Genomic DNA, 70,948 nt, shown 5'->3' with positions numbered 1-70,948 from the left:
CTTTGACATTGTGCAATTGTCGCAACTATCCGTTTCCAAATATTTTCCATCACCCCAAACGGAAATACTGTAACCATTAAGCACTAGCACACATCCCCTCCTCTCAGCCCTGGTAAATGTTTCACTACTTTCTGTCTCCATGAATTTGCCTATTCTAGAGATTTCATGAGTAAAATCATGTAACATTTGATCTTTTGTGACGGACTTACATCACTTGGCGCAATGTTTTTAAGATTCATCCATGTTATACAACGTACGAAAACTTCATTTCTTTTTCCGGTTAAATAATATTCCACTGCATGCCTATATCCCATTTTACTTGTCATGTGCACTTGGAATGTTTATACCTGTTGGCTATTATGAATAATGGTGGACTGAACATGAGTGTATAAGTATCTGTTTGAGCCCGTTTTTCATTCTTTTCAGTACATACCTAGACATGGTGCTGGTGGGCTACATGATAACTCTGTTAGGGCTCTGAAGATCTGCCAAGCGTTTCCCCAGAGGCTGCACCGTTTATACTCTGCCAGCAGCTCTCCCCTTGCTCACCAGCACTTCCTCTTGTCTGTTTGATTGGTTAAAGCCCTTCTACTAGGTGCAAAGTGGAGTCTCATTGCGGTTCTGATTCACATGTCCTAATTACTAATGATGAGTATCTTTTGATGTGTTTATTGGCTATTTGAGTATCTTCTTTAGAGAAATGTCTATTTCAGTTCTTTGCCCATTTCTTTGTTTATTTATTTTTTTGCCCATTTTTTAGTTGGGTGTTTCTGTTGAATCTTATTGTTACTGAGTACTTGATATATTTCGGTATCAACTCTTTGACAGATAGAAATGAATTGCAAACATTCTACTACTCAGTGGGTCATCCCTTCACTTTCTTGACAATGTCCTCTAATGCACAGAGGTTTTTACTTTTGATAACTTTTAATTTATCTATTTTCTCTTTTGCTACCTGAGCTTTTGGAGCTATATTAAGAGTCCATTGACAAGTGCAAGGTAATGCACATTTACTCTCTTCTCTTCTGAAAGTTTATGGCTTCCGCTCTTCTATTTAGGTTGTTGATCAATTTTTAATTATTTCATATATAGCATAAAGTAGGGGTTCAACTTCATTCTTGCACATGTGGAAATGTGTTTGTCAAAATACCGTCCAATGAGGAAGAAAATCAGTTGGCTGGTATTGTGTATGGGTTTATTTGTGTACTCTCTGTTTTATCCCATTGGTCTATACTTCTGTTTGCTGGTCCCACACCATTCTCATTACTGTAGCTTTGTCAAAGGTTTTTAAATCTGGAAATTGCAGTCCTCCAAGTTTCTTCCCTTTCTCAAGATTATTTTGGAAATCTAGGGCCCCTTACTATTTCATACAAACTTGAAGGCAACGTTTTCCATTTATGAACAGAAAAAAGGCCATTGGAATTTTGTTGAAGATTGTGTTGAATCTATAACTGCTTTGGATGAGACTGACATTTTAATAATATTAAGTCGTCCCTCCCAGGTAAGGAAAGGTTTCCATTGATTTGCCTCTTATTTTGTTTCTTTCATCGATGTTTTGTAGTTTGCAATGTATAAGCCTCTTTCCTCCTGGGTTAAATGTATTCCTAAGTATTCTTCTAGACACTGTTTAAATAGAATCACTCATATAATTTTCTTTTCTGATTCTTCATTGCACATGGATAAACACAACTGATTTTTGTGTGTTGATCTTGTATCCTGTAGCTTTTCTGAAGTTGTATAATAACTACATTTATTGTGGATTCTTTGGAATTTTATTATACAGGATCAGGTAATCTGGGGCAAAGGGAGTTACTCCCTTTCTTTCTCAATGTTTATTTCTTTCCTTCCTCCCTTCCTCCCTTCCTCCCTTTCACTCCCTCCCTCCCTCCTTTCCTTCTTTCCTTCCTTCCTTCCTCCCTTCCTTCCTTCTGTCTGTCCGTCCGTCTAATTGCTGTCTATCAACACAATGTTGAATACCGCTGATGACAATGGGCATCCTTATCCTGTTGCTGATCTTAGAGGGAAGCTTTCAGTTTTTCACCGCTGACTATGATGTTAGCTGTGCAGTTCTCATAAATGCCCTTATCATTTTGAGGAAGTTCTGCTCTATTCTTTATTACTGAATGTTTCCTTTTTCTTAATAAATAAATTTTTATTTTAATGGGGTGACATCAATAAATCAGGGTACATATATTCAAAGAATCGTGATTATGTGTTAAATATTGTCAAATGCCTTTTTTGGATTTATTGAGATGATCCTGTGTTTTTTATCTTTTGTTATATTAGTGTGGTATATTATTACGTTGATTGATTTTCTTATATTGAACTACTCTTGCATTCCTGAGGTAAATTTCACTTGGTCATGGTGTATATATAATCTTTTAATATGTTATTGAATTGGGTTTGCTGGACTTTTGTTGAAGACTTTTGTATGTATATTCATAAAAGATAATAATTTGTGTCTCTATTTGGCATTGATGGTGTAATGCGGGCCTCATAGAATGAATTAAGAATTGCTTCTTTTTTCAATATTTTGGAAGGATTTTTAAGGACTAGTGTTAATTCTTCTTTACATGTTTGGTAAAATTCACAAGTGAAGCCATATTGTTCTGGACTCTTCTTTGCTGGGAGGTTTTTTTATTACTGATTCACTCTTTTTACTTGTTACATGTTTGTTGAGATTTTCTATTTCCTCTTGAGTCAGTTTATATCACTGTATATTTCTAGGAATTTGTGCATTTTATCTACATTATCCAATTTGCTGCCATAAGTTATTTATACTATTCTCTTACATTTTTTTATTTCTATAAGGCCAGTAATAATGTACTCATTTTCATATCTGATTTAGTTATTTGTATCTTTTCTGTTTTTCTATCACTCTAGATAAAGGTTTGTCATTTGTGTTGACTGTTTTAAGTAACACGTTAAGTTTTGTTGGTTCTTTCTATTTTCTTTTTCTTTTCTCAATTTTATTTATCTCTGTTCTAAACTTTATCATTTCTTTCTTTCTGTTCTCTTTGGTTTTGTTTCTCTCTTCGCTTTATAGTTCCACAAGGTAATTTGAGATCTTTTTATTGTTTAATGCAGCTATAAATTTATCTATGAACACTGGTGTGGCTATATTTTATAATTTATATTATCTTTACACTTGCCATAATATTTTCTCATTTCCTTTGATATTTCTTCTTTCACCAATTGAGTGTTGAATAGTGTGCTGTTTAATTTCCTATTTTCTGAATTTTCCAGTTTTCCCTCTAATATTGATTTGTAGCTTCCGTTATTAGTTGAAAAGACACTTTGTATAATTTCAACATTTTAAATTTTTCAGACTTGTTTTGCAACCTAACATGCGGTCTATCCCACAGAACGTTTCGTGTGCACTTGAGAATAAAGTCCATTCAGCTGTTGTTGGATTGATGTTCTATACATTTCTGTGGAGTCTAATTGATTTATTGTATTATTCATACCCTCTGTTTCTCTATGCATTGTCTGCCTTGATGTTTTATCCGTCATTGAGAGGCGTGCATTGAATTCTTCAACTAATACTGTAGAACTATTTCTCTGATGAATTGGCCCCTTTATCAATAATGTCCTTCTTTGTCTCTTTAACAGTTTTGAAATAAAGTCTATTTTGTCTGATATCAATATAGACACCCATGCTCTTATTTTATTATTATTAAAGAAATATCTTTTTTAACCTATTTATGTCTTTGCATCTAAAGTGAGTCTCTTGTAAAGAGCATATAGTTGCATTATGCTATGGGATTCATTCCAACAATCTCATGCCTCTTGACTGGAGAGTGTAACCATTTGTATTTAACATAATTGCGGACAATAACTTAAGTTTTCTATTTCTTCCCCATTTATCTTGCCGCTTTTTGTTTTTCATTTCATTCGTTACGCACTTTTTTATGTTTAACTTACATTTTTCTAGTGAGCTGTTTTAATTCACTTCTTACTTCTTATTGTAATGACTTTCAGAGATTTTCTTTGTGGCATATGACTTCCTAAATTTAAAAGAATCTGTATTAAATTGACACCTAATACCAGCGTAACTAAAAACACCATAGAAATGTTGCTTCCGTACATCTCTGTACCCCCACCATGCTGTGGTCGTCACAGATTACATCTGATACTCGTACGCCCTTTAACATCCATTTACAATGACATTCATGTGTTTCTCTTTTAAATTCTCTAGGAAATAAAATGTAGTCACAAACCCAAAATACAATAACACTTGGTTTTATATTTGTCCATGTATTCACCTTTACTGGAGAACTGTATTTCTTCATATGACTTAGAGTTCATTTTTATTGTTCTCTTATTTCCCACGAGGGATTCCCTTTAGCATTTCTTATATTACAGGGCAGGTACAGTGGTAAGAAAGTGGGCTCTTCTTTATCCTAGAATATCTTAATTTTCTTTTTTTTTTTTTGCATAGGAGAGAGATAGAGAGAAGGACAGACAGAAAAGGAGAGAGATGAGAAGCATCAACTCACAGTTGTTGCACCTTGATTGTTCACTGAGTGCTTTCTCATATGTGCCTTGACTGGAGGGCTTCTACTGAGCCAGTGACCCTTGCTCAAGCCAGCGACCTTAGGCTCAAACTAGCGACCTTGGGTTTTAAGCTAGGACCTTGGGCTTCAAGTCAGTGACCTTTGGGCTCAACCCAGTGACCATGGGGTCATATCTATGATCCCACGCTAAAGCCAGTGACCCTGCACTCAAGCTGGGAGCCCGTGCTCAAGCCAGATGAGCCGTCGTTCAAGCCGGTGCACAAGCAGGCCGCCTTGGGGTTTCAAACCTGGGTCCTCAGTGTCACAAGTTGATGGTCTATCCACTGCGCCACTGCCTGGTCAGTCTCTACTTGACTTGAAGGACAGTTTTGCGGAATACAAGATTTTCAGCTGGTGGGTTTTCTTCTTTTAACACTCTAAATAAAAATCAACTGTACCTTGGCCTCTATGGTTTCTGATGAGTAATCAGCTTGTTTGCTTATTAAGGGTCCCTTGTATGTGCTGAGTTGTTTCATTCTCGTTGCTTTCTTGATTCTCCTGATCCTTTAACAGTTTCACGTTACAATGTGTCTCAGTCCGGATCCTTTTGAGTTCACTCGATTTGAAGTTTACAAAGCTCCTCTGAAAACAGCTGAGAAAACCGTCAGGTTCCCCGGGGCTGATCCCCAGGCACAGTGTCAGCCCGGCTAATTCTTCCATCAAATTGGGGAGTTTTCAGCCATTATTTCTTCAAATACTTTTCCTGCCTCTTTTTCTTCTTCCTGGGCTCCCACATTGTATGTTGTGCTGCTGATATCCCACAGCATTCTGAGGTCTTGTCACTCTTCTTCATTCTTTTCTTTCCTGCCTAAACTCAATCATTCCATTATCCTGTCTTCAAGTTCACTGACTCTCCTGTCTGCCAGCACTGCTGCTGAACACCTCTTCTGTTTTGATTTTTAAGTCACTGTGTTTTATATCTAAAGAATTTGTTTGGATCCATTTTTAATTGTCTTTTTATTTCTGTTTCCATTTGGTTTGTAGACTGTTTCCCTTACTTTCCTGTGCGTGCTGCTCTCCGCTAGCCTCCTGAGTGTCTGAGACAGTGTTCCGCTAGCCTCCTGAGTGTCTGAGACAGTGTTCCGCTAGCCTCCTGAGTGTCTGAGACAGTGTTCCGCTAGCCTCCTGAGTGTCTGAGACAGTGTTCCGTTAGCCTCCTGAGTGTCTGAGACAGTGTTCCGCTAGCCTCCTGAGTGTCTGAGACAGTGTTCCGCTAGCCTCCTGAGTGTCTGAGACAGTGTTCCGCTAGCCTCCTGAGTGTCTGAGACAGTGTTCCGCTAGCCTCCTGAGTGTCTGAGACAGTGTTCCGCTAGCCTCCTGAGTGTCTGAGACAGTGTTCCGTTAGCCTCCTGAGTGTCTGAGACAGTGTTCCGCTAGCCTCCTGAGTGTCTGAGACAGTGTTCCGCTAGCCTCCTGAGTGTCTGAGACAGTGTTCCGCTAGCCTCCTGAGTGTCTGAGACAGTGTTCCGCTAGCCTCCTGAGTGTCTGAGACAGTGTTCCGCTAGCCTCCTGAGTGTCTGAGACAGTGTTCCGCTAGCCTCCTGAGTGTCTGAGACAGTGTTCCGTTAGCCTCCTGAGTGTCTGAGACAGTGTTCCGTTAGCCTCCTGAGTGTCTGGGACAGTGTTCCGCTAGCCTCCTGAGTGTCTGAGACAGTGTTCCGCTAGCCTCCTGAGTGTCTGAGACAGTGTTCTCTAGTCTGTATGGTCTTTCTCTGGTCAGTTGACTCTCTCTTTCCTCAGGATATTTGTTCATTTCTTTTGTTCCTTTGTCTGAGTCATACTTTCCTGTATCTTTTCTGTATGCCATGAAATTTCTTTTCTTTTTATTGAAAACTGGACGTTTCACTATTAAAATGTAACTAGAAATCAGATTCCCATTTTTCCAGGGTTTTCTGTTGTTTGCTTGCTTGTTTAAGGCTACAGTAATCCATCTTCCTAGTGACTGTCCCAAATTATTACTGCAAACACTGTATTCTCTGTTTATATGGTTATTGACATCTCTGTTCCTTAGTTTTTAATGTTTTGATGGAGATTTCCTTGGGTGCCAGGAGCTGTCCCAGTCTTTGGAAAATGGTAATGAGCCTGGAACCTCCTGGAACACTTAGCCAGGCTTACACTGTGCTGGGATCAGCCCCCGGGGAAGCTTAGGGTTTCTCAGGGGTTTTTTCTGGGTGTATACTTGCTCTGAGTGACTTTCTAAAATCTTCACTGTACACTGGTGCTTTTGAAGACCCTACATTCCTATAGAAATACTCACCACCCTTTGCTTTAGGCAGTCTTTTGTATAGTTGGGCTGTAATCTTTTACATATATGAGGGTTAATTCAACTCATGGTGCTTCTAACTTTCTTAATCTGAATTTTGAGTTAGAGGAAACAGAGAAGTGCCTTGCATCAGTCCCCCAGGTAGCCGCTAAACAGGTTAGAACAGACATTTAAATATTTTACATATAAAGTCGTTGCTCCCTCTGTAAATGCAAATAGTACTATCTCAGTAACATGGCTGTTGCAGTTCTTCAAGACTATGGCTCCTTTAAGACTCTGGCCATTTTAATACACCTGCCACTGTGAGTATCTTGTACCATACCAGAGAGGCGGTGAGACAGGGCATGTAAATCTTCCTGTTTTGAAACGTACCTCTTTTATTTCTCACTGTTCTTCCTAGTTTATAGAATAGGTTCTCAAGATTTATTTTTCTTGTGTATGCTTATGTGGGAGATGAGAATTTGAAAACTCTCACTCCATTCTTTGCTGCTAAACACTTACTTTTTAAACTTGATATTTAAAAAAAAATTAACCATTAGGAATAGTATGCACTCAAATGGAATAGTGAAAGAACATTTTTCCAGGCTTGTTTGATTTGGCATATGTTTTTTACCTGACATATTGTAGTAATTATGATTAACTGTTCCATTAGGAAGAAGATATGTTAACTGAATTAAGAAACAAGTTCTTATTTCTACTATAAATTTGAACAAGTGCTTCTAGTTATATAAAAACTTAAATTGACTTGGGTGTCCCGGTTGTACTAATGTGGGGTTTACCTTGTTAAGCACTTAAATATTGTTATCTAGGAATTACATAAGAGTACTTTGAGCTCTTATACTCGGAAAGCAAAAATGTCAGCAAACAATAGAATTTACATGTAGAAGGAGCCATAAAGGTTAAATTATTTCAATGATTCTTAAGTCAGAGTCACAGAGAGAGCCCAAAAACCAGATATTGTAAGGACTAGTCCTATTAAATTAAAGATCTGGGCCTTAAATCTGAGAACATACATTTCAGATTGTTCTCTAGTTGATTCTCATGAGTAAATACGTTTGGGAACAATGTATATAATTTAATTCTCTGGATTTAAGGCAGAGAAACATGAGGCCCCAGTAGGTAAAGAGACTTAAACACAGTGTGTAACTCTTTAGAACCAATAAACTAATTACATCTTAACTTTGTTATTCTGAAAAGGAAAACCACATCCCCTAGGAAACAAACAAACAGATAATAAACAAAAAAATAAAAGAATGATGGGAAAAGGAGGAAAGCAGGAAGGATGATGGAGGGAAAGAAGGACAGAAGGAAAGAAGGGAGGAGGGAGGGAGGAAAGGAGGAAAGGGAAAAGAAAGAAAACAGAACTCAGTATTAGTAATATACAGAATTTTAAATGAGTATGGGGTCCACCAATGACTGGGTTGAGAAAACTTTTCTACTAGGCAGTTGCTTCTGAAGATACAAATTTGTATAACTTCTTCTGCATCTTTCCAATAATTGAGACAGTAATGCAGAAAACCTTGTATTAAAGGCAACTCCAAAGTAATTTATTTTGTCTTTGAAAACTTTTTTATGCTTATGTGACTAACATTTTGAATACACAGGCTTCATGAGGTACAAACACAAAGCAACTTCCTGTTTCCTCCCATTCTCCTATTGGAGCAGGCTGCGTGGGGTCACCCTGAATGGGGAAAAGGGATCACCACTCCTCTATTCCTTCTCCTTTCCTCTTTCTCCTCAGCCAGTCCCTGGGCTGCAGCATGTCCCAGGGGAAAGTTTAAAGACTTGTTTAGGTTTATTATTTTTCTTGTGTATGCTTATGTGGGAGATGAGAATTTGAAAACTCTCACTCCATTCTTTGCTGCTAAACACTTACTTTTTAAACTTGATATTTAAAAAAAAATTAACCATTAGGAATAGTATGCACTCAAATGGAATAGTGAAAGAACATTTTTCCAGGCTTGTTTGATTTGGCATATGTTTTTTACCTGACATATTGTAGTAATTATGATTAACTGTTCCATTAGGAAGAAGATATGTTAACTGAATTAAGAAACAAGTTCTTATTTCTACTATAAATTTGAACAAGTGCTTCTAGTTATATAAAAACTTAAATTGACTTGGGTGTCCCGGTTGTACTAATGTGGGGTAGCCACAGTTCTAAGTCACAGATGCTACCATGATGGTCTCTGGTACCTGCCTGCTCTGAGCTTAAATATCAGTCTAATTCTCTGAGTGGTTTTGTACTCTCATTGGACATCTCTCGGTTCTACTTCTTCTTTATCACTGAGACTCTCATCCCTTTTCTGGATGGGGTCTTCTAGACAGTCCCTCAGGGGTTTGCATCCTGCTTGTATCACACACTTAAATTTTTTTTAATTAATTGAGTGAGAGAGGGTAAAAGCATTGATTTGTTGTTCCACTTATTTATGCATTCATTGGTTGATTCCTGTCTGTGTCCTGACTGGGGATAGAACCTGCAACCTTGGTGTACTGGGACTATGCTCTAACCAAGCCACCCGGCCAGAGCATCACACACACTTGTATTAAATACATGGTTTTTTTCTTGCCTACATGCATTTACCTCAGGCAGATCTTTATGCAGATACATTTGGGGTTCCATACATATGCCCTTGAAGTGAAATTATTTGAACAAGACTAAGACTTTTTTCAAAGTTTATGCTCCAAATTGAATGTTATTCTATAACAAGTAGTGGTATGTATGTTGACTATTTCAAAATTTATTGACATTTTGGAAATGACAAAACATACACCAAATATTAGATCGATTTATGATAAAGCCTGGAAAAGCAGTCCCTTCTTAAATCCACTGTAAACTATCCCTTACCTATGGCCCCTGTCAAGAAAGATGTGAATCCCTCATCAGGCATGTAGATTGGTATCTAAATGTTATAACCTATAATTTAGTCCTTTCCTGCTAAGTGAATAAAAATTTCAGAAAATTGACCATTTTGCTGCCACTGATGCCCCAATCACCTGAGCATTGGAATCATAACGGGGAAGTTTTAGACACATTGATTCTGCAGCTTCACTGTAACCACATTGAGTCAGACTCTACAGAGCTCGGGAGGAAATGTGAAGTTCTAGGAGTCTCCCAGGTCATTTGTAAACAGCTTTCACAGGTCCTTCTTGGGGACTCGCATATCGGCAAGCAAATTCACCCCACTCCTACAGTGTTCTGTGTTCAGACCCTTCATTGTCTACCGAACATTAAAATAAAGGTCATGTAGAAAGTCAATACAACCAGGCAACATCAGTATAGCCAATAATATACATATATCTCTCCCTCAATAATCTGAAAAGCTTTCACCAAAACATCCAAAAAGTAGAAAGAGAAAATAGAAAAAATATAAGTAACATTTATCCACATTAATCTTTCTGATTTCAATGTCCATCTTTGTTACATTTTTAAAAAGAATTTTAGCAAGAGAGAGAGGGAGAGGGAGAATGGAAAAGACAGTGACAGACAGGAAAACAGATGAGAAGCATCCACTTGTTGCAGCACCTTAGTTGTTCATTGATTGCTTTCTCATATTTGCTTTGACTGGGGGGCTCCAGCTGAACCAGGGACCCTTGCTCAAGCCACCAACCTTGAACGCTAGCCAGCAATCTTGGACTCAAGCTAGCGACCTTGAACTTTAAGATAGTGACCTTGGGCTTCAAGTCAGCGAACTTGGGGTTCAAGCCTGCGACCCCACGCTCAAGCTGATGAGCCCATGCTCAAGCCGGCGCTCAAGCAGGACACTTTGGTGTTTCAAACCTGGGTCCTCAGCATCTCAGGTTGTTGCTTTATCCACTGTGCCACTGTCTGCTCAGGCTTTTGTTACTTTCTTATCTTGAACTTTTAGAAACCAACAATGTTATTTCAAAAAGTTTCATTTTAATGAGAATTTATTTTTAACAAAAAATTTACTTTTATTTTTTTAATTTGTTCATTTAGTGTTGATTTTAGGCCCTGAATATAAGTCATAAAACCAATAGTTTGAAAAATATTAAAATACGTTTTTCTGGCCAAGACAGCAGAATAGGTAAATGTGGTATTCACAGTCTCCAACAACCACGTCAAAATTACTTTTGAACTACAGAACAGTCATCATTCAGAATCTGAAATCACATTGAACAGAAGTCCTGTAACAGAGGATTATAAAGAAAAGGTCACCTGAGAGCAGTAGGAGGGGCAGAGATGAGGAGATGGGCTGGTCCTGGACCCACACGGGGTGGTTAAAATTGGGAGGTGTTCCTTGGCTGCAGAAGTTCGCCCTGAGGAGCAGGGTTCCCAGCTCCACACCAGACCCCCGCCCAGGGTCCAGTGCTGGGAAGAGAGTCCTCATGATTCCTGACTGAAAACCACTAGGACTGAGGCTGAGTGACACCAGGAACTGCTGGAGCTGCAGGCAGCTCCTCTCAAAGGGCCTGTGCATGGACCTCCTGTGCATGGACCTCCTGTGCATGGACCTCCTGTGCATGGACCTGCTCAGACCCACTCGCTCTGAGCCCCAGTGCTGGGCCAGCAGCTGAAGAGGCTCCAGAAATATGAGGGAGAAGCTGAGTTATGCAGCGCAGGCTGCAGGGCAGCTTTATCTCAGACAGAGTGTGGGCAGAGGCCATTGTTCCATTGCTGAGTCCTCTCCACAGAGCCAGCAGGTGGCGCCATATGAGTCTTCATTGACCTGGCTCACAATGTTCCCCTCTTCTGGTGATTTACTAAGACCCCGCTGCCCCCAATTTATAGGCACACCCAAGCCATTTTGAGTGATTTTTCCATAAAACAACCAGTCTTAGCTCATGCTGTGAATTCTCCTCAGTCAGGGCACAGGTAGCTGCCATTGGCTGGAGCTCCTTGGGAGACCCCATAACCAGGCCCCTGATGGCCAGCTTCAGACCATGATGGAGCAGCTCCCAACCACCTCCAAGAGCAACACACCAGAGACCTGCTAGAGTGAGTCCTGCTCAGGGGGTCAGTTCCTGCACAGCAGACTGGCCTGGGGGGTCAGTTCCTCCCATTGCTATCCAAATAGCAATCAAGGCTCAACAACAACAGGATAGTGTGTAGTGCTCACTCAGAGTGGTACCCAGGTCAAGTGAATAGTGGGGTTGCCCTACTGGGCCCTACAGAACACCTACTACATAAGGCCAGTCTACAGTGACCAGGAGCTTTGTAGGAGCTCTGCGTAAAGCATAGAAAACACAAGGAGGCCACCAAGATGAGGAGACAAAGAAATATTTCCCAAATGAAAGAACAATCAAAAACTCTAGAAAAAGAAATGGAGACGAGCAATCTATGGACGGAGGGTTCAAAACACTGGTTATAAGGTGCTCAATGAACTTAGGGGAAAATAGACGGACTTAGTGAAAACTTCAACAGAGAGATAGAATCATAAAGAGGATGGGTCAGAAATGAGACTACCTTACATGAAATCATCAGTGAAGTAGATGAAGCAGATGACTTGATCAGAGATGTGGAAGATAATGTAGTAGAACTCACCTAATAAGAGCCAAAAGGAAAAGAAATCCAAAAAACAAAACAAGGAAACTGTAAAGGGACAAGTTCAAGTGTGACATTTGCATCAGGAGGGTGCCGGAAGGAGAAAAGAAAGAGCAAGTAATTGAAAACCTATGTATTTGAAAAAATGATAAGAAATTAAAAAAGGAAAAGAGAAAAAAAATACCAGAAACTTTTCCTAATCTGGGAAAGGGAATAGACAGACAAGTCCGAGAAGCACAGAGTCCCAAACAAGATGACTGCAAAGAGGCCCCCACACGACCTATCATAATTAAAATACCAAATGGTAACGACAAACAGCACCTTCAAAGCAGGAGGAGAAGGGCACTTACTGTAAGAGAGCTCCCAGTAAGACTGCGAGGTGATTTCTCAAAGACACTTTGAGGGCCTGAGGGGCTGGCACGAAGTATTCAGTGATGGCAAGCAAGGACCTAGAGCTAAAATTATTCTACCCAGAAACACTAGCACTTTGATTCTCAGGACAGATAAAGAGCGTCCCAGATAAGAAAAAGCTAAAGTTCATCACAGCCAACTCAGTATGACAAGAATGTTAAAGGGTCTGTTTTAAGAAGCAAAGCAATAAGAAATATATGAATAATAAAATGGTAATTTACATATGACTATTGATAATTACCTGAAATGAAAATGAATTGAACACTTCATTGAAGGACATGTGGTGGCCGAATGGACAGAAGATGAGACCCTCACCTACACTGTCTACAAATGACGTAGTTCAGACTGAAGGACACACACAGACTGAAGTAAAGGGATGAAAAAAGATATTTCAGGAACATAGAAACAAACAAAAAGCTCGGGCAGCAATACTTACACCAAACAAAACAAACAGACTTTATAACAAGAGACCAAGAGTGACCCAGCAATTCCCCTTCCGGGTATCCTTCTGATGAAACTCAAAACACTCATCGAAAATATATGTGCATCCACATGACCACTGCCGCATTACTTACAAGAGGCAAAACACGGAGCAGCCTAACTGTACACCAATAGCCACGTAAAAGAAAAAGAATAAAATCCTGCCCTGTGCAACAGCACAGATGGACTTAGAAAGCATTGTGCTGAGTGAAGTAAGTCAGACACAGAAACACGATGCCATGATTTCACTTATGTGTAGACTCTTAAACTAAATGAATAAACAAAACAGAAACAGACTCATAGATACAGAGTATTTTGATGGTTGCCAAATGGGAGGGCGGTTAAAGGGATGGGAGAATAAGGTGGAAGGATTATGTGCAAATTGAGAGTTACAGAGTAGACTTGGGGACGGTGAGTACAGTGTAGGGATGTAGTCAGTAATACGACGGTAGCTGTGGATGGTGTCAGATGAGTTCTAGATTTATTGAGGTGATCACTCTGTAAGTTTTATAAATGTCAGATCACTTGGATTCTACCACCTGAAACTAATAGAACATTGTACATTAAGTACAGTAAAAAGTAACAATCTGTAGTGTGTTAGTGTAACTATGAGGCTCTGTAGTAATCCCCAGGGAAGGTTGGTGAAAGTGCAGATTCCCAGCTTCTCTGCATCCTCTCCTCCCTGTTGGCTTCCACAGTGCGTGGAGTGACAGGGCTCCATCAGGCAGGGGGGAGTCACTGCCCACGAGGTTTCTCAGAACGTGTCCAAGTCAGCACTGCTATGAATGATGGAGTTTGAGTATGAAAGTTATCACCACAAATTCCATTCTCTCCTCCAAATTGACAGGTGTGACTGTGCACGAAACAAAATGTGTGTCGGAGTCTTCGGAGTGACTTCCATTGCCTTGGCAGTGGCGAGTGGCTTTGGCCTGATGCTGTTCTGTGGGGTGCCATTCGTGACCATAGTTGCATATTCACCATTTCTGGTTCTAGGTGAGTGAGACCCAATGCAAGGCTACACAGTATGTATGTGGGGTATGGGATAGATAAGCTGCTGAAGGCAGATAAGGCCAAATAACTAAGTTAGGTGGTTCTACAGATCCAAAATGAGGTGCCAGAAAAAGAAAAATCAAAATGAATTACACATCTTTAGAGCTAGAAAAATCTAATACTTCAGATGGAAATATTAGGAACATGAACAGGTGGTACACACACACACACACACAACACAAGCACACATCAAAACTCAAAAATATAAGTCACTGAAAATATAAGAAAAACCATTCAACCTCTCAATTAATCAGGGATTCTAATGAAACCAAGAGTGAGACAGCTTGTTTTCTTACTAGATTAATGAATATTAGCAAGATTGAAGGCTTGGGGGAAAGTGTGCAAAGGAACACTCACACTTCACTGGAAGAAATCTTTGAAATGGTACACACTTTTATTTATTTAGCACAACTATGCAACAAATCAAAAAGCTGACAAATATCTCTGAGCTATCCATTCCACTGCTAGAAATGTGTCCTATTCATTGGACAAGTGCTCTAATGTAGAACAAGTATGTTCATTTCAATGTGGTTTAGAATAGAAACATATTGAAAAAAACCTCATTCCATATCAACATGAGATTGGTCAATTCAATGTAGCATATTAAAACTTTGGAATCATTTTCAATCTAAAAAGAAGTAGATACAGGATATTAAATAAAAATACTGGTTATGAAGTAAGATGCTTGAAATAAGAGTGGTACAGTTCCATCTGTATATTTGTATAGAGCAAATTCTGGATGGATAAACATCAAAATGTTAGCATAAATTACCCTTGAAGGGAGGAATTTAAGGTTTTTCTTTGTATTTTCCTGTAACTTTAGAATTTATTTTACAATAGCATGAGAAACAAAGGTGTTTATATGTTGGAAAGTAAGGAACTTGGAAGAAATAATATCGGCTTCCTGGGAGGTTAGCAGATGGGCGGTAGACCAGATGTTGTGTACTCTAGCTCCTCAGGGCACATCTGCCTCATATGCACTCGCATTTAGTCACTCAGTGCACCTGACAGCTGTAATTAACTATAGTTACAGTGTGTATACCTGACTGATTTAATATATACCATTTTTATATAGTCTGTGCATAGGAGTATGAGTGTATGTGTGTGAGTGTGTGTGATTGCAGCAACTCAAGACCTATGTACAGGTATATTTTTATCAACGTTCTATAAATAATAAATCCGGTTTTTAAATATCTAAGAGTAATTACCAGTGAGTTCATTCTTGGTTTTAAGTCCCTTTGGTCCAGGTGAGTGTAACTGAAATTCTCAAATCTGGTAGCAGTGGGAGTAGATGACTGAGTACATAAATTAATGTCAGTTTAGATTCTCTACTTTGTTTATAACTATAGAACATCTGGATTAGAAGCAAGGTTGAAATTCCCAATATCCTCTCATGCAATCCATAGAGACGGTCCCCCAAATTTAAATTAAGGTGAACATTTCAGTTCCCAGTATTGATTACATCAGTGCACATGGAAACACAGGGGCATGCCTGGAAGCTGAGTCAGCTCCAGCAGAAAACTTTTGAAAAGATAAAAACTATCTACAACAGACTGCCATTCTTTCTAATCCCTTTTTCTGTGTAGTCCTTCTTTCCCAGTCTTCAGAAGATTTCAAAGTCTGCTTTATTCCAAACCGATCATGAAATGTCTTTGTGTAAAAGAGCTAGTCACATAGTAGGCATTAGTATCTAAAGCAGCGGTTCTCAACCTGTGGGTCGCGACCCCAGCAGGGTCGCCTAAAGCCATCGGAAAATACATAATGCATATCAGGTATTTACATTCCGAATCATAACTGTAGCAAAATTACAGTTATGAAGTAGCCACCAAAATTATTTTTTGGTTTGGGGTCACCGCAACATGAGGAACTGTATTGCGGGGTCACGGCATTAGAAAGGTTGAGAACCACTGATCTAAAGGATCCTTGAGATTCACTGTGGTACATGTTTCTGGTATGAAGAGAATTTCCATTTTAATGAGATAAGGCCTTAAACTGGGCAAGTGAAGTTTGAATAATAGCATTCTAGCTATCAAAACAGAGCAGCAGGAAAACTGCATGTATGTGTGTGTGTATGTGTATGTGTGTGTTTGTGTGTTTAAACTATGTGGTGCCTCTCAAATCATACCACACTGATAACTAGATGCTCACTGTAGAATAGTTAAATCCAGCTTATGTTTTAAGCAGCAGAATGTTGGCTTAATGTTTTTGTGCATTAGTGTGAAATGGCTTATGAGAGAAAGCAGTCTCATATACACTAGTAAAATCAAAGATGCATTGCTAATTCTGCTTTGACTAACATCCAGTTAACCAGGTGTCCTGCCTCATCATTGAAACACCCTGAATAAAGACTTAGAAGTGGAATATACTGTGCAGCATGCAAAGAATAGGAGAATGTACAAAACACAGAGTTCTTACAAAGGAGTGATGAGTTCTGTTGTGGATTCAGAAACAGAGAAAGAATCAGAGAAAGCAGAATCAAAGCTCAGATTGGGCAAGATAAATAAGACCTTAAGAGATGAACAGAGAAAATGGTGTGATCTGTTTAATTTTTAAGAGATATTCATATTTATGAAAACTGTTTCTTTTGTGAACAGGTGTTGGGGTCGATGACATGTTTATCATGATTTCTGCCTGGCAGAAGACCAAGTTCACGGACAGCTTAAAACAACGCATGTCCGCAGTCTATTCCAAAGTGGCCGTATCCATTACGATCACCACCACCACCAACGTCCTGGCTTTCTATACAGGGGTACTGTCATCCTTCAGGTCCGTACAGTACTTCTGCATTTACACAGGAACAATGCTGCTCTTCTGTTACTTTTACAGCATCACCTATTTTGGAGCCATTATGGCCCTGGAAGGTAGTAGAGAAACTGTCTGTCTACATTGGTTAAAAAAGCCGGATATGCCCAACCAAAAATGTTCCTCATGGAAAAGATACTTCTGTTTCCCATTTGAATCTCTCCCAGATGAAGAGGAAGCTGACATCCATCCAATGAATGTGTTCTTTCGAGACTATTTTGGGCCTTTTCTTACAAATACTAAGTCCAAGGTTTTTGTAGTGCTGTTATACATTGTGTATGTTATCAGTAGTATATATGGCTGTTTGCAAGTGCAGGAAGGTTTAGATCTTCGAAATTTGGCAAGTGATGATTCCTACATCATACCATATTTTAATGTAGAGGAGAAGTATTTTTCAGTTTATGGTCCCAGGGTTATGGTTATCGTTACCGAAAGTGTTGACTACTGGGATAAGGATGCTAGGCAGATACTGGAAATGTGTCTGACAGACTTTGAAAACAGCAAGTACGTAGACGAAAGTCTTACCGAGTTCTGGTTACGAGAATATGTGCAGTATATGAAACGTAACACACAAGACGTAAATGATAAGAAGACTTTTATAAACAGCATTTCCAATTTTCTTGTGGACTTTCCACTTTTTACATATGATATTAATATTTCATCCTCACATGAAATCACTTCTTCCCGGGCCTTTATTCAGACCATGGACATTTCTTCTTCAGTCAATAAGAAGAAGATGTTAATCCAGTTAAGAGACCTGGCTGAAAACTGTGAAGTTCCCCTCATGGTGTACAACCCGGCATTCATCTATTTTGATCAGTATACTGTCATCTTAGAAAATACTGTTCGAAATGTCATTGTTGCATCAGTAGCTATGTTCATTGTTTCCTTGCTGTTAATTCCTCACCCAATGTGTGCCTTTTGGGTAACCTTCGCTATTGCTTCTGTGATTGTGGGAGTCACAGGCTTCATGGCATTCTGGAAGGTCAATCTCGACTCCATATCCATGATTAACCTGGTCATCTGCATCGGGTTCTCCTTCGATTTTTCTGCGCACATCTCCTATGCGTTCGTGTCCAGTTCAAATCCCTCCGTGAACCAGAGGGCCGTCGAGGCGCTGTACACGCTGGGCTACCCTGTGCTGCAGAGCGCAGTGTCCACCATCATCGGCGTGTCTGTTCTGTCTGCAGCCAAAGCATACATCTTCAGGACATTCTTCAAGGTTATGTTTCTTGTTATGATGTTTGGGGCTGCTCATGGTCTAATTTTTATTCCAGTATTCTTAACCATTTTTGGAAGGTTTATTTAAATATCCACTAGCAAATCAAAGATCAATTATAGAATTCCTGATTTCCCAAACTCAATCTGAGAAAAATGCACTATTAGCAACAGTCAATAAACTAAAAACAATGGTATATTTCCTTCACTTCAAAATCCCATTTAAAATGTTATTTTAAATATCCTGAGAAAAATTAATTATTATCACATTAAAATATCTTTATTAGAGACTGTTGTCATCTTTATTTTGATTTATACAATCAAGTACAAAATATAAATTTCTAGTAATTTTTTTACTTTTTAAAAAAATGTTATTTAGATAATTAATTTTAATGGGGTGACTTTGGTCAACTAGAGTACATAGGTTTAGAGAAAACATCTCCAGATCATTTTGACATTCGATTATATCGTATACCCATCACCCAAAGTCAAACCGTTTTCTTTGTGCCCCTCCCCAACCCCACCCCCACTCTCCTCTCCCTTCCCCACCACCTGGTAACCACTGCACTCTTATCTATGTCCCTGAGTCAATTTTGTGAACCATCTATGTATGGAATCATACAGTTCTTAGTTTTATCTGATTTACTTATTTCACTCAGTATAATGTTATTAAAGTCCATCCATGAAGTCTTAAATGATTCGATGTCATCATTTTTTATGGGTGAGTAGTATTCCGTAGTGTATATGTACCACATCTTCTTTATCCAGTGTCGCGGACCAGCGCGGCTCCTAATAACGGTGCAGAATTAAGGAAACACACTTTGTCAAAACAAAACTGATGGGACCGGGAGGACTCCTCAAACTGCCTGGCAGCATCTGAGTGCCTCATAGCCCCAGTTCGCTTTATTATATAGTCATATGCAAATCAAGGACCCTGATACAAAGTTGCACATCAAAGGCTAAGACAGGAACTCTCCCAAGGCAAAAACAGGATACATTAGTGAAATTTACAAACATCTGAAACAAACAAAGAGTCAGAGGAAGGCCATGTATATTGCTTCCTGCAACCCAAGGAAGCAAGTGGAGTGGGTGCAAACACTCAGCATCAAAGCCAAATATGGAGATGGAGGGGGAAGAACTTAGCCTCCTGCCAAGCCTCGAATCTATAATGGCTTTTTGCCATTAACGGTCCACAACAATCCAGTCATCTATTGGAAGGCTTTTGGCTGATTCCTTGTCTTGGCCACCAGAACAATACCGTGATGAACATGAAGCTGCACGTGTCTTTACGTCCCACTGTTTTGAGCTTAGGGGGTATATACCCAGTAGAGGCACTGCTGGGTCATATGGTAGTTCTATTCTTAATTTTTTGAGGAATAACCATACTGTCTTCCTTAATGGTTGTACTACTTTACATTCCCACCAACAGTGGATGAGGGTTCCTTTTTCAGAGAGACGAACACTGCAGACTCCACGTAATTGTGAAACCTGACACAGTGAATCACAGAACCAGAGAGCAGAATGGTTGGCACCAGGGGCTGAGGGTGGGGACATGGAACATGGGTCACAGGGCACAGACTCCCAGGTGTACGAAGAGTAAGAGCTGAGGTCTGTGTGCAGCACGGTGACTACAGCTGACAATACTGTACGGTGTGCCTGAAGTCGGCTAAGAGAGATCTTAACTGTTCTTACCAAAACAGAAGAAGAAGAAGGAAGAATAAAGACAAAAGGAAGTGCTACCTATGTGAGGTGAGAATGTGTTAAGTATCTTGACAATGTCTCTGTGCACCCACACATCATGTTACACGCCTTAAACACACACACTGTACACGGTCAAGTGCCCCCTCATTGAGCTGAGGAGAAAGGAAATGTTAGGACCCCCCACAGAGACATCTCATCCCTCAGTAGCTACGTGAGCGTGAGCAGACCCCACCTGTGACCACGGGAGGTGTCTCAGTATTTCTCAGAGTTTGTCCTGCTCTTTAGTCTCAGGGCTGAGGGACGCGGGCAGACGAGAGGATTCACTATGAGCTGAGGCTGCACCACACCCCAGGAACACAAGTCCACACGGGCTGATGGGCCCCTGGCCCGACCTCCTCGCCTTCTGAGAGGCAGCGTCTCCTTAGAGACTTTCAAGCTATGACATGCCCACTGACCCTCTGGGCCCCTTTCTCAGGGTGACTTCCCCTCGGGTGACAGGGTCTGATCAGGGGCAGTTATATTATGTCCTCTGAGCCCGGTCACAGCCAGGCCAGCAGACAGGGACCAGCCATTGTCCTAGCTCACTCTTTCCTCCATCATGATCTGAATGTGCTGTGTGAGGGGTGACTTCAGAGACGGGGTCACTCTGCTCAGTCCCCAGAGTCCTGCTCTTGTTCTTCTTTGGGGGGAGCTGCCCCCCGGAACCCGCATGCTCACTCAGCCCCCTGAGCTCACTGGAATGTCAGCTTGTGTCTCTCAGGAGGTTGAAGAAGCAAATGAGAAGGAAAGAGCTAGGAGGCTGGGCACTCGGATCAGACCGTGGTCCCTCAGAGGGTCTCGGGGTCCCTGCCTCTGTCTCCTGCTCCCCCTCCCACTCTCCGGGGCACCCACCAAACCAGCCAGCCTGACCCTGGGCACCGAGGAGACCAGAGCAGCGGGCGAGCAGGAGGGACGTCCCCCGACTCAGACAGAGCCTGGCAGAGTGAGGAGCAGGGATGCTCAGAGTGTTCCAGAAGGAGAGAGCGGGTCCAGGTCAGAGAAGGGGAAGCAGGCATTCCTCCTCACCTGCGTCTTCCCGTGGAGGCTGGGTGCCCTGACGTTGAGGCTGCTGGGGGATCTGGGGGTGATCGGAGCCTGAGGTTTGTCCCTGTTCTCTGGGGCTCTCTGCCGTTTGGACAGATGTGACTGCAGCCCAGGATGAGGTCTGAGGTGGATTTAGCTGAGTGTCTTTATATTGTGTGTCCTGTAAGTGCAAAGTTCTCCTGGGTGTCCTCACCCTTTTTTTTTTTTTTTTTTTTTTTTTTTTTTGTATTTTTCTGAAGCTGGAAACGGGGAGAGACAGTCAGACAGACTCCCGCATGCGCCCGACCGGGATCCACCCGGCGACGCTCTGCCCACCAGAGGGTGATGCTCTGCCCCTCCGGGGCATCGCTCTGCCACAACCAGAGCCACTCTAGCGCCTGGGGCAGAGGCCAAGGAGCCATCCCCAGCACCCAGGCCATCTCTGCTCCAATGGAGCCTTGGCTGCGGGAGGAGAAGAGAGAGACAGAGAGGAAAGAGGAGGGGTGGAGAAGCAAATGGGCACTTCTCCTATGTGCCCTGGCCGGGAATCGAACCCGGGTCCCCCGCACACCAGGCCAACGCTCTACCACTGAGCCAACGAGCCAGGGCCCTCACCCCTTCTTTATGAGAAGCAATCTCAGCAGAGAATCAAATCCCTCGCACTGTAACTGCCCTGGACTACAGGGCAGAGCTCACAGACGGGATGAGTCCAAATTAATTTTTGAACAACTGTTTCAATATATGCTCAGAATAAAATTCTGACTACTCTGAGACTCACTGAACTATCTGGCCATCTCTCAATTTGTTTTTTACTTTTGCGAGTTAATCCTGATAATTTTACTAGAAGCCAGTGACCTCAGGAAACCACTATTTTACGGACCTTCCACTGCTGTCCTGTTCCCTCTGTGGGGTCACAGTGGCCCCTGGGGCACCAGGGTCTCCACTCCTCTCGGCCCCTCTCATAGCCGCCCTCCTTCTCTCCCAGCAGGGAGCCCCTTTACCCACCGTCCACCTGTGTTCCCATGTCTGGGGCTCACAGGGTGGGCGAGCCCCTCGCATCTGGGGGTTCTTGCTCTCTGCTCCCTCCGTCCTGGGCTGTTGTCTTCTTTACACGATGAGGCTGCGTCTCACCCAACCCGTGACAGGTCCATGGGCCCGGGGTCCACAGGGTGGAAGGACGTGGGAGGTAGACACAGTGTCCTGGGTCTGCCCTGGTGAAATCTTCCCTGTGACCTTGCACATGAGCCCAGCCCCGCTCTGAGGCTCAGCGGTAAATAAACCAGTTTACAGGAGTCCCGGTCCCCCTTCCTTAGGAATAAAATACGGGGTGACTGGGAGGGAGGAAGGGCTGAGCTCTGGGGTCAGAGTGCATTTCCTGTCGCACCTCATGTCCTGCTGCTCTGAGGTCACGACGTGTGCACCTGTCGTCCTGTGACATGAACAGGACTTCACAGTGGGGGAGTGACTCTGGGATTCTAGGCTTTGACTGATGTTCATGGTCAACACAAACATGCATTTCACTGAAATTTCAGGTAAAGTTGTGTTCATCTGGTAACATTGTTGCTATTATTATTATTATTAGCAAGAGAGAGAGAGATAGTCAGAGAGACAGAGACAGACAGACAGGAAGGGGGAGAGATGAGAAGCATCACCTCGTAGTTGTGTCATTTTAGTTGTTCATTGATCGCTCTATGTGCCTTGAACTGGGCCTTGAACTGGGCCTTCAGCCAAGCTGTGACCCCTTGCTCAAGCCGGGGATCTGGGAGTTTCAAACCTAGGTACCCCAAGTTTCAGGTCTATGCTCTATCCACTGAGCCACCGCCTGGTCAGACAATACGGCTGTGTTTTTAGGTTATCAGGAATAGGTAATGGAAGAGATGTTTACACTATTGTGAATTTGTAAAGGTTTTGGATTTAAAGCCTCTCTAACTTGGTAAGAGTCACCTGATCTCTGGCTCCTTGGAACTCACGTAGGAATAAAGTTCTAGTAAGAGTCATGCTTAGACCCAGACTCTGGCCCTCTGTGAGGTGTCTGCTTTGTCCAGAAGCCCCTGATCATGACCATGGAGGAGGGATGAGGGGAGGGCGGGGGAGCAGTGGAGGCTCTGGTCTGTGGAAGGGAGCTCACATCAAGGATCCCTGAGGGGCGTTATCACACGAGACCCCAAAGCTCACACGCATCACACGTGCCAATCTCAGGAGGACGTTGGCTTCCTGTGAGCTCAGGGGGTGCCTCCCTGTGTGAGTCTGCTGGGGGGGCAGTGACACCACAGCCTGGGGCTTGAACACACACTCCCTCCCCCAGCTCTGGGGGCTGCGCGTCTGACCTCACGGTGTCGGCAGGGCTGCCCCTCCGGAGGCCTCTCTCCTTGGCGTGTAGACGTCCTCATAGGGTCGTCCCTGAGTGTGTCTGTGTCCTGTTCTCTTCTATAAGGACACCAGTCACAGTGACTAGAGCCCACCCCAGTGACCTCATTTCCCCTCGATCATCTGCAGGGACCCTGGTTCCTGACAAGGTCCTGCTCACAGGTACTGAGCACCCAGGGTACAAGTCTCAGTACATTTCAATAATTTAAAACATGAGACTTAGTGAATTACAATAGGAATGATGTTTCATATACTGAGAACTGTCAGATGTGAACACAAGAGTCCTGAAAGTGCCTACTTCTACCTTAAAGACTTGAAAGGCAAAATAATTCATATAATTGAAGTAACTTTTTAAGCTTATCTAAGGTAACTGAATACCTAACAACCAACCCCCAATTGTTATTGCCACAGAGACCACACTCTACGCACATAAAGACTAGAGAACTCTCAGCCCTGGGAGGTCCAGGAAGCTCTGTGTGGACAACATTCCCAGTAAACGTCTCCCAACCTGAAAGGGCTGCACTCCTCTCTGGAAGGAGCCCATTTCCTGCCCATCCCCGGCCAGAGGGAGTCAGGGCAGGTGTCCTGACGGGTCAGTAATGGGCCGGTGAGAAGCTGGACTTGACCATTAGCGCTGATGTGGGTGTTCTCTGCGCCCAAGTGCGAGGCCGTCATTCCCATGTGACCGACTTCAGCGAGGTAGATGAGTGCCTCCCCCTCTGGCTCTCCATGGCCAAGGTCCCACCCACCACTTATGGTGGGCGTGGCCACCCTGGGTCTCACACCTGCTCTACCGCCTCCTTAGAGGGTTGAGAAGCTTCATGTGTTCTTGATTCTGGTCTCTGTTGGATAAACTCTGTTCGCCCTGGTTTTAGAGAGCAATATTAATGGACACCAGACCCGTGGCTCTAACAGGGCACTCTGTGCCAAGATCCCGCCCACCACTGGGGAGGTGCACGCAGCACAGGCCACCAGGCCAGCCTGCCGTGGTCTGTCACCAGCAGGCACAGGGGATCTGGTCCAGCAAAGTCACATTCCCCTTCACCACCACTCCTGGACAACAGTAGCGTTTGGGGTGTTTGGAGCAGTGGGGAGGAGGGTCCAGGAGGAGAAAGGAAGTGGTCCCATGACCCCAAGTTCAGAGCCCGCAATGGCTGTCGGCTGATTCTGGACGCTGACATTTTCCCAGCCCTCATGTGGTCAGTCTGACTGGTTTGTAGCTGACGGAATGGAAAATGGTCCCCATCCTTGAAAACAGTTTGTTGGTTTCTTTACACACCAAACATGCAGCTACCCCGTGACACAACAATGGCCCCTGGGCACTGATCTCAGAGAAATGGGGTCTTCAGTTCACACAAACCTGCACAGGAATGTTATAGCAGCTTCATTCACAACTGTCCACACTGGAAACAACTCCACGTCCTCGGTGGGGGATGTCACACCATCCGAGCTGCGTCCATGCACAGATCACCACTCAGCCACCAAGAGGAGCGAACTATTGACTCAGAGAACAACATGGACACTTTCCCAAGTAATGACACTGAGTCAGTGTTCCTGAAGGCCCTGTACACTCTGTAGAAAAGGCAGTACCCCCTCATGGAGGCTTTAGCCCCGCCTTCATCATGTAAGAACCAGCCATAAGTGTGGAGTCCTATGTCACTAGAAGATTAAGGGCCTCACCTCAGCAGTGGACTTGTCCCCTCAGTGCTATTGTCTCTCCCTGTTTCAGACTTACTGTATTTTCTTTAGTTAGGGTGTCACATGGTCACCCCTAGTCCTGTACCTGCATCTCAGGGGCGGGCCCTCTGCTGGGGAACAGACACAACAGATGCACTAGTGAGATGTGTGAGGGTCGATGGGGACCCCTCACAGGTAAGTAAAGCAGCACCTGAGGAGGGTCCTGAGAAATCCCAACTCTCCCTAAAAGGTTGACCTGTCATCACACCAGGACGGCGTGAGAAAGCTTGCTTAGTACAACATGGAAAAGCATTTAGTGAGAAAACTCAGCAAATGCAAAGGCCCTGAGGCAGGAGAGACCCTGGAGCTTGGGAGACCACTACAGAGAAGCCACAGTCTGGTTGCCCTGAGGTCACTGGCTCTCACTACAATAATCAGGATTTAGTCCCTCTTGTAAGGAAAATAATGGAGACATCCGGATACTTCACCCCGTCTATTATTGTCTTAGTAATATACTGAAGTGGTTGTTTAGAAATTAATGTGGACGGATCTTCCTGGCCGTGAGCTCTGTGCTGTGAACCTGGCAATTACAGGGCAAGGGACACGGCTCTCTGCTCAGATTGCTTCTCAAAAAGCCGGGTGAGGACACTCTGGGAGGCTCCCCCAGTGGGACCTTCTCTGTAAAGGGAGTCAGCGGGATCCACTGCAGACCTGATCCTGGGCTGCAGTCGCATCTGTCCAAACGTCGGGAGAGCACCGGAGAACAGGGACAAACCTCAGGCTCCGCTCGCCCCCAGATCCTCCAGCGGCCCCCAACGTCAGGGCGCCCAGCCTCCACAGGAAGACACAGGTGAGGAGGAATGCCTGCTTCCCCTTCTCTGACCTGGACCCGCTCTCTCTTTCTGGAACACTCTGAGCATCCCTGCTCCTCACTCTGCTAGGCTCTGTCTGAGTCGGGGGACATCCCTCCTGCTCGCCCGCTGCTCTGGTCTCCTCGGTGCCCAGGGTCAGGCTGGCTGGTTTGCTGGTTGCCCTGGAGAGTGGGAGGGGGAGCAGGAGACAGAGGCAGGGACCCCGAGACCCTCTGAGGGACCATGGTCTGATCCGAGTGCCCAGCCTCCTAGCTCTTTCCTTCTCATTTGCTTCTTCAACCTCCTGAGAGACACAAGCTGACATTCCAGTGAGCTCAGGGGGCTGAGTGAGCGTGCGGGTTCCGGGGGGCAGCTCCCCCCAAAGAAGAACAAGAGCAGGGCTCTGGGGACTGAGCAGAGTGACCCCGTCTCTGAAGTCACCCCTCACACAGCACATTCAGATCATGATGAAGGAAAGACAGAGCTAGGACAATGGCTGGTCCCTATCTGCTGTCCTGGCCGTGACCAGTTTCAGAGGACATAATATAACTGCCCCTGATCAGACCCTGTCACCCGAGAGGAAGTCACCCTAAGAAAGGAACCCAGAGGGTCAGTGGGGCGTGTCCTAACTTGAGACTTTCTCAGGAGACACTGCCTCTCAGAAGGCGAGGAGGTCGGGCCAGGGGCCCATCAGCCCGTGTGGACTCGTGTTCCTGGGGTGTGGTGCAGCCTCAGCTCATAGTGAATCCTCTCGTCTGCCCGCGTCCCTCAGCCCTGAGACTAAAGAGCAGGACAAACTCTGAGAAATACTGAAACACCTCCCGTGGTCACAGGTGGGGTCTGCTCGCGCTCACGTAGCTACTGAGGGATGAGATGTCTCTGTGGGGGGTCCTAACATTTCCTTTCTCCTCAGCTCAATGTGGGTGCACTTGACCGTGTACAGTGTGTGTGTTTAAGGCGTGTAACATGATGTGTGGGTGCACAGAGACACTGTGAACAAATCACCTGAATCAAGGTAATTAACACAAGTGTCACCTCTCATATTAGCCCTTCCTTCCTTCCTTCCTTCCTTCCTTCCTTCCTTCCTTCCTTCCTTCCTTTTTTCTCTCTCTCTCTTTCTTTCTCTCTCGTTTGAACAGATAAGATCTCTCATAGCCAACTCAGGCACACAGTACAGTATTGTCAGCTGTAGTCACCGTGCTGCCCACAGACCCCAGCTCTTACTCTTCTTACACCTGGGAGTCTGTGCCCTGTGACCAGCATGTCCCCATGTCCCCACCCTCAGTCTCTGGTGACCAGCACTCTGCTCTCTGGTTCTGTGATTCAACTGTGTCAGGTTCACACGTACGTGGGTCCTGCAGTGTTTGTCTCTCTGTGTCTGACTCAGCTCACTGAGCGCAGTGTCCCCTGGGTTCATCTATAGTGTCACAAATGACAGGATTTCCTTCTTTTGTCCGAATACTAGTTCATTTAATATATAGACATAGATATATGTCAAATTTTCTCTCTGTCTTTACCTGTTGAAGGACATGTAGGTTGTTTCCATATTTTAAATGCTGTGGACAGTGGGTACAGTTACCTCTTTACCACAGAGATTTTATTTCCTGTGGACGTAGTGCTGGGAGTGGGATCCCCGGACCCTGAAGTAATTCCATGTTTAATGTCTGAGGAACCTGCGTGCTGTTCTGCACGGTGTCTGCACCACCTTGTCGTCCCTCCCACAGCACACGGGGCCCTTTTCCCCCAAAGGTATTTTTAGAGCAGATTCTCATTTAAATCAGGACTTAGGTAAAGGCGGTCACCCACTGTGTCCAGACCACTGTGCGTGGGCGTCACCCACTCAGGGGGAACCTTGAGGGACAGAGACTGACCCTACCCCCCGAGCTGGAAGGAATTCATTGTGTCCCTTTCTCTTCATTTGCTTTACTTTGATCTGGTGAAGTAGACAGTCATTTGTTTAGAAGAAAATTGTACTTTGTATAATATAGAACATATAATAAAAGAATGTAATAATATAATACTATAAAAATAGTTACTATATAGTTTTCGTCTCCTTTTTTCTGGACATCCCTGGGTGACCGTATTTACACCATTCTCCTGTTTCTAACGTGGACCTCACTCACTCACCAGACCCCTGAGGTCAGTCCTGGGATGGACCTCCGACCCATCGAGGGGAGCAGGAGAAGTGTGACCCGGTCCTGCAGAAAGGTGTCACATGCATGTGCTCCCGTGTGCTCTTGTCCTATCCCTGGTGGGTGAGTGTGTGCGAGATAAGTCGGTGAGACTCGTGTAAGACGGTGGAATAGAACACGGCCTTGCAGCTCAGAGTAGAGGAGGGGAACTCACACTCGCCGCCCGCTAGCTGGGAGCCTGACTACAGAGCGTAGGTGAGTTTTACATGAACTCCCATCTCCCTGAACCTCCTGCATTCTCTGTAGCTGTGGGGCGGGTCCTGTTACAACCTAAACACATGCTCCTCAGCATTCACTGAGAGCTCAGGGGGCCCGCGGTAAAGAAACCCACGTGGGGGCATCCCTGCGGAGGGTCACGCTGTGCAGTCGCTAAGAGACTGTTGCCCCCTTTGTTACCAAACAGTGGGTTTTCCTCGGGCCGAGTAGTGTGCGAGTTCCTGACTTCATGCGGGAAAGATTTCAGCAGACAAGTCCTGGTGATGCTGAGAGTACATTTATTACCCCGGGAATCAGAGAAACCAGGTAAGTAAGGGCTTAGGGGAGAAGGAGGACCAGGAGAGTGCCTGGGCGGGGCTCTGCTTCCCTGGGAACGTGGTAGGAAAGGCGTGAGCCCCGGGGCCGCATGGACTCCCAGAGAAGTGAGCTTCACAGAAGTGAGCCCAGGGGGGTGGCTGTCAGCTCACTGGGAGTCAGGGCAAAGCAGGATGGAGGCAGGTTCCCGGGTGAGCCAGGGACAAGCGGCCGCTGCCTGCTGCTCCCTGGCTGGAAGTCTCGCGGGGACCCTTAGAATGAGAGCGAAAGGGGCGGTGTGCAGCGGTGTCCTCAGTCCTGACGCTCCGTGTCTTCTTCAGGCCGCAATGCCTTTAGGGGAGGTCTCGGGGGGGGTCCTACGAGAATGCTGGTTAACTATCTACGTGTGTCATTCATATGGTGGTTTATGTAAAAGTGTGTAAACAGAGGTCAGGCTTATTGTCTGGTTAGTTTTAATTTTCAATCACATCATCATAGAAGGAGTGAAAATGAGGCAGATCTGCCCCCAAAATTAGTGTCTGGGGTGTGCAAACCATTTGTCCTAACGGTCCCTGGTTTGGGAAGATAAAACCTTGTGGTTCGTTAGCTGCCTGTAAGTTGCTCAAATTGTTGGTCTTGTTTTATGATTGTGCCTCAGTTTCCCTAATTCCACTTGTCCGGAATTCCCCAGCGTCTTACTCTCCAGCATCGGTGACTGTGAAGGCAGATGCCATGGTGGCTGAGCACAGCCTGTTGGGGACACAGGTGGGACGTGGAGGGAGCCGGGACACTGCCCGTGGAGCACTTGCTCTGTCCTGTTCACGTAGCACAGGGAAGGGACGAGCTCATGAGAACAGCTGTCTCGTTGGCAAACAGACACGGAGCTGGACAGCGGGTCCAAAGAGCACCGGACACGGGAGTGTTTCTAGACCCCACAGAGTAAGCCAGATCGTGGGTGGTTCTGTGGACCAGAGCCTGGTGAGACTTTGACCACAGGACAGTCAGGCTGTGGCTTCACAGTCCAACCTGTGTGAGATGCTTCACGTGTCTCCCCGTAGAGTGAGGGAGAGAGAGGAGGAAGGAGAGACAGGACAAGAGAGGAAAGAGGCATAAAAAGACACAAAGGAAGAAGAGAGGTTTGAGAATCATGTTTGGAACTTAGCAACCTGTGTGATTCCTCGTGTGGGAACAGCTCCAGGCAAACAGGAAGAACTCCGTTGAATGTAAGGGGACACATAGTCAATGTGACCCATCACCCTCAGAACCCAGGTTCCACTGGAATGAAGTGACTATGAATAATACACAACTTGCAAAGGCAGCACATAGGTGACATTCCTTTGTCAAATGACCATGGTAAACACACACAGAGGACCTTTGAGGCCCTGGCCAGTGCCAGTGGATAGAGCATAGACCCAGCACATGGTGTCCCCGGTTCGATTCCTGGTCAGGGTACACTGGAGAAGTGAACATCTGTTTCCCCTCCCTTCTCTCTCTTCCCTTCCTGCAGCTAGTGATTTGATTGGTTTGAACATGATCTTGGGCATGAGGATGGCTCCATTGGAATGCATGGGCCTCAGGCACTAAAAATAGCTTGGTACTTAAGCATCATCCCCAGATGAGATTGCTGGGTGGATCCCGGTCCGGATGTATGTCTCACTATCTCCCCTCTTTGCATGTAAAAATAAATAATAAGTAAAAGAAAAAAAAAAAAGACTTTTGAAAGCCTGGAGCAGGGAGCTCAGAGGGCAGTGGGGACAGTTCATCTAGGTGCAGTCACCTGCACACAGAGTGTCATGTTCTTGGGCTCTTCAGGGAAAGGCTCTTTCAGTGAAAAGCTGCTGAGTGTGTGAACCCCTTCTAGCACCATCCAGCAATCGCGTCCCTGTGCTCTTGTGTCTCATGAGGATCTGAGGCTGGAGTCTGCAGAGTGACCGCATTGCCCGTGACCTCAGAGGTACTGGCCCAGTGCCCACCCCCACCATCACAGGGTGACCCTGCAGCGGGTCCCTGCAGGTGGCTCAGGAGCCCAGTGATGACACCATGACCTTCTCTCTCCGACCACATCCTAGGCTGTTAGACCCAAGTGATGAGTCTAAGATACCAGAAGGGAAAAATACAGCAAGCCACACCACAAAGACTACATAGGACATTCGTTTCTTCTGGTATAACCATATTAGATTCCCTGCGGCTCTATCGGTTGGCCTCTTTGGGTTGGTGGGGAACGGGACAGTCATCTGGTTGCTCAGGCTCCACAGGAAGAGGAACCCCTTCTCGGTCTCCATCCTCAACTTGGCCATCGCAGACCTTGTCTTCCTGTTCTCCCTAGGCACCAGGGTCACAATGGCTTTTTAAAGGTATGACAATTATAAGCTGGATCAGATCATCCTACCCCTCATGCTTACAATTAACACGGTGGGGCTGAGTCTGCTGATGGCCATCAGCACGGAGCGCTGTCTGTCCGTCACCTTCCCCACCTGGTACAAGTGCCACCGCCCAGCCCATCTCTCCACCGTCGTGTGCGCTCTGATTTGGGGACTGTCACTGTGTTTGGGGATTTTGTGGTTTTTGTGTCTTAGTCATTATTTTAAGTATTATGTATGTGACACACTATTCCGGGTATATCGTGGGCTGTTTTGCCTCACGCTTCTAGTGCTGTGTGGGTCCAGCCTGACCCTGCTCATCCATGTGCACTGCTACTCCTGGCAGAGACAGGTCACCAAGCTCTACAGGGTCATCCTTCTCACCGTGCTGGCCTTCCTGGTGCTCGGGCTGCCTCTCAGTTTAAGCATCCTGCTCGAAACATTCTCATACTGGTCGGATAATTTTATGTATTTCTTCTACGCCTCCTGGTTCCTGGCTTCCCTGGGCAGTGCGGTCAATCTTGTCATCTACTTCTTCGTGGGAAGGCAGGGGCAGTGGCCAGGCCAAAGGGCCCTCGGAGAGCTGCTCCAGAGTGCGCTGATGGAAGACACGGCCTGAGCAGAGGAGAGCCCCGTCCTCAGACAAACACGACGTCCCCCTGAGCCCGGGGAGCGGGCAGCTCTGCTGGGACCTCAGGCTCTGACCCTGCACTAAGGGCCCCCATCCGGGATCTGTAGATGCAAAGTCGTCATAACCTCCCCACCAATTGTGTGAATTCCTTGTGAGAAGTGAACCTGTCCGTGTTGTCCCAACTGTGCACTGAGGTGACATGTGGGTGCCATGAGGTCATGTCCTGTCCCCTCTACCTTCTGACGGGAAGCCCTCCTCCCCTCGGTGTGTCCCCCAGGCTTCTCTGCCCTCTGCTCCCAGGGAGAGGTCAGCACAGGCAGGACCCTGATGGACCTGACGCCCTCAGGCCCCCGTCTGTCTGTCTCTCTGCTCTGGTTTCCCAACGACCTCCGCCCACAGCTGTTTCCTTACACAGAGCATCACGTCCCCGCCTGTGTCTGTGTTTATAATTCTGCCTGTCACTCTGCTGTCCTCCTCCTCTGACTTATTTATAAGGTGACACCCTGCTTATTATCTAATAATGGCTTTCTATTGTTTATTTCACTAAGGAAGTGAAGTTTTCATTTACCTGACCCAAGAAAAAAGTCATTTTTTCTCTCCATGGAGTGTGCGTACATGAGCATATGTCTATAAACATGTGTGTATACATGTGTACATACATGCACTTGTTTGCATGTGTATATGCATATATGCATGCATTTATGTGCGTGTGTGTGCACACATGCAGCTGAGAGTGGACACCATATCCCCCCCCCGTGTCCTCAGTGTGAAGGGGAAGCCTGGGCTGACAGGAGCCTGTACTCGGTTCAGATCCCAGCACAGCTCTGCTCAGGTGGGGGATTCTGTGCTACTCACGTCACCCACCAACCCGTATAATTCCATGTCCATACAGCACTTAACAGAGACCCCTGTAGAGCTGCTCTAAGTACCCAGGGCATCAGAACCCTCAACCACATGGGCACTCTCAGGACATCAAACACTGTAGTCAGCGGGGACGGCAAGTCTGTCCTCTTCATCATAGATGATACGTCCGTCTGTGACCACCGCTGGTGCGTGGCTTGTGTCCCTGACTCAGGGTCCAGCAGCAGACTTGTGTCACATTCACAAGCACAAACACACAAGGTCCTATTTTGAGCCCTGTGACTGGATTCCTGGACTGACTGATCATCTGTAGCCCGAGTGCCTTCCACGGCCGACCCCGGTGTCAGCGTGGGTGAAGAGAGTTTTGACCATTGTGGACGGAGAGGAGGCAGAATGTACTCTTCCCAGTCGCTCCCTCACCTCAGACCTCAGAGGGGATGAGACTCACAGCTGGGACCCTCCCTGACACGGGCACCTGCCCCAAAGTCAACATGGGATTCCGCGGCCAATCAACCATCAGAGAGAAGCTGTCGGTGTTTGTCTTTCTCTGACTGATGATCTCACTTAGCAGGGGACCCTGTGGGTCCATCCACGTTGTTGCAAATGCTGAGATGTCACTCTGTTTTATGCCGAGTGACACTTCACTGTGTGCACACCCCTCTCCTTCTGTGTCCCATCGTCCATGCAGGGACACCGAGGCTGCTTCTGTATCTCTGCTGTTGTAAATAACGCAGCAGTGACCACAGGGCTGCATATGTCTCTTTGAATTGTGTTTTGCATTTCTTCAGTAAAATACCCGGAACTTGGGTTCCTAGGTGACAGGATAGTTCTCTCTAGTATTTTGAGGAACCTCAGTGCTGGTTTCCACAGTGGAGACCCGTCTGCATTTCAAGAACAGTGAACCAGGGTCCCTTCTCTCCACACCCTCACAGCCCCTGTTGTCTGTTCATTACTGATGACGGCCACTCTGACAGGTGTGGGTGATATCTCATTGTGGTTTCAATATGCATGTCACTGACGATTAGTGATGTTGAGCCTGTTTTCATATGTGGACGGGTCATCTGCACGTCTTCTTTGAAAAAATGTCTATTCAGGTCCATGGTCATTTTTAAACTGGATTGCATGTTGTCACTTTTACACGGAATCTAAGAAAACAGTAAGTAAAAGAACAAACATAACACATTCAAATTCAGAGACACAGAGAACAAGCTGATGGTGGCCCAGGCGGGAGGGGTTGGAGAGTGGGTACAAAGGGGCGGGACTAAGATGTGCAGATTGACAGTCACAGAAGCAGTCCCGGGATGTGAAGCACAGCACAGGGGATGTAGTAACAATACTGTAATTACTATGCATGCGCCCGGTGGGTACTACGTGTATTGTGGGGGTCCTCTGTAATGTACGTAATTGTTTGATCACTGTGTTGTACTCCTGAAACTAATATAATATTGTATGTCACTGTACTTGAAAATAAGAAAATAAATAAACAATAACATATTTGAAGAATAATTTCAAAAAGAAAGGAGTAGTTGGACCTGCAGGTGAGCCTCGCTACTGGGTCAGCGTCTGTGTCCCCATTACTGTCCTGAATGCAGGATGAAGCATGGGCGTGTGACTGAGTGATGTGTGGTCTCTGCAAAGGGAAAGGTCTTGGTCTTCACTCTGTAGCTCCGGCTTCTCCCCACACTGTCCCTCAGGGTAAACTGTCACCCCTCTCTTTCTGCTCCTTTATTAGATGTCCCCTCCCTACCTGGCTGTCCTCAGGTCTGAAGTCACAGAACCAAGAAGCCTTCTTTACTCTCCACGGGGCTGTGCTCACCGTGTGCATGTGTTCTGGGTGCAGAAAGGCCCACCCAGCTTACAGCTCTGTCACCCTCTCTCCCTGGTCAAGTGCACGTCCTCAGACGTGTGACTGTCCTGTTTGCCGTCATATCTCCCGAGGGCCTCGCACGGCGCTAGGTCCTCACTACATCCTTGCTCGATGTCACACATCTTTGCCCTTTGGCCAGGTCTGGTCCCTGGTGGAGTGCTCGCCACCCTAGCCCTGTAGGTCACCCAGGACTGTCCCACAAAGCTCACCACTCCAGGGTCACAGAGCAGCAGGCAGTGGTGACCTGCAGCACCTGCTGACATGTCCTTTCTGGTGTCTGCCTCCTGGGACCTCTGAGGACACAGCAGCTTAACCGGGGGAGTCAATAATGCTGAACCTTCAGCTCACGTGCCGCCTGGCAGGAGAAATGAACCCAGCTCGGTCTGTGTCCTGTGGAACCGGGAGGAAGGAGGCGGTGCAGATGGGGGGGGACAGCATGGGGTGTCTTCGTGGCTGGAAACAGGGCCCGTCTGTGGCCTCACGTCAGAATCACGCTCAGGTTGGACCATAGGAACTGCTGATATCTGGCAGTTTTTAAGCACAGAGAAAGCTGTTTCACAGGGTGTGACCTGGTAGCCAGCACAGTGCTGGTCACCTGGCAGCCTCCGGAGTGATGATGGGGCATCCGTCCTCACAATAGACCTTGGCAGAGGCTCTCAGGCCAACTGCCCCGTCAGTGTCCTCAGTCAAGCCAGGGACATTGTATGTGCTGGCCTTTCCCCTCAGGGAAGAGGAGGCCCTGCTGCTCACAGCTCACACTCAGCACGTCCTCCGAGGCCACAGGGACGACCACCAGGGCCGATGCAGGAAGACGGGAGAACGGGAGGCATGTGGTCACTGGGAGGAGGTGGCAGAGCACTGCCCTGACCCTCAGAGGGAACACAGACACGGTGAGGGGGTGGCCCCGACGTGCCTTGCAGGGGCTGGTCATTCTGCACGGGGCTGGCCTCCGGTTCAGGGCAACGGGATGAGAGTCAGGGACAGCTGGGTTAGGTCTGTGTCAGACCAGAGCCGATGACCTGGGGTGTGAGGAGGGACCTGTAGGGAGCACGGGGCAGAAAGCAGGATGCTCTGTGGTGTGGTGTGTGGTTGTGGCTGCTGTGCTGTCAGCGGGTCTCTGGTTCTTCCCTCGTCTCTGTGATGTTCCCCTCAGCAGCGGATCCTGTGTTGCCTGTATTTTAATCTTCACAGTTTCATACTCAGAAAATGGTCAAACAAAAGGAAGCAGGTGGAAGAGGAAGACTGAGAATCAGCCAGCAGGGACGGTGTGGGGTGGGGTGGGTCCCCTGGGAGCCGCTGCTGAGCTAAGGGTGACAGAGCCAGGCAAGGCTCTGAGCACCTCTGCCCTGGTCTCCTGTGACTTCCCGCTCTGGCCTCTAGGGGCAGTAGACCAACTTCTGACCCAGGAGCAGACACAGCCCAGATGCTGCAGGTGCCCTGAGCTCCCACAGGGAAGGGAGTGAGTGAAGGAGGGTCCCTGGGCTCATAGTCCCCAACCTGGAAGAGGGCGTTTTCTCTCTCCACCTTCCCACGTCTTGGCATCTAGTACACAGGAGCACGCCCGTTATTTTGAAACCTGTTCTCCTGTGATGTCTAAGATGCCATCCCGGGGTTCCTGCCACAGAAGGGTTACCACGGATGCGTGTGCCTTCACAATTCACAAACAACACACTCAGTTCTTCAACCAGTAATAGGGAAACTACATCCATCTACACCCAGGCACACAATATTTCCAGAACACCAGTGTCTGGTGCAAGGAAGGACAGGACAACAGACAGGAAAAGACAAACGGGGAGCAAGCGCTCAGAGGACCTGGCGTGTGGAGAGGCCCGGGAGGCGTTACGTGGGTCTCTGTACTGCGTTAGAGACTCAAATGTGGGCCACGAGATTTACACCGAAGCCACTTAACCCTCCCAATAGATCTATAAGCGCTTTCGTTTTTCAGATGAGGACGCAGAGTTGGAGATGTTCGGTGACCGGACCGGGATGCAGGGATTCGAGGGATTTGGGGGTGGATCAAAGAGTAAGATGTGCCTGCGAGATGGCAGTTCGCAGGCTTCATTAGGGAGGCCTCTGGTTAGCTGGGCATGAGGGGGATATTACTCAGCATGACCCTTCCAGAGGCTACAGCTCCAGGGCCACCCACCAGAGGGGATGAGACCGAGGGCCGGCAGGGTGGACAGCACCAGAGAGGGGCTCCCACGTTTGGTGACATCGCTCAGCAGCATGGCGGAGGGCATCGGGGTCACAGCGCCAAAGGCAGCTACGCCTGAGGTTGTTACATACTTGTCCACTCTGTGGCCAGAGATGGGGGTGCTGTTTTGGAGTATGAAGAGCAGGCAGGCTCTAGATGGCTGAAAATTTGCTCCTTTGGGGCAGTTCCTGGGCAGCTCAGTAGGCTAGAGCTTTGTCCCAATATGCCAAGGCTGTGGGTTCGACACATGGTCTGGGCACCTACAAGAATCCACTAATGTGTGCATAAAAGATTAAAACAATTTGATGTTTCTATCTCTCCCTCAAATCAATCAATAAATTTTTAGAAATCAGCTCTTTTGTGCTCTATTTATTAATATAATAACACGTGTACAAAAAATGACCTGGATCCTGGCAGGTTTGAGACTACAGGTCCAGACACAGAGGTCACTCGGGACTCATCTGAGCTCCATGCAGCTAGGAGGGGGAGGCTAGGCTGGAGCCCTGTGCTCACAGCCACACGGTACGGCCTCCCCGTCACTGGGAGAGGTGTCGTGTTCTTGATAGGAGGCCACTGCTCCAAACAGGAGGCCACAGACTGCCAACAGGTGTCTCCACTGGCTGGACAGAGTAATGGACAGATCTGTACCCCGTAAGATGTGCCCACAAAGATACTGGGGGGTGTCACTGCAGCTGCCAGGACCTATATCAGGCTGCATATCACTGGTCTCATCTTTCCCATTTTCACGTTTTTATTTTTTATGTTTTTGTTTTAAATGAGAAGCAGGGAGGCAGAGAGACAGACTCCTGCATGTGCCTGACCAGGATCCACCCAGTGAGCCCCTTACCAGGCAATGCTTTGCCCATCTGGGGCTGTTGCTCTGTTGCCCGGCAATTGAGCTATTTTTAGTGCCTGAGGCGGAGGCCATGGTGCCATCCTCAGGGCCTGGGGCCAAATTGCTCCAACCGAGCCATGGCTGCAGGAGGAAAGGACAGAGAGAGCGAGCGAAGCAAGAGGTGGGAGGGGAGAGAAGCAGATGGGCACTTCTCCTGTGTGCCCTGACTGGGAATCGAACCCAGGATGGCCATAGCCGGGCTGGCACTCTACCACTGAGCCAACCTGCCGGCTAAAGTTATTTCCACTTTTAGAGGAGACTGTTTTTACAGTTCTTAACACCTAGACTTTGCACATTCAGCAGTTTTCGGTGATCTGTTTCTGTTTCGTGCCACATAGCACGTCCTGCCCTGGCTCTGGTGCCTGTGTCGGGACTGGCAGAGTGACCATGTGTATTAGTTGATGGCGGGATGTCAGGAGGGCAAGGATGATTGAAGGCTCACTAGCCCTGAGCACACCGTGGTGTGAGCCTTCCCTGGTGGCACGGGACAGAAGAAAACCTATGTCCCTGCAGGTTCCAGTCCTCAGATGACATTGACAATAACCAAGAACAAATCAGGGGAAGGACCCAGTGTAGAGACAGGGGACCGTGCAGGGCCATGAGCGAGGGCAGAGGAAGAGGGCAGGAAAGGCCACTTCGCAGAGTGACCAGACTGTGACAGGGTGCAGGAAGGGGAGAGACGTCCCAGACCCCGGCACGGACCCCCTCCACCCTGTCCTGGAAACATCTTCTTCTGCTGCGCCTGGTCCCCCGGGCTTGGGGACACTCAGGAGCACACAGACAGTGCAGCCAGGAAAGGGCACTCCTCACGAGGGAGTTAAAAAGCACATTCTCTTTATTTCAACCCTTTTTTAAGGAAATAGACTTAAAAGATCCCTCTGCCTTGAAACATGAAAGACTTGTTGACGCTCCGCTCGCTGGGGGCAGGGAGAGGAGGGACCTCCACTCAAGGTCAGCAGCGAAGCCGACGTCACACGCGGGACCCTGGCAGGCGAGGCGCCCTCCACGCCGGGCCGACGTCAGTCCACACCGTCCAGGTCCTGACGCTCCCTCCTCTCCAGGTGGAGGACCTAGGGGAGCCACGTGGAAACACAGGGTCCCCGCTGATGTTAACAGTCACGCTATCAAAGACGTGATTCACCCAAAGAAGGTGGCAGCCATGGAACTGAAATCTCAGGCTCTCAGACGCTGTCTGCCAGGTACTAAGTGTGGCTGACTACGGGCATGTGCACAGGAAAGTCTGATCGAGTGGACCTCCGGGTCGCGTGGTCACGTGGATAGTAAGCCGGCAGGTGAGGCCACTTTGCCCAGCGCGGCCTCTCAGGTTCCCCTCTGTGGTCTGGATGCACTGCTGTACACCCCACTCTTGATCTGGGGGACCCACTGCTGAGCGCATCCTGGTCCCTCATAACCCTTGTTGGGGAGGGCGTCCTGGGCACTGCTGGGCATTTTCAGTGTCCCTGGGCTCAGCCCTCAGGGTGCCAGCAGCACACCCTCCCCCTCACCAGGAAGAGATAACCAAACCATCTCCAGACATCGCTGATGCCCCCTGGTGGCGACACAGGTCCTGAGAACCACGGCCGCAAGGGCAGCGTTCCCTGGCTCCACCCTCAGTGACACATGACCCTCAGGGACGCTGTGTGTCACCAGATTGTAAGTGGTTCCTCCAGCCCCGTGTTCTCTGCTCAATGGGGCTCTATCCACCCTGTGTCATGTCACTGCCTTGGGCTCACTGTCAGCCTCCTCCTCCTCCTCCCATCAGATTATACAGACCCTCTGGGCGGGGCATCTGACTTCCTGTCTGTTGTGGAAAGGGAAGGAGGGAAGGGCCTATCCCTGCTTTTTAAATGGGTTCATTAACCCTCCCTTTGTTCTACTATTAATTAACCACAGAAGGAAGAGCACAGGGTGTTAGAAGCTGTGAAACCACCTGCCCACGCCAGTTGTCCAGAAATGACAGTGACGGGCGGCACACTCATTCCGTGAAACACAGCTACCCCTTTGGGGGTTCAGAGCACCAGTAAGTACAGCACAGCCCGAAACAGCCCACCCCAGACTCTGACTATAAACACACCAGTCCCTCTGTGGCAGTAAGGGTGATAATCAAAGCTTCTCCCCTCCCAGTGGCACCGGGCGGACGTTCCCTGACCGCACGGAACAGAGAAGGCATGCCTGCCGCGTTCACCTGGTTTTCTATGCACCGGAACTGCCACGGCCAGCCGACCTGGTAGAGGAACGGCCGCAGGTCGAACCTGTTGTCGTCGGGGCTGTAGTTTTCCGCGTGGTACGCGGGCGTGAGTGTGGTCATTTTGTGTCGGTTCATGGAATACTTTGAGAAAAACCACTTCACTTTGTCGGCCACCTGGTGGGGGAGGAACACACAGGGCTGCAGTTTCCGAGGCCGGAGTTCTGACCCCTGTCACGCTGGGTGGCGCTCGCTGACCGTCCCCGCTACATGGGGAAGGGGGTCCCACTACATGGGGGTCTCCCCTACATGGGGGACTCCCCGCCACACGGGATGGGTCCCTGCTCGATGGTGGGGTCCCTGTTACATGAGATATGTCCCCGCTACATGGGGGGGGGTCCCACTACATGGGGGTCTCCCCTACATGGGGGACTCCCCGCCACACAAGATGGGTCCCCGCTGCATGGGGGACTCCCCGCTACATGGGATGGGTCCCTGCTCGATGGTGGGGTCCCTGTTACATGAGATATGTCCCCGCTACATGGGGGCATCCCTGCTACATGGGATGGGTCCCTGCTACATGGGGGTTCCCACAACATAGGGGGTCCCCACTACATGGGGGTCCCACTACATGGGGGTCTCCCCTACATGGGGGTTCCCACAACATAGGGGGTCCCCACTATATGGGGACTTTCCCAAAGGCCGGAGTGGGCTGGGTCGGCTGGCTGGGCTGTAACAGGGTAGGCCCGATGCCAGTACCCCGGGAGACCAGAGCTAGGTCCCAGGAAGTTCTCTCTCACCAGGGCTCTGGTGGTTCTACGGGGACCGGCTATGCAGGCTTCAGCCAGAACAAGCCTGGCAGCTAACAGAAAAGCAGCGATGATCTGACCTCGATGTTAACAATCTGCCCCGCATAAGGGACCAGTGAGCCTGCTGAGGAGTGTCCGAGCCCCCTCACGTGAACGTGGCCGGGGCCGCACCAAAGGGAAGGCCCGGCCGAGCTGGTGAATGCTGGGCACTGGGCAGAGGCATCGTGGGCGCCAGCACTCAGGTCTGGAGGGCACCGCGCATTCACCCGCCACGTGGGTCAAACCCGCCTCTGCCGGGTGGTGGGACCCACCGACCTCCCCCGGGGGAAGGTTGGGGGTGGGGTACCTGTCGTGGGGTGCGGGGGAAGGCCGGGGGCGGGGTACCTGTCGTGGGGTGCAGATGGCCTTCCACATGTGCAGGAGTTTGCAGAACATGCTGTAAGGCCCGGCCTTGGCTATCTTCCGGAGCCTCCCGTATACCGAGAGCTCTGCGTACGTCATCCCCATGTCTTCCTGCGGAGCGAGGGTGACAGCACATCAGAGCTGGGACACAGCTTAACGCTTCCCGGGGTGACAGGAACCGGGACCCGGAGAAGGGCGTCTTCCTGAGGGGCCAGGAGCGGAGGCCGGGGCTGGCCGATGAGACGGCGGCTTTCGGAAAACGTGCCGGTTTCAAGGACTAGGAAGGGCTGAGTGTGGCCCCACAAAGACCTATGTCCTAAGCCCTAGAGAACCTACAAGTTGTGACTTTATTTGGAAGAAAGGGTCTTCACAGACGTGATGAAGGATCTCAGGATAAGATGACCCTGGGTTTGAAGGGGTCCTTAGTTCAATGACAGGTGTTCTCAGGAGAGACAGACGAGGGGACGTCAGCGAGGAGGCCGTGCGAAGACAGAGGCAGAGGACAGAGCGATGCGGCCACAAGCCCAGGACGCCTGGAGCTCCTAGGAGCTGCAGGGGGCAGCAAGGACTCGCCCCCAGAACCCTCAGGGGGAGCACGGCCCTGTGACACCCTTATCTCGGACCTCTGCCCCCCAGACTGTGGGAGACTGCTGTTGTGCTGTGTGAGATGCTGGTCTGTGATGTTCGTCACAGCAGCCCCAGGGCACCAACACCAAGGCCACTGGCCGGCCCTGTGCCCGGTCCCAGCAGGCCCCCGCTCCTTAAGGACAGAGGGCTCAGCAGAGAGGGAGCGGGCTCACGGGAACCCGGGCCACACCAGAGGCCGCGGATGCCCCCAGCCCTGCTCAGAACAGTCCACTTCGCTCTGAGGCGGACACGGGCCAGACCCCTTGTTCCAATTCCCTCTCGGTTCCTGTCTCCCCCCTGAATGTACAGCTAGAGACAGACGGGGACACAGGTGACGGGTAACACTTGCAGGACATCCCTCACCTGTGACCGGGGTCTGTGGGACCCGCTGTGACCAGGCCCTGGTCCTGCCACTGTCACCCACCCCGGCCTTCCCTCAGGCCTGGGCTCCAACATCACCCCCTTGGCAGGCCTGTCCAGAGCCCCATCTCAGGGGTCCCAGCAGGCACACGCCAGGAGCAGGAAGACAGGGAAGAAGCGTGGTGACCAAGGCCATTGCCATTACCTCGTCAGTCTGGGACACCTGTCCGTCGGCCAAGGGCTCGAGCTCTGCGGTGGCCGGCGCGGCCATGATGCTGCAGACAGGACACACCATCAGTCACGGCAGCGGGGGACCAGGTAACCCAGTAGACGCTGCTGGCACCAGGCTCTCTACTCAGCGTGGCTACGGGGAGCTGCATCAGACCCCCCAGCCTTACGATGGCGAGGGGAAGGGTGACGGGGCGGGGCGTGGGGACCAGCGAGGGCGTGGCTGCCCGATGTGGCCAGAGCCAAGGGGGCTGGGTCGGGCAGCAGGAAGGAAGGAGAGCGTGAACTGGCGTGGATCCCAAGTGCGGGCAGAAGGCGAGACTGTTCTCTTCAGGAGGCAGGGCGCTGGGGACGGTGGGGGAGCAGGTGCGGTGGCCGGGGCTGGGCTGGGCTGGGCGGAGACCCGGCTGAGGGCCGCAGCCTGGGCTCGCGGGCGGCACTCACCGCTGCAGGGCCGGGAGCTGGAAGTGCTCGATGCAGAACTGGATGAAGGCTCGCAGGTCCGTCTTGCTGATCCCGCCGATGGGGTTGATGTCGGCACTAGAGCAGTCGTACTTGGTGAGGTAGCCCAGGAGGCTGCGGCGAGAGGACGTGGGGTCCTGCGGCGGCCGGCCGGCATGGGCTGCCGACGCCGCTGACCGACGCAGGGGCCTGGCCTCCCAAGACTGGCTTCTCCGGGAGCCCGGCGAGCCAGAGCTTGACCAATGGGAGGGGCACAGAGAAGTCTGGGCAGTGGGGGCTGACTGCTCACGGGGGGACCATCAGCATCCAGCGGGGGCAGCTGCACTGGGGAGGCAGGGCGGGGCCTCAGCGCACAGGGTGCTGAGCCGGCTGGCGGTCACCTCCTAGCTGTCTCCCATGGTGGGCGAAGAGGGGCCCCCAAGGTGCCCACGTCCTCATCCCTGAAACCTGTGGCAGGATGTGACAGAGCAAGAGGAACTCTGCAGCTCTGATGACGGCAAGGGCTTTGCAACGAGGCTTTTATCCTGGGTTCCTGGGTGGGTCCCAAGTGCAGCCACAGGGTCCTTACAGGTGGAACAGGGAGGTGGCAGAGTCAGTCAGAGGGAGCCGTGAGCACAGAGGAAAGGACCAGGGACGGATGGATGGGTGGATGGTGGATGGTGGATGGATGGGTCGAAGGATGGATGGGTGGATGGTGGATGGATGGATGGATGGATGGTGGATGGATGGATGGATGGATGGATAGATAGGTGGGAAGGTGGATGGTGGATGGATGGGTAGATGGATGGATGGATGGATGGATAGGTGGATGGTGGATGGATGGATGAATGGGTGGATAGGTGGATGGTGGATGGATGGGTGAGTGGGTGGATAGGTGGATGGTGGATGGATGGGTGAATGGTGGATAGGTGGATGGCTGGGTGAATGGATGGGTGGGTGGATAGATGTGTGGATGAGCAGATGGATAGATGGATGGATGGATGGATGGATGAATAGGTAGACGGGTAAATGATAGATGAATGGATGGATGAATAAATAATTGGGTGAATGGGAGGAGTAGTTCGGCAGATGGATATATAAGCAGATGGTGAGAGGGCAGACGATGGATGCATGCATGGATGGATTATGGATGGATGGGTGGGTGGTGGATGGATGGGTCGATGGATGGATGAATGAATGGGTGGATAGGTGGATGGAAGGATGTGTAGGTGGATGGATGGATAGATGGATGGATGGATGGATAGGTGGATGGGTGGATGTGTGGATGGATGGACAGATAGGTAGACAGGTGAATGATAGATGAATGGATGGATAAATAATTGGGTGGATGGGGGGAGTAGTTCGGCAGATGGACATATAAGCAGATGGTGAGAGGGCAGACGGATGGATGCACGCATGGATGGATTATGGATGGATGGGTGGGTGTTGGTTGAGTAGATGGACTGAAGAACAGATGGGTGGATAGAAGGATGGGTAGACGAATGGATGCACATGGATGCACAGATTAATAGAGGAGTAAATTACAGATAAAAATTTTGAGATTCTAACACAATAAATTAATAAAAAAATTTTTAAAAAAATTTTCTTTGAGATTCCTCAGGTAGCAAGGAGCAACCAGGAGCAGCAAAGAGAACAGTGGAGAGGAGCGGGGGCAGGAAGTGGGGAAACTGAGGCTCGGGAAGGAGCTCTCCAGCCTCCACTGCTCAGTTTGAGGACCAGTTGAAATTTATCTCAAAATGAATGGGTGGATGGGTGGATGGAGGGATGAGGTGGTGTTTTCTTTTAACCAGAAAGCAATCCGAGACAGTATTTCCCGTGCCCATCACACATGACCTCTCCGGTTTGGAACTGACAGCTGGACGCAGAGAAGGGACCTGAGAGGCAATGGAACCGCCGTGGAGAAACAGACAAGCCCAACCACGTGAGACGGGGTGCTGGGAAGACGACCCCAGACACAGGGTGAAGAAGAACACAGAGCCAGGAGAGCTGGTCAGAGCAGGGGGGGGGGGGGGGGGCGGGGCAGTCTCCACGCCCGAGTCATTGTGACATGCTAGAGCCACAAGTGCCCTGGGAGACAAGGGCTGACGTGACACCCCCACCGTGCATCTCCCAGACTCAGAGGGACGCTGTGGAGACACTGCCTCGGGGAACACGCCCCCAGAGATCCGGGGTGCTCAGGACCCCTCAGCGTGCCCATGGGGGACACGCACCTCTCATCCACGTTGGTAGATCCCAGCACCAGCAGTCCGCCCCGAGCACCCCGAGACCAGAGGCTCAGCTGAGCAAAGAGGTAGGCGATGACCATCCGCAGCCGGGCCTGGACGACAGGAGGGGAGGGGTCGATGGCTGGGTGGATGGATGAGTGGGGGACAGATGTCTGGATGGGGATGCCTGTGCTACTGCCACAGTCCAGTCACAGCTCTAGAGGAAATGTTCCCAAGCCGCCTCTGGAGAACAGGAGAGCTGGAGGCATCTGGCTTCCTCGTCAGTCCAGGAGCCCTATCTCCTTGGCGGGCGCCTATGCAGGCTCAGCAGCAGCCCAGCTGGAGATGGCAGGACCCCAAGCCGGGGGCCAAGCCCTGGGGGAGGCCGGACTGGGCTGCAAAGCTAGCCAGGGGAAATCCTGGCCACAGCGCGCCGTTCCCCTCACTAGGGGCGTTTCTGGGAGGGGAAGGACGCCCACGGCCAGCAGAGAGGGGACAGAGACAGAGGTCAGCTCCAAGCAGCTGCAGCCCAGGGCCCTCTTGGCTTCCGTCAGCCACAGTGTCCAGACCCTGGACAGCCAGGGCGCAGTGGTAGAGCCATCACCGAGGACGCAGAACATGCACACACACACGTGCACACTCACCCCAACAACTGCCTTCACACCACAAACACACTCACACACACATATGTGCACATGCACTCATGCACACACCCACAAATGCACACACGTGCATACTCACCCCAACTGCCTTCACACCACAAACACACACATATGTGCACATGCACTCATGCACACACCCACAAACGCACACACGTGCATACTCACCCCAATTGCCTTCACACCACAAACACACACACACGTGCACACTCATGCACACACCCACAGATACACACATGTGCACACTCACACTGACAGCCCCATTTCACTCAAACTTTCAAACTCACGCATACTTTCACACATGCAGTCCCATAGACACCTCACTCTTACACACACTGTGCACCCATACTTGTGTACTCATGCTTCACCCACGCACCGTCAGATACCCTTATTCACGCACGCTTACACTCATGTGCATGCTGTCTTACACGCTCACACACGTACATGCACACACCCAGACCCCGAGCTTTGTCCAGGAGGCTGCAGTCGGCTCTCCAACGGGACACACAGGTCGCTGACCCCAGCACGGGCTGTCTCCAGGGTCCCCTGCACCCCCTCCTCCCACCGTGGTGACCGCGGAACGGGGAGACGCACCTGCACGTTCTGCAGGGCCAGGTTCTCCCTGCTACTCCCTCCATGAGCAGTGAACACGGGCCTTTTACCCGTCACCAGGCTGAAGATGCCCATGACGGCCGTCACGGCGGGGTCGATGCCGAGGCTGACGTGGTGGCTGGAAGGAGGAAGGGCGGGCAAAGGGGTGAGCGCGGGCGTGCATGCAGAACACACACAACTGCGGCCATGACGCGGCGCACGGCTCAGCGGCACGGAGTACACTCACAACACTCTGCCACCGCCATCTCTGTCTAGTTCTGAACTTTCCATCACCCAGAAAGGGGACCCCGGACCCGCTAGCTGTCACCCCCCTCTCTGCCCTCCCCCGGTTCCTGGCAACCACCAATCCACTTCCTGTCCCCACGGATCTGCCGGCTCTGGACGCTTCACAGGCACCGAATCACACCGCGTGTCCTTCCGTGACCCTCGGCCCTGCGCCCTCAGGGCTCCCGCACCCTGAGGCAGGGGTCAGAACTCCCTTCCCTTTTGTGACGGAAACAACTATTCCACTGTGTGCACGGACCACGGTGAGTCCATCATCCACAGCTGGACAGTCGGCCGCGGGCACTAACGCTGCTGTGAGCGCGAGTGCGCACGTATCTGCTAGAGTCCATTCGGCCCGTTCGGGCACAGACCCAGACGAGGGGCTGCTGGGGGTGGGGGCAGCTTGTAGCTGAGCTCAGCAAACCAGGTGGGCAGCTCCTCGCTTCTCTTAGAGACAGAATGAAGGGAACACTCTGAAAGAAACTACGTAATTGTCCCCTCTCGCCTCCACCTTCCTCAGGGACGGGGAACCTCTGCGTGGAGAGGGCAGGGGGCGGGGCACACCGCCAGCGCCGCTCCGCTCCGTGCGACCCGACACACGTTGGCCCCTGGCAGCCCGGGCCCGGGACATAAAGACGGGGCAGCGGCAGTGGAAATCAGACAGCTAGGATTCGGGGTTCAAAGTGACACACAGGTTCCCTAAAATCCCGCTCAAACCAACAGGGAGCACGCACACCTGCTCAACTCCTGGGCGCGCGTTTAACCACCCACGCGTCACAGGCGGGGCTTCCAGCGGTCACGGCCGCCGGCCCGACCCGCCACCGGTGACTAACCTTCCGATCTGCTGGGCCAACTCCCGGGCCCTGTCGCTCGTCTCCTGGGAGGAGTTCTCACTGGCCATGTAGCAGGTCGTCAGGATGCGCCCACAGAGCTCTCGGGGGTCCTGGGGCGCGTAGCCGGCCTCGTTCACGACCGTCTGGACGTCGGCCAGCACCTCCTGATCTGAAAACCGCCGCAGAAAAGGGGAACAGCTGCTTGCAGGGTGCCAGGGGCCTGTCCGCCTGGCTGGGTCCTTGCCATCGCTCCAGGACTTTCCTCACTAGGAGCAGGGCCCCCGTTTTCTGGCGGTATCACGAGGGGACCTTCAACGGCCAGGCACGCGGGAGGATTTGAACTTGGGTGTGTCTGACCCCGGAGCCCATGTTCTTTCCAGCAGGCCACACGGGGGGCGGACGGCACCCGCAGACATGTGTGACTCCTGTGAACACAGCACCCTGGCCCCAAACCCTTGCAAGGGACTTGAACGGCCCTGCTGTCCTCAGGCTCCAGGACTCGGGCACCGTGTTACAAGACCTCAGGACGTCCACAAAGCCTCCTCACCCATGACCTGGGTTTTCCCTCCGCTCTTCCCCCCCGGGCGGCCCGAGGGCTGACCCCCAGTGCTCCCCTCAGCCCCAGACGGTCACCTACTTCCGTTCTTCACGGCCTCGCAGACCTGGCGGCACATGGAGAAGACCAGGCAGGCGGTGGCCGCGCTGTCCACCCCGCCACTCAGGGGCAGGAAAAACCCCGCCTGGAAAGGGCCCAGCAGACGCGGGCATGAGCAGAGCCTTGCTGACGCGGACTGCCCAAAGCTCAGTCCGCCCCCCCCCCCCCGCCCCGGCTGACCCGGATGAGCGCCCACAAAAATGCCCACGGGCATCCGAGCTCTCGCTGGGGGAGGAAGAGGATGCCCCCTACATCCCACTGTGGTTTTCCAGAGGGCAGAGCCCTCTCACTGGGAGAGCGGCCAAGGCGGACTCTCCCGTCATTACAGACAGGCATGGGCCCAAACCTGCAGGACAGGGTGGGTGTCTCGTAACCCTGAGTGTCAGCGGGCAGGAGCCCGCCGGACCACACACAGAGCCAGGCCTCATGTGCCCTTTGGCCCCTGGCCAGTGTACACCAGGCTCCGCACTTGGCCAGAGTGAAGCGATGCCCGGGTTGCCCGCATGTAAAAACCCAGTCACTACCCTGCTGCACAATCAACGCAAACCGCTCACGAAAGGAGCAAGTCGGCCGGTGAGACCCCCGAAGTCTTACCTGTTGGCTGCGCCTTAAAAAGTCCCAGAGCCAGCAAGCAGGTCCAAGGCTGGGGGGGGGGGGTAACGGGGAGCGTTAGGTTTGGGAACTGCTGACCTGGCCCGCAGCTCACCGGGGGGCAGGTGCCGGGGGACGCGGAGCCGGTGAGACCCGCCAGCAGCACCGGGCTCTCCGGACACCACTGAACCCACGATGCGGTTTTAACACACTGCTGACCGCTCACGAGTTTCCTCGGGTTTGCCCTGGCGTCAGCTGCTTCAATTTTTGAAACTCGGGGTCATATAGGATTATTGTGTTTGTGAGTCTCCGCCCTGAGGGTCGAAGTTCGAAGAAGAGCACATCCTTCTATATTCCCATGCGGACTCCTTTTCCTCCCAGGCCCCCAGGCAGGCCTGAGACCCCAACGTTAAAGCTACTGTAAACAAAAGCAATCACAGCGTCCAGCCGTCTAAACCTGCACTCTCTTCTAACCGCTCGCAGTTTGAACGTACGTATCCAGGATATCGTAAAACCTTTCTTCGCCGTGTTCAGTACAACTAGCACGTGTCAAGTGTGTGTTTCAGAAGGAAAGCGCAGCGAAACCAGATCTATTTGCAAAACGCTGCGTACTATTACACGCCGGTGATTGCTACACAGTACGCCACGGCAAAAAAAATTACTAAAATCTTTAATAGGTATAAAATATCACAGGTAGCAGATATGTACAAAGTCTCATTTAAATTTGTTATGTATAAATAAAGTATGCTGAAGTTCATTCAGATTGTTTCACTTTCATACTCAATTACAAAAAAAAAATAGCCGGTGACACAAGATAACTTCTGCATAAAATTGCCGGTCCACACTGTGTTCAGTCTCAACACAGCCCTGGCAGGTGGGTCCTGACATCGGTCCCCTTTTGAAACGGGAAAACCGAGACACAGGGCAGAAAGGACAGAGCCCTTGTCCGCGAGGTCTCAGGGCGCGGGAGTGTCAGAGCCGGGGGTGGCACCCAGGTGGGGTGGCTGCAGCGTCCACGCCCTCAGCCCCACAACCCGTGGCCGTCTCCTAACCAAGTGGCTCCCCAGGCGGGTTCTGAAGACCAGCCATCGTGTTTGTTCTGTGTGGGCCCCCAGCACAGAGCAGCCCGCTGCAGAGCGGGGCGTAGTGGGTCGTCCACGGGTCCTGCCCGAGTGGGAAGGGCCGCCCACCTGATCTCCTCGCCGGCGCTGTGGTACTTCCACTCCACGGGCTCGGACAGCGGCTCCAGCATGTCCTCGTGGCACGAGAGGGCAAAGTCCACCTTCACGCGAGGGTAGGGGCTCACCCTGCTGGCCTGCCAAGGGACAGTCATGACCGATGACGTCCCCTTCGTACCAACTCCCCCCCCCCCAGGGTCCCGACACGGACTCGGAGCAGGACTCAGTCACCAGTGGGACGTGAACATCAGAGCCGCACCAGGAGACCCTTCCCGCCCACCGGGACGGCAACCATCAGAAAGACAGACGGCCGCAGCGTTGGCAGGAGGTGGAGGAATCGGAGCCCTCATGTGGACTTCACCGGTGGGGATGCAAGAGGGGGCAGAAGGTTGGGCAGCTCCTCCAAAGATGAAGACAGAATGACCTCGCTGCCCAGCAACTCCCAGGTGTGTGCTCGAGAGAAATGGGACCCGTGTCCACACCAAGACCCAGGCATGTGTTCACAGGAGCACAGCCATCCTGGGCACAAACTGGAGCAGCCCAGGCGTCCATCAGAGGGTGAGTGGACAAACACAACAGCGTCCATCCATGTGATGGAACATCATTCAGCCGTCCAAAGGAACAAAGCCCAGCCTGACCTGGGTGGCGCAGTGGACTGAGCATCGACCAGGAACGCTGAGGTTGCCGGTCCGAAACCCCGGGCTTGCCCCGTCAGGGCACATGCAGGAAACAACTATAAGTTGATACTTCCTGCTCCTCTCTGCACACCCACGTTCCGCCTGTCTCTCTCTCTCTCTCTCTGTCTCTTCTCTCTCTCTCTTTCCTCTATCTAAAATCAGTAAATAGTCTTTAAAAAAAAAAAAAAAGAAAAGAAAAAAAGAATGAAGCCCAATACACACACTATAACATGGATGGACCACAAAAACATCGTGCTCGGGGAGAGGAGTCTGTCAGTCAAGCAGACCCCACGTGCTGGGAGTCCCTGTAAGGGAACGTGCAGAACAGGCAGGTGCACAGAGGCAGGAAGACCGGAGGTCACCCGGGGCTGGCAGAGGGGAACGAGTCTGGGGTCCTTTCCAGGGTGTTGAAAAGTTCTCACACCTCACACTGACTGTGGAGATAGCTGCCTAGTCTACATGTACTAAAAACCACCAAATCAGGTGCTTAATTCAGTGGATTGTGTGGTATAGGAATGAAATCTCCACCAAGTCTCCGGGTCTTTGGCCAGCATCCTACAAGGGTGCCCACTTACCGCCAGGTTTCGAGAAGAAATCTCCGCCCTGTAGCTTCTGACATCCTCCAAATCCAACGTGGCGGTGAGGACTTCCTGGAGAAGGAGTTTCGGAGAGAGAGTGTGAGTTCCTGCCTGGTTGCCTCCCTCCGCTTCAACAGGTGTGCCAGATTGCACACAGGTGAGTCACGGCTTCCAAGGCAGGGCCTGGGGACCTGTGGATTCGAAGGGCTCCACAAAGAGGGGAGGGGCAGTGCCGCTGTCGATCCAAAGCCCTCCCCCCCTGTTGCCTCTAGAACCTCTGCTGAATTCAGAGACTTCCCAGTAACCTCTTAGTCACTACACAGCACATAATTCTGTCAAATAAATGTCTGCTGGCCTGACCAGGTGGTGGCGCAGTGGATAGGGCGTCGGACTGGGACTCGGAGGACCCAGGTTCAAAAGCCCAAGGTCGCCAGCTTGAGCGTGGGCTCATCTGGCTGAAGAGTGGAGTCACGGGCTTGAGCATGGGATCATAGACATGAATGACCCTATGGTCGCTGGCTTGAGCCCAAAGGTCATCGGCTTAAGCCCAAGGTCATTAGCTTGAACAACGGGTCAATGGCTTGGCTAGAGCCGCCACCCCCCCCCATCAAGGCACATATGAGAAAGCAATCAATGAACAACAACTAAGGTGCCACAATGAAAAACAGATGACGCCACACACACTTCTCATCTCTCTCTCTCCTGTCTGTTTGTCCCTATCTGTCCCTCTGTCTCTATCGTTAAAAAGAAAAAAGTCCGCTGGGGGCTATCGTTAAAAAAAAAAAAAGTCCGCTGGGGGCTTCTGAACAGCTTCTCTATTCTTAAAAAGACACATGGGAGCAAGAGCTCCTGTGCTGCCTTTGCACGTGGCTGGGTGGAGACGGGATGGCTGGAGCTGCTGCAGCCACCTGAGACCGTGAGGACAGGCACTCCAAGAACGAAGCCCACACGGAGGACGGCTGGGCAGGGGGATGGCAGGAGGTGGAGCCAGAGCCCTGTGACCCACGCCAGGGTCCTGACCCCGATGCGCTGCCAGTAGGATAGGAGGTGACGCTTCCCTGCCACTGACCCCGATGAAATGGGGGGGGGGGGTCCTGCCACTTGCAACATATGGCAGAAAAAAGAAAGTTTTCAACTTGCAAATGGTAATCCTTTCTTAAAAAAAAAAAAGGAATCCTAATCACATGACATTATAGACTATTGTCTCATCACACGCACGCGTGGGACACCACCGGGTGACCCAGGGCGGCTGTGGCTACCCTGCGCCTAACCCCAGCTGCAGACAGCCTTTATACACAGAGAAGAGGGAGCTCACGTGACCTACGGCTCTCCTGTCACTTCCCAAGTGATGGGTCACTGAAGCCACTGTGCTCCTGACATGACAAAGCCGAAGGAAGCGTGAAGAAGTCACACACACACACACACACACAATAAAAGACCCTGGGGGGTGCGGCTCTTTCCATGAGAAGAAGGCCCCCCCATTCCACTTCTCCCCAAGCCAGGCCGGTTTCAACACCGCCCCCGACAGAGGCGCGAGAAGCATGTGCCCCAGGAGAGGTTCGTGCTCCGGGCAGGAGGGGACAGGAGGGGTGGCTGAGATGACCTCAAGCGCTCATTTCTCGGGTCGATTCAAGGCAGATCACGGAGGAAGTGGCAGAACAGCACGGCCCCCCGGCCTGAGGACAGTGACACCACTATCATCCCTGAACATTCAGGCACAACCAGGCAACTCTAGCTTGAAATGTGAGGCAAAGGTCCTCCGGTTTTAATGTGCAAAAGGATCGTGTGGGTGCATGCTAAAAATTAGGAACCTTGGGTGTCCGACAGGGAGGGTGGGGGCTGGGGGTGACCCCGCCACCTGCAGGGACCTGTGTACTTACTTATTCCAGTGCAGGTGACCCCCACCCCACCTGCCAGTCAGTGGCACCCCAAGGCGCCTGCGGCTCTGCCGCACGGCTGAGCGTCTGGTCCAAACCAACCTGGGCTGAAAGAAACACGGCCCCGCTTGGGGACAGAGGACACAGCCACCCACGCGGACTGGGATCTTTCCTTTCAAATCCCTTCCCTCTTGGCTACGGTGAATCATGTACACCTCCGAACAACGGGAGGCCTCTGGGGACGCTGCCCCTTGGGAAGCAGCGCCCGGAGGACAATCAGGAGGGCTTCCACGGGGAGGCAGGCGGGCCGGCTGCTGGATCCCAGGCTGCCAAATCCTCGCCTTCCCTCGTGGCATGAAGACCCCACGGAACTCCTGTCCAGGTTGCTTTCTCTCAGGCCCCTTTGACACTGAAGCCTGGTTTCCAACCCCGCCTTCGTGCGGGTGACCCCAACCAACCATAGAAGGTGTCAAACAGACCCTCCCCTCCCCCACGTGCACGCAAAGGCCGTGAAGCCGCGGGGATCACGCCAGAGGGTCCCGGAGAATTTGTTATCCTGAGACACAAGCTCGCCCTGCTCCCTGGAAACTCCTTCCTCCGGCTGCCACCTGCCTCTCTGGGAAGTAGCATTTCTGACACTTGTTCCCCCAAAACGCAAGAGCGGAAGGCAGCTGGATCCAAAGACAGTGAGGGAACAGAGACCCTGGACGGGCGGCCTGGGCCCAGTAACTGCAACCCTGTTGCTCGGGCCGACTTCAGGCACAACCCCGTGACTCCTGTGGTATTTGTACAACTGGAAGTCATGTCCACCTTGGGCAGTAACAGCCTTTTTTTTTCTCTCCGGCTTCACAAAAACAGACGGGAGGGCGACACCATTCTCTACAGGGACCCTTCCAACTAGCTGACTCCTGAGTCATGACGTGAGCCCCCCGCCAGCCGTGGAATTATTCCAACACGCCTGTCCCACACTCGGGGGGGAAACCAGGGTCACCCACTCTCTTGCCGCTACAAAGCCTCCTCCTCCCGCAGCCACGGCGGGTCTGCTCCGTGCCCCAGAGCCATCTCGGGGTGACCCTGAGGGGTCGGTGTCCCACTCCCTTCCTGGTGGACAGGTGTGGCGGGTAAACCGCTGTGCACCTCACCTGTCCCGGGTCGGGGCCGCGTGCAGCGTGGGAGCACCCCCGTAAACGTGGGTGGGGACTCCTCTCTCATCAACCAGGCAAAAGGGAAGCAGTCAGGCGGGACAGCCCGTGGTGCCCACACGAGACCCCGGTTGTGGGGGGACAGAGCACACGGCCTCTGGGTAAGAACCGACGCAGGAGGGAGCGCACACCGCTCCCCCACGGCACGCGGGCTCCTTACCACGTCGTCCAGGGAGAACTGGGACCCCTGCGCGAACAGGCTGCCGTTCATGGCGATCATGGCACAGCCGTCATAGTAGAGCCGGTCCCCGTCGCAGCCCTTCTGGTTGGCCAGCAGGTAAATGCCACCGCTCTGGAGAAACGCAGAGAGCGCCGACGGCCGTGTGAACCGCTGTCCGTCGCCTTGGCCTGCCCCCTGGCTCCTGCAGTCTGCAGACCCCTTCACACCGGCTCATCACCAGCACCTCCCACCGGCTCATCACCAGCACCCTCCCACCGGCTCATCACCAGCACCTCCCACCGGCTCATCCAGCACCTCCCACCGGCTCATCCAGCACCTCCCACCGGCTCACCACCAGCACCTCCCACCGGCTCACCACCAGCACCTCCCACCGGCTCACCACCAGCACCTCCCACCGGCTCATCACCAGCACCTTCCCACCGGCTCATCACCAGCACTTCCCACCAGCACCTCCCACCGGCTCACCACCAGCACCTCCCACCGGCTCATCACCAGCACCTCCCACCGGCTCATCCAGCACCTCCCACCGGCTCACCACCAGCACCTCCCACCGGCTCATCCAGCACCTCCCACCGGCTCATCACCAGCACCTCCCACCGGCTCATCACCAGCACCTTCCCACCGGCTCATCACCAGCACTTCCCACCAGCACCTCCCACCGGCTCACCACCAGCACCTCCCACCGGCTCATCACCAGCACCTCCCACCGGCTCATCACCAGCACCTCCCACCGGCTCATCCAGCACCTCCCACCGGCTCACCACCAGCACCTCCCACCGGCTCATCCAGCACCTCCCACCGGCTCACCACCAGCACCTCCCACCGGCTCATCACCAGCACCTTCCCACCGGCTCATCACCAGCACTTCCCACCAGCACCTCCCACCGGCTCACCACCAGCACCTCCCACCGGCTCATCACCAGCACCTCCCACCGGCTCATCACCAGCACTTCCCACCAGCACCTCCCACCGGCTCACCACCAGCACCTCCCGCCGGCTCATCACCAGCACCTCCCCACCAGCTCACCACCAGCACCTCCCACCGGCTCACCACCAGCACCTCCCACCGGCTCATCACCAGCACCTCCCACCGGCTCACCACCAGCACCTCCCACCGGCTCATCACCAGCACCCTCCCACCGGCTCATCACCAGCACCTCCCACCGGCTCATCCAGCACCTCCCACCGGCTCACCACCAGCACCTCCCACCGGCTCACCACCAGCACCCTCCCACCGGCTCACCACCAGCACCTCCCACCGGCTCATCACCAGCACCTCCCACCCTCCCACCGGCTCATCACCAGCACCTCCCACCAGCTCATCCAGCACCTCCCACCAGCTCACCACCAGCACCTCCCACCGGCTCATCACCAGCACCTCCCACCGGCTCATCACCAGCACCTCCCACCGGCTCATCACCAGCACCTTCCCACTGGCTCATCACCAGCACCTCCCACCAGCTCATCACCAGCACCCTCCCACCGGCTCATCACCAGCACCCTCCCACTGGCTCATCACCAGCACCTTCCCACTGGCTCATCACCAGCACCCTCCCAAAGGCTCACCACCAGCACCTCCCACCAGCACCCTCAACCAAGAAACGCACACTCCAGAAGTGTGAAGTTCACGGCCATGCGAGGCCACGTACTCGGCCTCCCGGGGCCCCAAGCGTGACGTACACGGTCTATGTTCCCTCCCATCTAGCCCCACGAGGCAGGCGTTGGCCTCTCCATCAGACAGGAGGGGACACGCAGGTGCCCAGAAGACCGACCCCACGAGATGAAGCCGGGGCCCAAACCCAGTACAGCAGATGCCAACACGCCCCTCGAGTGACCAAACAACACGGCCCTCACTGTGTCACCCACAAGAGAGGCCAGCGTGGGGGTGGTCCCCGCACTCCACCGCGATGCCTGGTTCCTAGTCACCGTGTCACTTGTCCTGAGACACAGTGTGATGGCTGAGGGCCCGGGAGCCGGACCCTGGGGTGTGAGCCCCCACGGCCACCTGTCCACCAGGTGCCCTGTGTCCTGTGCTAGAGAGGGGACGACAGCAGGGCCTGCCTCCCAGGGTGGAGGTGAGGGTCGAGTGAGGTCAGGCAGGTGGACCCCAAAGAGAAGTGAGTGTGATTATAGAGCTCTGGCCACTGCCAGCAGCACCGATGGCCATTGCACACGAGCCACGGCCTGTGCTGGGCACTGGGGACCTGGGTGTGTGTGAGACAGAAAGTGCCCAGCCCGGGAGCATGCGCGCTCTGCGTCCCAGCCCAACACCTACCTTGGTGGTGGCCATGGTCACCAGGTCCACCCTGGTGTGGGCTTTGCGCAGCACATGGTGGCTGCTGGAGGCATTGGTGAAGATCTCCACGCCGTCCAGGCCCATCTCGATGTGCGGGCTGTGGACAGAAGTGGGTGAAGGGAAGAGACCAGCTGTGACCTTGCCCGTACCACCCCCCGCGCCCTATAGGCTCCCAGGCATCTCCACAGCCCGAGGCCGGGACCCCAGGACGTTTGCATATCCCACACTCCCAGCCGGCTCTACCAGGGCGGGGCTGCAGTGACAGAGGGACAGGCTGACCTGTGGGGCATCCAGAGCTCCTCGCAGATCTCGCTCCCGATGCAGGTGTCCCGGGTGGCGAGCACGGCGTCCCCAAAGGGCACAGTTTCCTGCAGTTGAGAGACAAGACCACAGGAGGCCCCTTGGTCATCACCATCTGGGCTACCCTCTGACCTAGAGCCCCAGACGTCACTCAGAGGATTTTCATGAAAGCGGCTGTTTTGCTTCGAGCCCCCGTGTGCCCCTGACTTGTAGCAGTCCTGGCCCAGGTGGCCTGGTGACAGCTGGCATCTCCGTGCTGACCCTCCAGGGCCTCCCGTCACATGTACCTCACCCAGAGCTGTGCTCAGAGCTGCCACAGAGCTTATGAGGCTGCAACAAACTGACCCAGCTCTGCCAGTGTCCATTGGCACAAACCGCCATTGCCATCTTGGTCATTAACGACAACAGCTCTCGTTTGTCAAGGGCGCCTCTGGGCTCGACATGGCACTAGGCACTTTCTCTACATCCTCGACATGCCTGATGGTAGTGCCAGGAAGCAGCCCCATCCCCATGTCCGAAATGGCCCAACAGGGGCTCACAAAGTTCCAGAACCCTGACAGAAGCTGCCCAGCCCGTGTGCAGCCGGAAGCAGAATGCAGGTATGTCTGCCTCCAAGAGCCACATTCACAAACCACGAGTGGCGGTGGCTTCCAGGGCAGGGACAGCGCCTCTAACCCACAGCTGCCGCAGACAATTCCTGCAACTGGGCCTCAACCAGCTGCACCTCAAACTGCAGAGAGCACCCCACACTGGCTTTGTGGGTCATACTAGAGTGTTTTTTAGGGTATGACAGGATCCCAGAAGAATGCAAAGGAAGGTATCTCCCAGTGAGAGGGTCCTTGCTGAAATGGTGCCACATGCACACACAGGCACACACAGATATGCACACATATGTGTATATTTATAGAGAGATACACAGGTATGCACACATACACACGTATATATATATACACACAGGTACATACAAACACACATGTATACACAGATATGCACTCATACGTGTATATATATATAGACACACAGGCGTGCACATACAGATATGCACAGATATGTGTATATATAGACATGCACGCACACATACGTGCACACGTGTGTATAGACACACAGGCACACACACATAGACATATACACACATGCATGCACACATACATGTATATATACACAGAGATATGCACACATATGTGTACATATAGACACACACACGTGCACACATGCACACACAGATGATTTTAAAATGTGTTCACTGCTGCAGTTCAAGGTCGGAACTTTCCAGGTCACTTGGGAGGCGCCCAGTCCGGGCTGAGAATCTCTTCCCCAAGTCTCGGTCGTGCCACTCCCGACCGCTAACTCGGAAGGCACCGAGCCCACACTGGCCCCCAGAGAGCCTCTCTCGGGAATCAGAACCTGGGCTGGTGACGTAGGCAGGCTCCTGAACGAAGAAGACCTCAGCCCAAGGGCAGGCAGCCCCTCTCCACCAGGGAAGCGGGGGACAGAGGAAGAACCCCCCTGACAGCAAGGAGGAAGACAGCTGGGGGCCGGGGGGTGGTGGAATCAGGGGAGAGGTCCCTCCCTGGGGTCCATCCTGTTCAGGTCCATGCCTGAGGCTCAGGTGCGTCCCTGCTGACCCACCTAGCAGATCAGCACGTCCCAAGTGCGATAATTAGGGCTGCAGAGAATTTGGTGTGCTGGCTGGGTTATGTCCCTGAAAGGTCATATAGTAAGAGTCCTGACTCCCAGGACCTCAGAAGGTGACTGCTTTTGGAGATGAGGTCTTTAAACAGGTGATTAAGATAAAAAGAGGTCACTAGGGTGGGTTGCCACCCAATGTGACTGGTGTACTTATAAGAGGGGACGGAGACACAGACCCAGAGGAACGATCACGTGAGGACACAAGAAGGCGGCTGTCTACACGCCCAGGAGAGCGGCCTCAGGAGAAACCCGCCCTGCGGGCACCTGGGTCGCGGACTTCCCAGCGTCCAGGACCCGGACAATGTCTGTTGTTCCAGCTACCGGTCTATGGTGCTTTGTTCGGGCATCCTGGGCAAGTTAATACACTTGGCAGCCAGAATGGAAACTCAGGCGGGAGCCACAGCAGCTGGGGCCTCCCAGAACACCCCCTGTGGGCCCCGGTCCCCAACCACCGCGGCAAGTGGACAGAACAGGGTTCTGGCTGAGCCACCCGACAGCTTCCAGCAGGAAGAGGGTGGACGAGGTCCGATAAGGCCGGGAGACCAAAAGTTCTGCAGGTCCAGCCAGTGGTTCAAACACAAGCCAGATTTCTGACGTTGGTTTTCCACTGAACAAACAGGCAGCTGTGCAAAGTCTTCCATGAATTTTATAGCAAGAACCTCCCCCAAAACCTGGCTTCTTGGGCTTCCCTAGGCCCCAGCCCGAGCCTAGCAGGAGGCAGCTGGTTAAGGTGGGACAGGAGACCCCACCTGTACCTGCCAGTGAGAACCGGGGACAGGGAGGGTGGACTGAGCAGGAGCAGCCTGAGTGACGTCAGAGAAAAGGGGCGCCCACCCCCGCCCCCGGTTCCCGAGACCCCTCCCCACTGTGTTTATCTACACGAGCCACGGTGGCCCTGTCCCTGCGACCCCAAGGCTCCCGCCCCACGCGGCCCACCGCCAGCCTCGAATGCTGACAGGCAAGTGACACTGCGTTTTCTTCCCAAGACTCACCTGCTTGGTGACATCCTGGATCATCCGAGGGAGGAAATAGTCCTCCGTCTGCCTGGAAGGGGAAATAACGACAGATGTGAAGGTCACGCGCGGGAGACGACGGGGCCCCGAGCCGGCAAATCAGCGCTGTCCCCTCGGCCGCGGCCGCCCCCACCCCTGCGACCACAAGGATTCACCCGAAACGGGGTCACGTTGCCCCGAGGAGAAGCCCACACGGGGCCTTCTAGAAAGATCACCCTCCATTCACCCGACATAGAATTCTAAACCCGTTTCATCTCTGAAACGGTCAGGCCGCTCCGCAAGGTTCCCAGGGTGGACAGGAGAGGAGCTGAAGCCACAACTCGGGCACAAGGAGACACCCCGAGGCGCTCCGCTGACAGGCAGAACTCTCGACAGTAGATGGTTCCCAGACGTGACCTCGAGGAGGCTGTGGGCCGGTGTGCACCGGGGAGACAGTGAATGAACCCGGTTTCTCCATCTTTCCTAGAATTCACAACAGCTTCCGGGATGGCACTGCTGGCTCTTTTCCTTAAGTAAACTTAAAAGGCTGAGGCGTGGACAGGAGGATGGTGGCTTCTGTCCCTCCCCAAGGAAGGGGACAGGACACACAGACCCCGCTGACCTCGGGGCTGCCTGGCCGTTCCACGTGGACCCTCTGTCGGTTGGCTGATGGCGACATTGCTGCTTCTTTTGTTCCCACGTGATCTGATTTTTGAGGTAGACCCAGGTTCACGCAGCGCTGTTGACCTTCCCGCCCAGGGCGTTGTTGGCGCCCGCCCCCTGGCCCCCCCGGCAGCAGATGGTGGTGGCTGTGGGGTTACCTCTCCCTCCTCACACCGTTTCTGGGTGGTGGTGGGGGGCTCCTTTGCTCAGCAGCCTTGCGTTTTCTAACGTTTTGATTTCATGACTCCAGCGGGGCAGAGAGGCATCTCAGCGCCATTCCAGTTTATACCGCCCTGACCCGTGACAATGCTGTCCTCGCGCCTTCTTACGGGTTTTTCTTCGACGAAATGTGTATTGGTCTGTTTCTTTCCTTTTTTCCCTGTGTTTCTTTGATTGGGGTGTGTTTTTTTTGGGGGGGTGAGCTTTTTCTTACTGATTCACGGGTCCTTATCCATCCTGAACAATAACCTTCATCAACACGTATCTATCTATTCAGCATTGCTTATAGGCCGCTTTTCTCAGAACTGAGGAAAAGAACCGTTTCTCAGTCCCAACGGGGGCCAGGCACATGCTCAGTGCCCGACCACCAGGGTTCATGGCACCCTCACAACCACAGCTCCGCGGGACGGTGGCTGCAGTTATACCCCCACGGCACAGACACTCTGGTCGCTCTGCTGGCCCAGAGCCACTCAGCCGAGAGGTGACAAGACCGAGGTTTGAGCCCAGCCCCGGGCACCCGCCTGGGCCCATCCCTCTCGGCCTTCTCCACAGACACAGCAGCACGCGGGAAACAGACACGTCCGCCCGGTGAGAGCCACGGTCACTTCCTCCGGGTGGGCGGCGGTGTCCACCGGCTCCTCAGGGTGCCTGTCCTCGGGAGCAGCGTTCGGGTTGAATTTGCTGACGTCTTAGTTTACGGTTTGCATGTTCTGCCTCTCGTCTGCCAATGTCTTCCCTGCAGCGAGGTCCCGCCAGGATCCTCTCTGATGCCATCTTCTGAAAGATTTACACTCGGATCTTTCCCAGGTCAATGTCTGATCCTTCCGGAGTTGTTCTGGGACAATGATTTTCATGATCAATCGTGCCTGCGTACTGAAGCCTCCATAAAAAAACTCAAAAGGACAGGGTCTGGTGGGGGGGGGCTTCTGGGTTGGTGAGCATGCGAAGGAGGTGTGGGGAGAGTGACATTGGGGGGGCGTGGAAGCCCCGCCCCTTCCCCCCACACCTTGCCTCCTGCATTTCTTCCATCTGGCTGTTCCTAACTGACATCCCTTTAAAATAAATTTAAACTAGCGACCTGGTGAGTCAATTAGTTCTGTGAGCTGCTCTGGCAAAGTAATCGAACCCCGGGAGGGGGTCATCGGCACCTCTGATCTATATCGCCAGTTGACCTGAAGCCCAGGTGACCACCTAGACTTGTGACTGGTGTCTGAAGTGGGGCGGCCAGGGCAGTCTTGTGGGACCCAGCCCTTCATCTGTGGGGTCTAGGGCTATCTCAGAACTGCATTCGTTGCTTGGTGGTGTTAGAACCATAGAAAGCTACAGGAAGCCGGCTCCCGGGGACGAGCCACTGGCCAGAGAAAGACTGTAGAGGCAGGAGCTGAGCAAGCCCAGGGGACAGGGACATCCTGAGGGTGACGGCGGTGCAGCAGTCCAGGGGACACAGGCAGATGGGGGGGGGCGGGATGCTGGGTGAACTGGTCCAGACAGCAGAGACAGAAGGTGACGGGGACAGGACAGCCGGCTGGCTGGCCCTGGGGAGGAGCAACAGGTGTACAAGGTAGAGAGACACAGGTCACAAGTCTGCGGCTGGACCGTGGACTTGTACAAAAGTGAGTCCTGCAAGCACCGAGCGGCCACCAAACCAGCAGCCCCTGCGTGTCCGCATTAGGAAGACATGGCGCAGGATAGAGACGGTGAGGGCTGCCCGTGTGCGAAACCCTGTCCTACCATCCCGCCATCGCCATGGTAACGGGCGCACATCCTTTAGCGATTCGGGGGCAGGACCCCCAGGTCCCGGGAGAATGCAGCAAATGCAAATGGACTAGGGCACAGGGCTCGGACCGGGCAGAGCGGGAGGGGTTCTGGTTGGCTGTCAAGCTCACAGAGTTATGCCATTTAAAACCAAATTATTATATAAAAGAGCGAAGTATCTGCATAGTGTAATGGAGTAAACCACAGGGGGTGCCTCAAGACCATGCTGTTAGGCAGGAGGAGCTGGCTATCATGCCGGGGAGGGGCCAACGGCGAGGGGCGGGGCGGGTGGAAACGCCCCCACCTTCTTTAGGGTGGTGACGGCAGGGTGCTCTCAACAGCCAAACACAAAGGACCTAAAACCATGCATTTTATAGCCCATTATTCATACCTCAATTTAAAAAAAAAACAAAACAAGGCCCTGGCCAGTTGGCTCAGTGGTAGAGCGTCAGCCTGGTGTGCAAGAGTCCCGGGTTCGATTTCCGGCCAGGGCACACAGGAGAAGCGCCCATCCGCTTCTCCACCCCTCCCCGTCTCCTTCCTCTCTGTCTCTCTCTTCCCCTCCTGCAGCCAAGGCTCCATTGGAGCAAAGTTGGCCCGGGCGCTGATGATGGCTCTGTGGCCTCTGCCTCAGGCACTAGAACGGCTCTGGTTGCAACAGAGCAACACCCCAGATGGGCAGAGCATCGCCTCCTGGTGGGCGTGCCAGGTGGATCCCAGTCGGGCGCATGTGGGAGTCTGTTTGACTGCCTCCCCATTTCCAACTTCAGAAAAATACAAAAAAACAAAACAAAACAAAAACTTTTAAAGTGTGCTTTCAATAGTATTACCAAATTTTAATGTTTAAAGAGAATTTCAGCCATCTTATTCCTTGATACATCGTTCCTATAATATTTAAAGCGGTTAGAGCACAGATAAAAAATTTTTTTAAAATTCTTTTTCTTTTTTAACTAGCGCCATAGCGGCATCTCAATCTGGAAAAGAGGAAACTTTCCCCTGACCGGGTGTCAGCAAACCGAAACGGAGTTTACTCCACCCGGTGCGCTTGGAGTTTATTCTATAACCGCCAAGATGTACATACTTACTCCACAACTTCATCTCACCGGATGCTGAGATGGCAGCGGATAAATTCAGCATCCATTAGCGACCCATTTAAACCCCCAAAGTAAAAATAACCAGGGACCGAGAGAAACCCGACACCAACCGCAGAGAGGGGAGCGGCTTCCCGAGTTAAGGTCGGGGAGAGGGCCCAGATGCTCCTCCCCCAAGACATCTGTTCTAGAGTGTATCCAGAACGTGGTTCCAGAAATTGCCGGGCTAACCAAAGTGGCTACGAAAGTGACCCGAGCGGTGTCGATTATGTTGGACAGGAGAAGTTAAAATTAGTCATACGTTATATAATTTCCACTTGAAAGAAAGGGGGGGGGGACCTAAGAAACCCCACAAAGCACTAGCACAGTAAGAGAAGGCAGGGAGGTGGCCGATGACAGCAGCAACAACACACGGAGTTGCAGTTTTCCTACATAAAAATGTGAATCATTTAAAAACACAGTGCAACGGCTCCCTTGACAATAGCAGCCACAGGAAACAGGGAGGCGTAACTGGAACAATAATAGGGCAGGGCTTCTCAACCTGAAATGATCGGCCCCCATCTGCCGGTCCCCAATTCTGAGTAACTCCTCCCTCCACCCATGATCACTACAGACGGCCAGGATGCGTCACAGACACCCGAGGAGCCGTCACCATGATGCGCCCACGCCTCGGGGCCGGGACTCACCGGCTCCTGGACCACGGGGTGAACCAGCGCAGCTCGTGGTAGTTCCCTTCGTTTGCCAAGGCCATCTTGGGTCTGATGAGCAGGATCTTCCTATAGGCAAGGGACAAGGATGTCCCTGACGTGGACACGCCCCAGAGAAGGAGCAGCCCGCGGACCCCTCCAGCCCAGACATGGACAACGAGACCCAATAGGTATCACTCCGCGGGTCTAAGAGGGGCGCACAATAAAAGCCCGCCCTTCTGTGACTGACTCCCGGCCACAGGGCCGTGTGTCCCCAAACCCTGCCCTGTGGTCTAACATCTAAAGGTGCCTGTGGCAGGGGTGGCAGGGGCCAGAAAAGCAATGCCACTTGCATTGCCTGCTTGGTGTCTCACAAGATGCCTCCCGGGACCGTGTCATTGCCTCCGGAGCCTGAGAGAGCGTGCGGGTCACTGTGGTCCCGGCGGCCACCTACCCACCTGTTGAGAAAGATCACCCTGCAGTTGTAGCGGACATTCCGGTGCATCACGGGCCTGCAGAGAGAAGGGCGCACGCGCCGGTCAGCAAACAGCGCGATCGTGCTCCGCTTGGATCTCGGGCCCTTCCAGGGACTTGGGCTGCTCTGGCCCGTTCTCAAATCAAAACCAACAACCAGCGGCAAGCTTCTGTCCCCGGTGCCTCTCAGAAAGAGGAGAGAGTCCCCTAAAATGACACCAAGTCATCCTAGAATGTCCTCAAGCCTTCCAGAGGCTGCCTCCCTGCCCCTGCTGGGTCCTGTTGTCCCATCCCCTCTCCATCGGTTCATGACCTCCTGCACAACCCTGCCCCCTCCCAATTCTGCAGAGCCCCCCCCCCCCACCAGAGCCCCTTCTAGATAGAATGCAAGGGCATGGACAGATCCTCTGCCTGGACCTCTCAGAGCAGCTGCCTGTCTTCTCCCCCGTGCGGCTTGTCCTCTCTGCCGGCAGGAGCCACGGCCGGACAGCCTGGTGGCGAAGCCCACCCCCGGGTGAGATGCAGGAGCTCAGGGCTGAGCAGAGCGGAAGACCCTTCCAGCAGCACTCCCCGAGAATATTCATGTCCTAACTCCTGGGACCTGTGAACATCACCTTGCGTGGCAAAAGGGCCTCTGCAGATGTGAAGACTGAGTTCGGACCCTGAGATGGGGGAAGCACCCTGGGCCGTGCAGAACAGCCCGATATAATCACAAGGGTCCTCACGGAGGGCGGGGCGGGGGGTCAGAGAAGCTGTGGGACAGAAGCGGGGGCTGGAGCGACATGACAGTGGCTTTGAGAAGAGGATGGGGCCACCAGCCAAGGAAACTAGAATAGCAGCAGACTGGGGCCCTACCCATGTGGCCTACGCCTGTGGCCCTACACCATATATATATATATCTATGCCTATGGGACACACACCATCTAGCAGCACCTGGTCAGCAGGTCAACATGGGGTGACATGGAATCACCCTAAAACATACCGTGAAGAAAGCGCTGCCTGTGTGACCGGTGAACACTGGGCCCCCACTGGTATGACGTGTGTTCACACCTGCAGAGAGCTTTTGGGAGAAGGTGCAAAAACGGCTTCCGAGAGCCACCCCCGCTGCGGGGAATTAGGTATCTGCAGGGCTGGTGGGGGGACCGAAACCCACCTCCCAACAGAGGGCATTTGGTATCTTGACATGTGCAGATTCTGCACCCCTCAAGCTAGGACGGCGCTGGAAGTGTCACGCCCTCGAACTTCCCTCTTTCCTGAGCTTCTCATCGCTCGCGTTGGCACTTACATTCCCACGTCACAGATGATGTCCTGAGTGACCGGAGAGTCCAAGAGGGCGGCCAGGACTTGGAGTGAATGCAGGAGGGTGTCCGACTCGTAATAATGATCCCAACATCCGTAGCCGCTGCAGAGGGTGGGAATGGAAGGTGAGCCCCAAGGACGCATCAGGGACACACCGGGGAGCCCAGGGCGAGGCCAGTCGAGTCACATGTGCCCAGGTGCGACCCAGGCACTGGGATCTTTCTGAAGCCTCCAGGTGATTCTGGGTGCAGCCAGAGTTAGAATCACCGCTACAGAAAATGATGCATTTTACTGAAATTAAGACACAGTGGGTCCCTGTCCCTCTCTCTTCGTTTTAAGTTCCACTGAGACATTCTCACGTTAAAGAGTGTCTGTTTTGGGTTTCTTTTTAAACCTTTCATGTGGTCAAAATCACACAGATCTATAAGAAACAAAATGCAAAAGATACAGATTGAGACCCGCAGAAAATTCAGGCAAGAGAGAGCCCTGGTAGCCATTCAAAACAGCGCTCAGAAACCTACTCCTGGGCTCCTTGCGACAGATGATCGCCGCGGGCTGAATGGCCTCCCAGACAGCGACGCCCACGTCCTAACCTCAGAAGTGGTGACACTGGCCTCATCTGGAAGAACGGTCTTTACAGACGTGATTACACTGAGGATCTCCAGATGAGGTCGTCCTGGATTAGTGGGGTGGGTCCTCAATCCATTGACAAATGCCCTCATGAAAGAGATAAGAGGAGACACTGGAAAGAGGTTGGAGCTCTGTGGCCACAAGACAAGAAACTGGGAGCCGGGAGCTGGAAGAGGCAGGTGGGACCTCCCGAGAACCTCCGGAGCAGGCACAGCCCTGTGACACCTTGAGTCTGGACCACCGGCCTCCTGAACTGTGAGACCAGGAACCTCGGCTGTTTTAAAACACCCAGTTTGCAGCACTTTGGCGCAGCAGCCCCAGAGACCAGTGCCACGCTGCAGGAGGTCAGCAAGTCCAGAGACAAGAAGGAATGAAGGCTCCAGGACTGGGCAGGGGCCCAGGGACCAGTGCCATGCTGCAGGAGGTCAGCAAGTCCAGAGACAAGAAGGAATGGAGGCTCCAGGACTGGGCAGCAGCCCCAGAGACCAGTGCCATGCTGCAGGAGATCAGCAAGTCCAGAGACAAGAAGGAATGAAGGCTCCAGGACTGGGCAGGGGCCCAGGGACCAGTGCCATGCTGCAGGAGGTCAGCAAGTCCAGAGACAAGAAGGAGTGAAGGCTCCAGGACTGGGCAGCAGCCCCAGAGACCAGTGCCATGCTGCAGGAGGTCAGCAAGTCCAGAGACAAGAAGGAATGAAGGCTCCAGGACTGGGCAGGGGCCCCAGAGACCAGTGCCATGCTGCAGGAGGTCAGCAAGTCCAGAGACAAGAAGGAATGAAGGCTCCAGGACTGGGCAGCAGCCCCAGAGACCAGTGCCACGCTGCAGGAGGTCAGCAAGTCCAGAGACAAGAAGGAATGAAGGCTCCAGGACTGGGCAGGGGCCCAGGGACCAGTGCCATGCTGCAGGAGGTCAGCAAGTCCAGAGACAAGAAGGAATGAAGGCTCCAGGACTGGGCAGCAGCCCCAGAGACCAGTGCCACGCTGCAGGAGGTCAGCAAGTCCAGAGACAAGAAGGAATGAAGGCTCCAGGACTGGGCAGGGGCCCAGAGACCAGTGCCACGCTGCAGGAGGTCAGCAAGTCCAGAGACAAGAAGGAATGAAGGCTTCAGGACTGGGCAGGGGCCCAGAGACCAGTGCCATGCTGCAGGAGGTCAGCAAGTCCAGAGACAAGAAGGAATGGAGGCTCCAGGACTGGGCAGCAGCCCCAGAGACCAGTGCCACGCTGCAGGAGGTCAGCAAGTCCAGAGACAAGAAGGAATGAAGGCTTCAGGACTGGGCAGGGGCCCAGGGACCAGTGCCACGCTGCAGGAGGTCAGCAAGTCCAGAGACAAGAAGGAATGAAGGCTCCAGGACTGGGCAGGGGCCCAGAGACCAGTGCCATGCTGCAGGAGGTCAGCAAGTCCAGAGACAAGAAGGAATGGAGGCTCCAGGACTGGGCAGCAGCCCCAGAGACCAGTGCCACGCTGCAGGAGGTCAGCAAGTCCAGAGACAAGAAGGAATGAAGGCTCCAGGACTGGGCAGGGGCCCAGGGACCAGTGCCATGCTGCAGGAGGTCAGCAAGTCCAGAGACAAGAAGGAATGAAGGCTCCAGGACTGGGCAGGGGCCCAGAGACCAAAGGGAAAGGAAGGGAGCCCCGGGGTGGGGGGCAGCTGACGTCCATGGTCAGAAGAGAACCTTAGGCTGTACGAGGCCTCAGGTGGCGACTAACCTATTATTTCTTTAATGAGAGACAAGAAGAAAATCAAGGAATCCGTGCTCCCGACTCCTGAGCAGAGTGGTCGCTACCCTCGCTTATGGAAAGGTGCTGAGACACCCCCCCCCCCAACCAAAACCTGTTTATGGCCAAACAGGAAGCTGATGTCCTGGGAGGGGCACTGGTCCAGCAGACGCAGCCCCCACTTTTACCAGCTGGGCCGGGAACACTCAGCTCCATGGGTCACGGGCAGTGGAACGGAGGCCCCCCAGCCATGCGGGGCCTGCTCCCGTGCAGGGCGCTGAGCGGGCCTCTCCTGGGCATCTGTCTGATGGGCTCCTCTGTGGGCACCTCCCTGCCCACCCTGGGGCGTGCTCCTCTGTGGGCACCTCCCCGCCCACCCTGGGGCGTTTCCGAGTTCTGCGCTCACCATATTTCCAGTTCTGGACCAAGCCGGTATTTTGCTCCCTTTTGTTTGGCAATTTCGATACCTATGGGTACAAAAAAGAGAGAAAGAGGGGCAATTTCAGCATCTACAACGTGTTCGAAGGCGGGTCAACACTCTGCTGAAGCAGGTGTGGTTTTTAAAAAAAAGAACAACATGCAAAAGTGCCCGTGACCTCCCAGCCCTGATGCATCTGGAGATGGCATCTCTCCAACCTGCTGACACCTGCAGAAAAGGAGAAATGGGCAGGGCTGCAGGGCTGCAGGGCTGGGCCTCCGCTTCACTGAGGAGGGCGTCACTCCCTGGTAGTTTATTAACAAGCAAATGCAGAAGCCCCATGTGCAGGGAGGAGGCAGGACCGGGAGGCACCAGCCCATGGCAGGCACCTTGGACCTGTAGGTTTGGCCAGCAGCTCCCAAGTGCAGTCTGGGAGAAGAGGCTAGCTGAGGGGAGACAGCTTGGGCCACCCAAGAACACTTCTCTTCACCCCAACTGGACTGGCTCTGAGCTCCCATAAGAAGACATCAGATCAATATGAAAAAAACTATATATAAAGGATGAAGGTCCAAGGTACCTAGCTGATAAGATGTCCTCACTGGAACCATGCCGTTTTTACTGCCCTTGGCAACCCTCTCGCAGGAAGAGGCTGAGTACAATACGACTGGGGTTGCCACACCTGCAGGGCCGTGCAGGGCAGGCAGGCATGACGAAAACTTCTACTCTCTCGAAAGTCAGCCAGTGCTGCCGCCAATAACTCTATGGTGATCCCACAAAAGGAAGACCACATCCCAGTCTCTAAATGTGCAGGCTCCACCTCTCTCTTTGGGCCACTTTTCCCACTGTGCATCTCCAGGATGGTCCGCAGGCCCCCAGAGACCACCCACTCACTGCTGGCCACTTCACAACATCCCCCCCAGTGACTGGCCCCCTCTCCCGACACATCGCCCAGGATGGGTAGCTTACCTCTAGAGATGGCACAGGAAACCCTAAAGATATTTAAGGACAGGTGCACCCGACCCTCCTCCCTCCATCTGCATTCCAAGACCAGACTTGTCTTACCAAGTGTCCGCACCACGTGTTCCCGGGCTCTGTAAACATCCCCTGCTCCCATTCGGGAGGAGGACCTGAGCACTTACACGGGCGGGCGCAGTAATTATCCTTTATCTTATCTGTGCCCACGCTGCTACGAGCTTGTCTAGGGCAAGGCTGTTTGTGTACCGAGCAAGCCAGGCCGGCCAAGAGCGAACCTTTGTCCCTTCCCCTGTCCCCGACGTTCGTTGTCCCAGACTCACTCTTTAAAATCCTTTGCAAATTGCCCTCGAAGTCCAGGGCCCACTGGTTGAGCGCGCAGGTGGCCACGGTCACCTTCCGGCCCATCGTGGCCACAGTCGCCTTGGCAGAAGCCGGTGTGGTTCTCTGTCCTGCAGAGACAAGCTGTTTGCCGGTGCAAAGCCCTTCCCGGGGCTCCCGGGGCTCCCGCCCCACGGGGCGGGCCTGGGTGAGACCGACAGACCAACCCGGGGGTCAGACCCGCCCACGGGCCGCCTCGCCCCGCCCCTGGTCCCGCCCCGCCGCGGAGCTCAAGCCGCGCCTGCGCAGCAAGAAAGGCCTGCTAGCTGCGGGGTGAGGCAGTGGGCGGGCCACCCCGGCGGGGTCCAGCCACACCTCCCCCTTGCGAACAGGCTGGTTGGTCGCCAGGTCCTAGAGTGCTAGTGCAGGGTCAGGCCCGCCTCCTGACCCCCACCCCTATATTTTATTCCACACTTGCCCGCAAATTGCACCTTAAATGTGTTTCTGCAACATGACTTTTTTTCCCTATAATATTGTTACCGGATGGGGGCTGGGCCGAGAGGAGTTGGCCTCAGGCGCACCTGGAGCGCCTGGGTTCTCCACTCCCTGGAGGAAAGCTTTCACTACACCAGTCCAGGTGATGTTGAGAGTACTTTTATGAGAGCTGAAGACAGTGCAATGAAGGAAGGGCTGAGGATCGAAGAAGAAGCAACAGGAGACAGCCTGCGTGGGGTGCTCTGGCTCCCTAGAAACGTGATAGGAGAGGAGCGAGCGCACTGAGAAGTAAACGTCACAGGGACAGAAGTGAGCCAAGGCGGGCTGCTGTCAGCTCCCTGGATGTCAGAGAAAGTGGGGGTGGGGAGGCTTAGAGAAGGGTTCAGGGCGCAAGCCCGAGACAGTCTGCTGCTGCCTGCGGCTCCCTTGGCGGCAAACCTCGTTGGGGGACCCTCAGAGCTTAGGAGAGGAGAGTAAAAAGTTCATGGCTGCCCTGGCCGGTTGGCTCAGTGGTAGAGCGTCAGCCTGGCGTACAGAAGTCCCGGGTTTGATTCCCGGCCAGGGCACACAGGAGAAGCGCCCATCTTCTTCTCCACCCCTGCCCCTCTCCTTCCTCTCTGTCTCTCTCATCCCCTCCCGCAGCAAGGGTCCATTGGAGCAAAGATGGCCCTGGGCGCTGGGGATGGCTCCTTGGCCTCTGCCCCAGGCACTAGAGTTGCTCTGGTCACGACAGAGCGATGGCCCGGAGGGGCAGAGCATCGCCCCCTGGTGGGCAGAGCGTCGCCCCCTGGTGGGCGTGCCGGGTGGATCCCGGTCGGGGGCATGCGGGAGTCTGTCTGACTGTCTATCCCCGTTTCCAGCTTCAGAAAACAAAACAAAAAAAGTTCATGGCT

The 70,948-nt window shown here is 52.0% G+C and overlaps 2 protein-coding genes across 3 annotated transcripts in view; one reads left to right on the top strand and one right to left on the bottom strand.

The window, feature by feature from the left end:
• Positions 1-18,377, top strand: part of LOC136319735 (patched domain-containing protein 3-like) — a 20,560-nt gene extending 2,183 nt beyond the window's left edge. The window contains exons 3-4 of the mRNA XM_066252860.1: positions 14,064-14,209; positions 16,861-18,377. Coding sequence (XP_066108957.1) covers positions 14,064-14,209; positions 16,861-18,377 — 1,663 coding nt within the window. The remainder of the gene's footprint in view (positions 1-14,063; positions 14,210-16,860) is intronic.
• Positions 18,378-38,271: 19,894 nt separating this feature from the next.
• Positions 38,272-69,770, bottom strand: NADSYN1 (NAD synthetase 1). Of its 2 annotated transcripts, XM_066252299.1 has the most exons (21): positions 69,563-69,770; positions 68,256-68,316; positions 65,489-65,605; positions 64,188-64,241; positions 63,730-63,819; positions 59,316-59,367; positions 56,614-56,702; positions 56,314-56,431; positions 54,018-54,149; positions 50,776-50,850; positions 49,536-49,660; positions 48,349-48,397; positions 47,737-47,839; positions 47,100-47,268; positions 45,985-46,120; positions 44,738-44,844; positions 42,510-42,641; positions 42,043-42,112; positions 40,833-40,961; positions 39,640-39,816; positions 38,272-38,524 (listed from the first exon to the last, which is right to left on the bottom strand). In XM_066252299.1, exons 1-21 carry the CDS (start codon positions 69,645-69,647, stop codon positions 38,474-38,476), a joined length of 2,121 nt encoding a protein of 706 aa, XP_066108396.1. In that variant the 5' UTR covers positions 69,648-69,770; the 3' UTR covers positions 38,272-38,473. The 2 variants fall into 2 exon arrangements, with proteins under 2 accessions (XP_066108396.1, XP_066108397.1); XM_066252300.1 differs by lacking the exon at positions 54,018-54,149.
• Between the last annotated feature and the right edge of the window lie 1,178 nt (positions 69,771-70,948).

This window comes from Saccopteryx bilineata, chromosome 1, assembly GCF_036850765.1.
Source record: "Saccopteryx bilineata isolate mSacBil1 chromosome 1, mSacBil1_pri_phased_curated, whole genome shotgun sequence".
NCBI lineage: Eukaryota > Metazoa > Chordata > Mammalia > Chiroptera > Emballonuridae > Saccopteryx > Saccopteryx bilineata.
The sequence above is the reverse complement of the archived record's forward strand: the minus strand, read 5'-3'. Positions and strand labels throughout refer to the sequence as shown.

Coding starts and splice junctions, on each gene's coding strand:
- NADSYN1 (XM_066252299.1), bottom strand. CDS start 69,647: ATGGGCCGGAAGGTGACCGTGGCCACCTGCGCGCTCAACCAGTGGGCC. Junction 65,606..68,255: donor GGTCCAGAACTGGAAATATG/GTGAGCGCAGAA, acceptor CACCCTCTGCAG/CGGCTACGGATGTTGGGATC. Junction 42,642..44,737: donor TCTACCAACGTGGATGAGAG/GTGCGTGTCCCC, acceptor CTCTCGCCGCAG/CCTCCTGGGCTACCTCACCA.